Source organism: Mesoplodon mirus (assembly GCF_964341445.2).
Source record: "Mesoplodon mirus genome assembly, chromosome: 5".
NCBI lineage: Eukaryota > Metazoa > Chordata > Mammalia > Artiodactyla > Ziphiidae > Mesoplodon > Mesoplodon mirus.
The window spans coordinates 169,831,991-169,904,079 of record NC_138980.1 but is presented as its reverse complement, the minus strand read 5'-3'; the positions used below and the strand labels follow the sequence as shown (position 1 = coordinate 169,904,079).

Here is a 72,089-nt window from a genome sequence, read left to right as displayed (position 1 = left end):
GAAAACTTGGGCCGGATCTCACCTCTCCACAAAGTCTTTCCTTACAACCTCAAGGCTGCAGCAAGCACTCCTCTCTCTGACTCTGGAAATAACCTTTGGGTAATTAGTCAAACTGCCTGCTGAGTTATCTTCTATTATTGTCCTTAACTGTTATTGAGGACTTTTATTATTATTATTCTAGTTCTACATGCTTCTGTCTTATCTCCCCAATTGGATTGATAATTCCTTGATGATGAGCCTGTGTTTTATCTTTTTTTTTTAGTTAACTTAAAATAATCAAGGTAATATGTGCACATAATTTATGATGTCACAAGTAAGAAAAAGTTTATAATGAAAAACACCATTTTTCTACTCACTCATCTTTCTTTTCATGTTCCTTACAGGAATTCCCTTTCAAGTCTTATTCGGTTCTCCTGGCAAATTCCTTCCTGTATCATTGCCCTTTCTCTAGGTCTCGAATTGTCACTTATAGACTATCTATTGAATTTCTTCTAAGGAATATAAACATAGGGTATTCTTCTCCCCATCTTTTCCTCCCCCTTTTCAACCTTGCATTTTCCTAATAAATCACAATTTATTGTTAAATTATTAGTCAGTATTTACATAGTTATGACTATATAACGGAGTCAAGTAGAGTATATGAGCTCATTTCTTTTTCCAAATTTTGTTGTCTCTGAAACTGTCATTACATTTTATTTCCAAATGCTCTCATAGAACTAAAAAGTGTCTGTCAGTATTATTTTCCAAATTCTCAAATGCATCATATAATCTTTCGGTTCAGGTTTTGCTGGGAGAACTTCCTCCTCTAGATTTTAATTCAATTGATCCAATCTGGACAAGTTGTTGACTGAATTGGCGGCACTGTTGTTCTACTGGGACTTCCCTTTGATGCTCTCCTATGTTGAACATCCTCCTTTTTTTATTCCATGTCTCACTTCTCCTTGGTGTTGGTCCTAATTCTGATGGGGTCCTTAAAAGTCTGCAAATGTCTATTCCACTCTTACTTTTGGTGCATAGATTGGCTGGGTATAAAATCCTAGACTGAGAACAATTTTCCTTTAGAATTTAAAAACTTTTATCTCTCACTTCTGGTGTTTCCATTGTTATTCCTGATTCCATTTGTTTCTATCCTCTCTGAAAGGCTCCGGCATCTTCTCTTTATCATTGGGGAATTTCAAGATAGTCTGCTTTGTTGTGATATTTTCATACATTGTGCTTGGCACTCAGTGTGCCTTTTTTATTTGGAGACTTGTGATCCTCAGTTCTAGGGAAAATTTTTCTATAAACTCTTTGACAATTTCTTCCTTTCTGTTCTTTTTCTGGAATTTCAGAAATGTTGGACCTCTTGTTCCATACCTATCTTCCTTTTCTTTCCTAGTGTCTATTGCTTAATATTTTTGTTTTACTTTCTAGAATTTGCTCCATATTATATTTTAATCTTCTATTAAAATTTATATCTTGGCTATAATTTTTTTTTAATTCTCAGGAAATCTCTCTTGCTCTTTGATGCTTGTTTCATATCTTCCTGTTCTTATTTTATGAACAAACTCTGTTCTCTAATAGCTCTGATGGGGGAATTCCGTCCAGTGGTTAGGTCACTTTCACTGCGGGGCACCTGGGTTCAATCCCTGGTCTGGGAACAAAGATCCTGCAAGTCGTGCAGCATGGCCAAGAACAAACAAACAAACAAACAAAAACAGCTCTGATGGTATACACACACGCACGCACACACACACACACGCATGCACACACACGCACATGCACGCACACACACACGTGCGCTCACACACATACACACGCTCACACACATCTGTTTCCTGCATCATCTCTATTTCCCTCAAAGTCCTTCCTATCACTCTCCTCTAAGTCATGTTACAAATTTTCTTAAATACCTGGTAATCCTTGGTTGTCCTTTTGTAATTTAGACTAAGAGACTTGAAAGCAATTTACGGCTCTCTGTGTGGGCAGAGCTGTGGGCAAGTGGGCTTCACAATGGTGTCAAACTAAAATTTTGGCTAGAGGGCCAACTGGCCTTTTCATTAGGGAGCCATTTCTACAGAGAAGACTCCAATCTACTGAAGGGTATTTTATGGCTGCAGGAAAAGACAGGTAACACGTTTCTGGCATCAGGTTGTGGGAAATGGGCTGGGTACTCTACTATCATTGGGCCGACTCTCAGTTAATTCCCCCACTTTCAGGCCTGTTGCCTCATCCTCTTTCTGTGCTCATCAGTAACCACTAGGCTGGTGCTTCTTGGAGTCAGTTTCTCTAGAGCAAGTTTCCAGTCCAGGCTGGGGGCAGGGAGCTTGGAGGTGGTTGCCTCTGTTGAATGGTTGGGAGGGAAGCTGGGGCTGTATTTGTTCTACGCAGAGACTGTCAACCAACCCCCTGCACTTCCCGTCTGCCTTTGGGTATCTCCCACCTTGAAGTTGTGGCTCTTTGAAGGTTCTATAAGGTAAGCTGGCTTTCCAATACTTCCAGAAAAGAATTACAGTTTAAATCACTTTCTTTTTCATTAAAGGGACCAGCTGAAGAATTATTGTTATGAACTATGTGACGGGGTGGAATTGGTGATGCTTTATCTGGCTGAAAGAATCAGCAGGAACTGCAGGTCAGAATCTACATGACTCAGCAAGCTGGCTGTTAACTGGCATGCATTAAAAGCTGTATTGAGAACACTAAATTGTCACCAACTGGAAAGTAAATTTGTATTTCTTGGGACATTAGAATGTATTCTTGCAGAAACATCAAGGGGATGTAAAAATAATTTTAATTTGGCACCAAACAGACATGGCTTTGTTACTCTGCCCTAAGACCAGTAGGGGAGTATGTACTTCCCCTTCCTTGATGCTGGGAACCTAAGTGAAGAGCACAAAATTATTTAACGGAATGGAATTTTAACATCAGAGTATCTCAGGTGAAGTAATTTGGTTTCATCGAATGCACTTAACAGTCAAAGAAATGTGCACCTTCCAAATAACAGGCTGTAAAGGCAGAGTAGCTGCATCAAGGAAATGAACACTAGCTGTTCAAGAAATGACTCTTGAGTATGTGCATCCCATGGATGGCACTTAACCATACTTCCCATCGCTTTCCATGTAAAAGATGTCTTAGTCTTAGACTCTAAATCTCATTTTAAACCTCTCTATGATGCTAACACTTTCTAATTCAAATTAGATAAAGCCTAAGTATGTTTTTATCATGAATATGGTAAGTAAAGTGGATGAATGGAAATGACCAATGATACTAATAACTTAACATTTATTCATTGCTTAATATACACCACACTTGAGGCTAAGCATTTTATAGGTATTTGTTCACTTATTCTTACAACCACCATATAAGATATTGTATCAGTCAATTTAGATTAAGTTATGCTGCAGTAGAAAAGAGCCCTCAGATCTCAGAGGATTATAACAACACTCGATTATTTTTTATTCACATGACATGTCCATTGTGGGGCTGCATCACTAGGGATCCAGAGGTTAGAGCAGCATCTGGGTGGGTGTTGGTAGTCTCAGGTGATGAGAGAGGAGAGATGGTAAACCATGAGCTGGTTCTTAAAACTTCTATTCAGAAGCGATACATGTCACTTCTCCCCTCCATTCAATGGCCAAAGCGAGTCACGTGGTCACTCCTGACGTCTATGTGTCAGGGAGGTTTTATTCTATTTCATGGAGACAGATCTCAAATCACGTGGACATGCCTGCTATCAGTGGGTGGGGAAGTCCAATCCTCCATCAGGAAGAGCAGCGCATATTTTGAGGAATACACCCTACCATAGACAAAACAAAACCAGCAAAACAAAAACACAATATCGAGGGCTTAATAATGCAGAAATGTTAGAATCAAACCCTGTATGCTACTTTTTTAAAAAAGAAAGAATTAAGTTTCCCCTGTATGTTATTATTCTAGGAGGTAGTTGGGAAAGAAAAAGAAAATATTAAGATATTATCTATGAGGAATAACACCAAGAGAGTTCTTTACAAAAGGGCCAATCTAATGTTATTTCTACAGATTAAATTCAGATTCTAAAATCTCGATTTCAGACAGCTTAGGTGGTCTCAAACAGGATCCTGTTTCACTCTGGAGATTCTGTAATGTTTTACATTCATCATGTGACTCTGAAACTTGCCAAATTTGAGAAATAGCTGAGGCAGTTAAGTGTTATTGTTTTAAAGGGAAATAATTTTATTTTATTTATTTATTTTTGTTTTAAAGGGAAATGATTTTAAAAGGAAATAATTTCACATCATCAGAAGCATATCTTAAACTCTTGGGTACCTAGCCAATCTTTCCATTTTATTTCCTTTCTCATGGTTACATAAAGTCTTATCTGTCAAGTGAGTGCTTTTCAAGACAAATAAGTTCATACACATCCCAATACTAGAAATTTTTTTCTAGTTTATTTGAATGTTCATTAAAAAGTCGCCATTTCTCTGGGTTTAGCATTTATCACACCATAGCAATTAGCTAACCCGGTGACGGTGTTTTCTTGGTACGAGCCTGCCACCTTGTGGTCATTTGGAAAACCAGAGTTGGCAAAACAAGCGCTCTGCAGTACTTTTCCTTCAATAAGTATTTTTTAACTTCCTAATGTGTACCAAGTGATGTCCTAGATATTCAGCTTATGACAGTGAACGAAATGGACAAGAATCTCCACCCTCCTGGAGCTTATGTTTTGAAGCACAAAGACTTGCGTATATATGTTAAAATTTGGAAATGTGACCCCCTTTCATAACCTGATATCCTACCGGCATGTGTGCCCATCTTCTCTACGATTCTTCCTGCTGTATGTGAGCAAAATATCCCTGTTGCTGTAAAGGTCAGCTCATCCCTTGTTTATTCTCTGGATCCAAATACTTCTTGCCCTCCCAAGGACCCAAGGACTTTACATCTGTAATCAGCCCCTTGTTCTCCTACTTTCTCAGATTTCCTCCTTCTTCTACATTTCCTTCAACATACACATGCCCCAAAAACTGCCATTAAAAAAAAACTTTCCCAAACTGCAAATTCTCTCTAGCTAATGCTGCATTTCTCTGCTTCCTATCACAATAAAACTTCTCAAAATTTTGTTTTTATCTCTTGTGCCCACAAGAACCTCACCCGCCCTGTTTATTGCTGAATTCTCAGCACTCTGGCAGAGTTCCTGGCATTTAGTAGTTGCTTGATAAGTGTTTAGTTTGCATATGAATTCATATTTCAAGAATGGCGACTCCCACCCGACCCTCGTCTCTGGGTAATCTGGTATATGGAAAATAGAAGTAGAAAAGGCATTAAATTGATGAGGGTCATGCTTAGCACTTGGGAAGAGGCTTTAACCTTATGGCTTCCCAATTTGTAAAATGAGGGACTGGAATACATTGCAGATGACAATTACATATCAGCCTTGGGTAAGATCTAATTGGCAGTGGCATCTTGGGTATAGTATTACAATGAATTTTTTGGCCAGGGAAAGAATGCTGTGATTGACTGATATTGATTGATTAGCGATGCCCACCTGGACGTGGAAGGCGGTGTTGGCTGTGCATCCCTGGGTCATATGGTTTCCTTCAGCTCTAAAGGAAACCATGTGATTTTAAAAGACAGATTATCAAAACGTTGTTTTAACTGCATTTTGGATCTGAACTAGACTTAAACCTTTGAGCAGTTCTCAACTTTTAATGATAGGGTAATAATTCAATTCAGACGCAAAATGATAAACTACAATTTCCAGGAATAAATCTAAGATGAATGGAAAGGGATCTGCATCTATTTATTTAACCAGTGTTCATCTGATATCCTATATCTCAAAAGAAAAGCATTATATTGTATATTAAAAATGTTCCTTTCAGAAAAATGTCCTGCACTGTCTGGTATTTATTATGCCTATTATTTTATTTCCCTAGAGGTGTTATCTTTTCTTCTATTTGGCTGGCTTCATTTGCTTTCTTTTCTTCCATTTTGCTTCTTTACAAGGAGATAATTCCAGACTAGACTGACAAATATTTCAAGCTATATTTCAATTATGGGAGCAATAAATGTGAAATTAATAAGATTAAGATAAAATGAACCCTAGAAGGGAGTATAGCCCCCTTTTAATGAAAATCAGGATTAAATGCCAATTTTCATCACTTTATAGGTCACTCAGGCAGTCATAAATGTTTTGAGTGGATGAAAAAAAACACCTGAATGGACATGGAGACTTAAAAGAATGTATAGAGTTTATCTCAGTGAAAAGAAAATACAGTGACTGGTGATTTTAGCAAGAGGAAATTACTAATGATCTAGAGCAGGGGTGGGCAAACTGCAGCCCTTGTGTCAAAGCTGAGCTGCCAATGTTTTTTTTTTTTTTTTCCAATAAATGGCTTACACGTCTTTTAAAAAAAAATAAATTTATTTATTTAATGTTTGGCTGCACTGGGACTTCGTTGCTGTGCGCGGGCTTTCTTTAGTTGCAGCGAGCGGGGGCTACTCTTCGTTGCGGTGTGTGGGCTTCTCATTGCGGTGGCTTCTCTTGTTGCAGAGCACGGGCTCTAGGCGTGCAGGCTCAGTAGTTGTGGCTCGTGGGCTCTAGAGTGCAGGCTCAGTAGTTGTAGTGCAGGGGCTTAGTTGCTCCGTGGCATGTGGGGTCTTCCTGGCCCAGGGCTCGAACCCGTGTCCCCTGCATTGTCAATGTGTTTTGTAAATAAAGTTTTATTGGGACACAGCCATGTCCATTTGTCTTTAGGGTCTATGTGGCTGCTTTGCTGTGAAATGGCAGAGTCCCAGTGGCAGACAGAAATCTCATGGCTTGCAAAACCTAAAGTATTTACTACCTGGCCCTTTCTAGATGATAAGCTTCTCTATTAGATTGTGTATTTTTGAAGGCAGGGATTCTAGGTTTAACTTCAGTTTGTAATTCCTCTTTAAAAAAGTATCCACCCCTTTGAGATGATCAGTTAATACCAACTTTAAGAAACAGAGTATAAAATATAAATTTATGCAGTGGGTGGTATTTTGTATCAGTAATTACACGTGTCCTTTAGGCCAACTCTGTTTCTTTCAGCCATCAGAGAAAGGCTTGTGCCCTCTGCTTCTCTGCCCTCAGCTGGGGTCTGTAGCAAGCCCCACCCGGAGGGGCGTTCTGCACAGCAGGACATCAGGGCCATCACCCTCCAGCCTGGATCTGCTCCCCACATTCCCCAGGAGCCACTTATGGCATCTTTGAGGCCATCCAGCTGGTTGGCAGGAAACAGCTGCCCTCAAAAGTCTTCCCGGCCCAGGCCGCCTCTTCTATCCTCAGGCTTTCAGCCTCTGGAGCAATTTGCAGGCCCTTGAGCAGATTTTAAGCAGCTGGCAACAAGATGTGGGGTGTCCATTGCCAGACCCCCACGGCACCCCTTCCGGCAGACATCGGGGAACCCTCTACCTGTGCCAAGATACAAGCTAGGGGCTTAAGCTGAAAAGAAGAAAAAGAAAACCTTAAAATACAGATATTTTCTTATTATTTTTCTGCCAAAACAATACTTGAGAAGTCAATTTTTTGCGCTGCAGTGTTTGCTTAAACTTCACATGAAAATATCTAGTAAGCATTTAGTAAGAAGAAGCTAAGGGAGAGGGGTGAAGAGTTTCCTGTTGGCCACCCCTAAGTCCCTGGGGTGTCTGGAGTCCCAGGTTGAAAACTTCTGCCTGAGCCTCAAGGAGAGAGGTGGCATCAGAGCCTGGGGGTGAGGGTGGACGCGTATCTTGAGTAGAACTTGCTCCCACAATGGATGTTCTGCCCAGTCCAAGGAGAGGCTCCCCGCTTCCTTCCTGTACCCTCCATCCACATGGAGAATCCGTCTATGTGCTCCAACACAGAGTTGCTGGTCTGGACCACATGATTTTTACTCTTTTCATAAAAATGCTTTAGCAGAATTATACTGAGATAGTTTCTGCGGTTTGCAGGTGGATATAATAAATGGCCTTAAGAGAAAATTGCCGTATCTCCAGTAAAAGTCATTATTGAAAAGTTGTCCTTTGTGAAATTCAGCATCTTTTACAGAAGGGGATATAGTGATACATTCTTCTCAAAGTTGATGGCTAGGAAGAGTTGTCCCTTCTGACACACTTGAAGTGTTTTCCCTTTTTAGAAAAATGTATAGCCTATAACATTTTGATTGTTTTCTCTTGGTTGCCAGGAAGCTTAGAGCTAAATTCTCTATGGAAACATAGCGACATACTTCAGGTTTTCCGTTATAGCTATTTGAGCTCTCCCATCCTCCCTGATTCAGTACTTAACTCTTGTTATTTTATCCCTTCCTTAATGGTCCTGTTGGTGGTGCTGCAAAATTAGCTTCTTTAGGACACGTTTTGTGAGTGTGTTTTATGAATTGGCTAAGGGCTTTAAATCCATTTTCTTATATGATTTTCAGAACAACCCAATGAAGTTGGTAATTTTCCCATTTTTCAGATGAAAAGACTAAGGCGAAAAGACAGGAAGAATTGTGTTCAAACTCATAAAACTAGAAAGTGAAGGCAAAGTTAGGATTTGACACCATTATCATCTAAAAGCCAAGCTTGTCAACCACTGAGATGGACAATCTCCCCTAGTCATACTCCAGTGGATTTCAACAGATGTCAAAGAGAATGGCTGTATAAAAATGGAATCAATTTTCCCATTGAACAATGATTAAAAGGATGAACAGTTAGAAGACTTTTATCCATAGAATTGATAGTAACATTTTCATAGGAGACTGTTACAGCAAACGAAATGCAAGCAGCGAATCAACATTGGAAAAACAGAGTCTAATCTTGTCAGTAATTAAATATGGATATGTGCAACTTAAAACCATTTGGCACCTATGAAAAGTTGTAAAAAGTTTTGGCATTGAATCTCTGGGGAGACGGGTTCTCTTAGATTCTCTTGGTTGCACCAAATTTGTTTAATCTTATTGGAGGGCAAAGGTCAGAAAAATCAGCATGGCATTGACTTATGGGTTCCATTTCCAGAAGCTAAAACTGAGGAAATATTTTAAAAGATGAGGACTATGTGTTCAAAGCTGTCACCGCAGCATTATTAGGAGTAAAAAAAAAAGAAAGGAGATAATTGATCTTCAATAGAAGATAAAATGCTTAAGTGATTTTTGATTCAGCAACAATGCTGTGTACTAGAAGTTCACTGATATACTGGGGAAAACATGAAAAGCAATGCTACATAGAAAACAGAACTTTGTGTTGATTATCAGTCCATCAATGCAAAAATTAAGTCAATACAAGGATGGAGTAGCAGGGGCTGACTGTAGACTAAAACCTTCTCATTCCTGCAATCTCCTGAAAAGCTGGGGATGGGAGGCAGTCTTCTGCATTAGAAGTGCACTGGATTAGGGTACCCCAGAGACCCAGGCCCACAGCCAAAAGGGGAGTGCCAGGGCTGCGGCCACATTCTTCATCCAAACTGAGCCACTCATTCAGAGGTGAAGAAGCAGAGAGATGCAAGAAGCAGAAGTACGGTGTTAAAAGACAGAGTGTCAGGAAAGCTGAGGAGAAGGCAGTTTCCAAGTAGTGATTTCTCAGCCTAGGTCTCCTGAGCAGCGTACAAAATTATATATTCTGATTCCCAAAGTAACGAGCATCCATTGCAGAAACATTCATTCAACACAGAACACAGTACTAGAAAGCTGAGCAACCCTCCGTCCCACCTCTGAAATGACACCAATTCCCAGAGACAGCTACGATTAACAGTTTGGGCTAAAATCCTGCAGATGCTTCCCATGTATTGATATTTATTTATAGCCTAATATAGGGATAATAATACTCTCTATATTGGGCAGCAACTTCCTTTAGGCACCTAAGAAGTTGTTTTTGACATCTTTCCTTGTGTTTGATTTTGATCAGATGAATATTTTAATTACTACAATGAGATTGCTTTTCTTTTTTGTCCCATGTCCTCCAGAAACGCGGATGCTTTAAGACGGGAACCATGATTTTCTTGTTGTGTCCAACACCCTGGCCCCGCACTCATTTTCACAGATGGCTTTTGGGTGCCCTTAAAACTCCTGACACAATAACTGTTTTCGTGGTTGGTTGGGTTGTTTTTGGGTATCCTCAACTATTTATGCCAGCTCTTTCCTTACTACATTTTAAGTCTGGCTCTCTCATTTCTCACTATTTCACTTTTTTTTTTTGTTTGTTTGGGGAGAAATCATTCTGACATTGAGTTGAACTTAACTCAGTAGGAGATTCCTGGGCTTGAGAAGCCAGAGGGTTAGGGCATCTGTTCAAGACTCTTAGGGAGTCTATCCAAAGAGCAGAGTTAGGGAGATGTTGGAATTTGACAATATTTGCACTTGAGAAGTAGGTAAAGCAGCATCGCTTTACTAATTTACAGCAAAAAGGGCATCCTCTGCATTTCTGTTTGGCAACGTGCTTTTGCAATTACCAATTGATTTTGGGCACCATTTCTTGCATTGGAGTTAAAGTAAAAATATTTTCATTACCAGTAGGGGCTGATCTGAGTGAGAAGCAGGTGGTAACAAGAAATGGGGCTAGACTTAAGGTTCACACTATTTAACATTGGAAACTCTGCAGTCTCATTTACTCAAAAAGGAAGCCATGTGAAAAAGTGTTCTACAACATTCTATATGCCATTGGAAAGTCACTTGTTACTTGAAGGGTTTAACTGGTGATTATGGGGGAAGGGAAGCCAAAGAATTAAGGACCATTCTCCCAAGATGAAGGTCTCCCTGTTCTAATCCCCTGCCCTGTGTCTGTAGAAACAGGTAAGTACTGACTGAACAAAAGCCCTCCCTGGTTAGCGAGGCAAACACCCTTTGATCACTGGTTTTATGTATTTTCCTTATTATGTATTTATGTATGTATGTATTATTTATTTATACTGATGTATAGTTGATATACAATACTGTGGTAGTTTCAAGTATACAGCACAGTGATTCAGTCACATACACACACACATGCACACACATATGTATATATACATATATATATATATATTCTTTTTCAGAGTCTTTTCCCTTATAGTTTATGACAAAATATTGAGTATAGTTCCCTGTGCACTACAGTAGGTCCTTGTTGTTTATCTGTTTTATATACAGTAGTGTGTATCTGTTAATCCCAACCTCCTAATTTATCCCTTCCCCCTTTTCCCCTTTGGTAACCATAAGTTTGTTTTCTATGTCTAGTTGTATGTATTTCCTTAATAGAAAATGCTGGTGAGGAGAAAAAGTGCTTTGGGATTGAAAGGATAGATGGGGAAATTCTGGTCTATGAAAGGGAGGAGTTGGGAATGAGAACTATTCAGGTGGAGGATAAGATTATTTTTTATCCACCTTTTATCTTGGGCAAAAATGTTCCCAGTGTGGTACCAAGGCCAGGTTGCTCCTTGCATTTCAAGTCCAGTGCTTCGTGGTAAGCACACGTTGGCTCAGGTTTCCAACTAGACTCTTACAGGACATAAAGGGGAGTGTGAAATAGGGGACTGGGTAAGCTGTTTTCTTCCAGTTAGCGTGTAGTAACAGAGTGGAATTCATAATCCCGGATGGTAACCTTTGTCGTTGCTCTGGAAGCTACCGCCTAGATATGTGTTCTAGCCAAAGAAGGTGGCAAGGAAGGGCTTGGGGCACAATGCAGCCCCTGCTAAAAGGAAAATCTGTTACATCTTTGCATCTCCAGACCTGCTGCCTGCTACTGATACCCTGAAACCACAGCAAGAGGCGGTTCCCCAGGCAGCATGTGCTCTTCAGAAAAAGCAAGTTTTAAACCAAGGTTTCTCAACTCATCATTATGGACATTTTGTGATGGATAATTGCCTGTTATGGGGCTGCTCTGTGTGCATTGTAGGATGTTTAGCAGCAACACTGATCTTTATCCATTAGATGCCAGTAGCATGTCTCCCCTTACAGTCTTTTCCCCCAAAGCCTGGAGATATTGTCACATGTCCTCTGGGACGCAGAAGAGCCCCTGCTTGAGAACCACTGATGGAAACAAAGTCCTTTCACTTGGCTATGGGAAGGGTGAGGTTGTAACACCAGGGGGAGGGTAGAAAAGGAGAAAAATGAGGTAAATACACAGAATTAAATATTTTCTTTTGATTAAAAATTATTAACATATTTAAGAAAGAAAACCTATCTGCTTTCATACGTAATATTGGCTGTCTGGCCTTTAGCTTGCAATTTGCAGAAGAGATCTTGTGAACAAATGATAGCAGTTAGTCCTTCACCCAATACTTAGCTGTCGAGCTGAATTGATCAAATTCTCTACATGGGTCTCTGCGGGTCTGCGTTACTGCAGTGGCCTTGAACAGGAGCTAGTCAAAAAGATGTCGAGCAAAGGTGGCTAGGGCAATACTGTCAACATGCCTTTGCTTCATCCATGTTGGTCTACATGTTTTATTTGGGATCTTAATTATCTTTGTACTGTTTAGGAGGAAAGGATGGGGAACTGGGAAGATGCTTAGCCTTGGTGGGTGATATGAGAGGTACCGAGAGCAGAGATGTGGGTGAGGTTTGGAGGTGAGATGAGGTCTATATAATAATCTATTATATATGTCTCAACTGACAATAGATACAATTTGAAAAGCTGAACACATATTGAGGTTTTTGTAAACCTACTAATTTAGGTGGCAATGAGTTCATTACATTGCAAGCAATTCTACAGCAAATCATTTAGCAAAAATCAGTAGTCACTGAATCATTTATCTTTTTGGTTAATATTTCCATAATGCAGCTTATGCCTCACTGAAGCAAAATATGTAGGCAATTGAAAATGACAGTGGAATTCATTTTACAACCCAGGACGTCTAGCTTTATTTATTAAAAAATTATTCATTCCTTTAGGAGAATAAAGCAGTCTTTATTTTCAGGAGTATAATGTTGAAAAGTAATTAAATTTGTTATAAATTGCACCTTTAACATCTACTCCCAAGTTCATTCGTCTATAATCTAAACAGCTAATGACATCCACGATAGTTAATGTTAAAAATTTTCTCAACTCCAGAGCTTTAAATGCTTATTCATTAATTTCCTAAGTGTGTTTTTTAAAAAAAAACTTTCAAGAAAATGTACCTTAAAAATGTAAGACGTTAGATGAACAACTACAAAGGGGACTAAAAACTTAATCAAATTGGATTTTATGTAGTAATATATTGGGATATAACATTTTGGGTACCATTTGATGTATGTCTATAAATTCTGGAAAAGCTTCCATTCTTAAGGTTAATAGCACTATCAGCCAGCTACATTATTTTATTAAAGAAGAATTCCTTTAAAAATCTTTTAAGTAAACAAATAAATCTGATGGAAGACAAAATTGAGGAGACCTGCAGTCTCACTGGTGTAAGCTTTTGCCTCCTGTTTCTATGATAACCTATGATCTATATTCTAATCACACCTTTAAAAGGCTTGGTTTCTCCATCATGAAAATTTAGCCAGTAGCACCAAAGACATTAAATTTTATGTCTCTTTTTGAAAAACTGAAAAAAAAGAGAAGATAGAAAGAAGATAACGTCCAGAGGCTTATCATGCAAACACAATAGGAACATATATTTACTAATTTTGAGATGAGTTTACATGCCTGGAAGATCACAGGGATAAAAACTGAATGCTAAACGGAATAACTACACAGATACACTAACAAGTACACTCAGTACAGGTTTTGAGCATAAAATTGTAAGTGCTCATTTAATTTAATAGGGTAAAAACTTAGAGACTTGCTCACGACAGTTAAAAAAAAATTATAGCCCAGTAGTTTTCAACCTGGAGTGATTTTTACCTCCCAGGGGACACTTGACAATGCCTGGAGACATTTTTGTCGTCACAGCTGCTGTTGGTGGTGATATGTGTGTGTGTTACTGGTAACTAGTGGATGGCTAGAGGCCAACAGTGATGCTGAACAGCCTACAGTACACTGGACAGGTTCATCCCCATCCCCATTGGAAAATTATCTGCCCAAACCAGGAGGTTGAGAAACCCTACATCTAGCTTCATAGATAATGTGCTGGAAAGAGGGACGTATATTTAACATATTAAATTATTGAACATTTACGTTCAAATAAATGCAATGCTTTGGAGGAAACCCTAGCTGTAATTTGCTTCCCTGTTTTTGTACCATATTTACTTCTTTGTTATTTCATTTAAATGGCAAACAGAAAAAAGAAAAAATGAAAAAGACAGCAAAATTCCCCTGCCACTTTGGCTTTCAGGTGTGAACATCCAGCTTGCATGTCTTTGTCTAATTTGGTGTGGCCTGGATAAACTGTAGATAACTGCACAGTCGGGGAGCCTTGTTCCACTGCAAAACTTCTAGCCTAGTATGGGGTTCACACTGCCACCCCGCCGAATTTAAATATAGTAATCAGATTCTGGTAAGTTTTCTCCCTGTTCATCGGAAATGGACTTACCCCAGTTGAAAGCGGATGCACTTGCCTTTGGCGTCTGCCTCCCTAAATACGGTTACATTTTGTCGCCCCGATTTTGGAAAATATTTCTATCCTGGAATCCAGGCCCAGGTCAAGAGGGCAGAACCATCCTGGAGGGGAAACAGCAGCTCAATTCTTTTTTCTTTTCTTTGCTGCGACGTAGGCGAGCATGAAAGCAATTCAGACACAGCCAGAGGGCGCCCAAATGCCGCAAATGAAAGTTCCAACGTTCAGATGGGTTTTGCAGGAAGGAAAAATTGGCTTTTGTCTAGTGAAAGAGCTACCGTGCTAAACGATGTCGTATTTGCTTCTTGCCAACAGATAAGCAAGGTGAGCATATCTTCCCACCCTGGTGGTTACTCTGTATTCCTGTGTTAAACCAAGTGGCAGCCCCCCGGGCCATGCCGACACACGGCAGTTGGCTACGGTTTTGACCTGTGCGTTTCTGAGCGGCACTGTGCAGGTTGCCTCGGCTAACTCAGTCTTCCTGAGAACCGGTGCCTCCATTAAAGCACAGGCATCAAAAAAACCCGACGGCTCCTTGCCTAGGGCTCTTGTCTTCCCTCCTTCCTCTCCCAAGTCCTGAGAGCATCCTCGCAGGGGCTACGCCGCGCGCCCGGCCAGCTGAGCCTTAGCGCCGCGCTTGCCCAAAGCTGCATCCTTCCCAGCTCAGCCCCAGCGTGCGCGCCAGCCGCCCGCCTAGAGCACTCGGTCCGCCGGGGCGCCGCCCAGACGCGCCTGCAGTTGGAGGTCACTGTCAACCGCGCGGGCATCTGTCCTGATGGGCTGAGGGCAGCCACCAGGTCACCCCCGACCTCACTGCCTGCCCGGGGATCAGAATCTCAGCCGGACGTCGCGAGCGGCCGGGTTGGGATGCTGAGAAGGGTAGCAGGTGGCAGGGGGCGTCATTCACCACCTCGAGGCAGCCCCTGGAGCCTGAGCGAGAGCCCGAGCACTTCTTATCCAACCGTTCCAAACAGAGAGAGAGAAAGAAAGTGAGAGAGAGAGAGACTGAGAAAAAGAGAGAGTAGTGCCCACGGACATCTCCGGCGCCGCGGGGAAGGGGAGGCGACAGAGGTGGGGGGCTTGGGACGGGAGAGGAGGGGAGGGATGTGGGGAGGAGTGGGAAACCGGCGTTCAGATATGATGTAGAGAGGCAGGAGGGGCACAGGGATGGAGGGCAGGGGAGGGGGAAAGGAGGGGACCAGCCGTTTAGAGGAGAAGGGAGGTGGGGGTAACCGGGATGGAGGGGATTTGAAGGGAGACGGGCGGGGCCCCGGCGTGGCGGGGAGCTCAGGGGAGGCGGGAGGGGCACCGGGATGGAGGCGAAGGGAGGGGAGCGAGGTGGGCGGGGTGAGCGGGAGGAGGGAGGCTGGGCGGGCGGACGCGCCGGGGGAGGGCGCTGGGCAGGAAGGGGAGGGGGAGCGCGAGCGCGAGAAATGCAGAGGCTGCAGCGGCGGCGGCGGCAGCAGTAGCGGCAGCGGCGACGGCGGCGGCGGCAGCGCTCCAACTCGCTCCTCGCTCCGGGCTCCGCCGTCGAGCCGGGGAGAGAGCCACCGCCAGCGGCCAGGCACCCGGCCGGACGACGCCAGCGACCCGGGCCCCTCCGCGGCACCGCGCTCACCCAGGGGCGGCACAGGCACCCAGATCCGGTAAGGAGGCGCGCCCCGGTGGCCCAGCTGCCGCCGCGGACCCGGGGTGCCGGCCACCCGGGGGCCTCCGTTCCCCCCTCTGCCCCCGCCCCACCCCCGAGGCCCTTTGTTCTCTCTCGGCGCCGCAGCCCGGGGCGGGGAGGGAGTGGTGCGGGCCCCACTAGACGGCGCGGGTCGCGCGGTCCCCCTCCGTGAGGCCTCTGTCGCGCTTCGGGCATCTGGGGTGATGGGGGGCCCCGAGGTGGGTGGTTTCGACCGCTCGCAGGGCGGGGAGGATGGGGGGGGTTGGTGAGCCTGATAGACGGAGTTGGAGGTGGGCGGTGGGAGGGAGGCTGCTAGTTAAGGAGGAAATTGCCGAATGTGAAACCCTTTAAATGAATTGCGTCCCGAAGAGACGGTTTTGTGAGGCCGAGGGGAGAGTATCTGCCACCGGCCCCGTCCAGAGCCGGGAAGAAAGCGCTTGGTGCGAGGGGCGCAGCAGCAGAAGATGGAGGGTGGGGTGCGGTGGGGCGGGGGGGAGGGAGGGGAGAAGGAATACGGGGAATCTGGTGTGATCCGAAGGGAGGAGGGGGCTTTTTGGTTCAGCAGATGGGTTTCCTTGACCCGTGGGAGTCCTGAATCTTGGTTTCGGGTGGCCAAGAAAATGCGAGGTTCACACGACAACGTGCCTCCAGAAGCACAGCTGAGCAGATCAGAGACCCGGCCTCGGTCGTGGCTGAACTGCCTTCCCATGAACCCGTGGGCTACATCTGAGCATTTTATGTTTTCGAGTATTCGGTTCGGAGAATGCGCTGAGCGCCTCCTGTCGCGGGCCCGGCCGGGAGGGTGTGAGCTTGAACCTGACAGCGCGCGGCCCCTGACCGCCCAGCGCGGCTGTGAGCGAAGGTTTGGGGTTTAGCAGGTTTTGCTTAAAGCGCTAACACTGAAAGCCGACTCCCGGCCCTTGTTCGCCCTCCTCGCCCAATCGCCCTCGCCTACCCCCCCACCCCCACCCCAAGAATAAAAATTGCAGAATCCCTGGGTCCGCGCGCACACACACAAAGCGTGGCTACAAACCGCATTCTTTCATGAATATTCATCGAATGCTTGGCTGGCCTCCTGATCTGCTTCCTCGGAGACATGTCCGCCTTGAAACGGACTCCGTGAACAGTCTTTGCCTGTGTAATTTTCACTCTGCTTAAATTAGCACAGCGCACACGGGTGCATTTTTTGTACCTTGACCAGGATTGACACCACACCTCGGTCTGCCGCGAGGCCACTAGCACATCTGTGGCGGGTTAAAAATCAAACACTAGTCTAGAGGTGGTCTTCTTGCTATAGGGGTGTGGATCAACCTCCCAGGGATTACAGCCGGGGCCAGCAGATCCTCAGTACTGCGGGCAAAATGAATGAATCGGGACTGTAATTACCTATTCCTTTGTCTTGGCCTGGCGCATGCGCCGGAGAACAGGGAGTGGAGGGCCCAGGCAGCCCTATCTGATCTTTTCATCACCCACCCCCCCACTCCCTTCCCAAGCCCAGGAACAAAGGCGTTTGCCCTAAATGTTGCGTGAAACCGCTGGATACAGATGACAGGTTTTTTTCCCCCTTGTATGCGTATTTCTTCTTTTCCAGGCTATCTCATCTCTTGCTTTCTTAGCGATTTCAATTGATGAAAAATAAGATTAGCCTTGACGATGAGGGCAAACTGGGGATTAAATATTTTTGTAAACGAACACTGCTGTTTTCCTTTCTCGTGCTGTGCATTGTTCTCTTTCCTGTAACGTATTGCGCTGCAGTGATGGTGGCTGTCTTAATGTGCATCAATTAACCGTTTGTCTGACAGATTTTTGCTGCTGGCCATTTGATTAAGGGACCTTGGTCTCAGAAATGACAGTGGGTATTGCCCCTAGTGTCACTCCTTGGGAAAACTTAAGACATTTTGGCGTTTAGACGAACAAGATGGCCTACAAAACCCAGAGCTGAGAAAAAGGGTTACCTTGTCAGGATCCTAACGCTGTCTGTTTTCTCTTGATTCCTAGTACCTCATTGTTTCATTAGGAATCCCAAAGACGAACCCCATGGAGTTGGAAATCCACTGATAGGAGAGGAAGAAGGCAGCTGGGGCTGCTGGGGTGAAGATGGTTGATTAAGTTCTTTTTTTTTTCCGGTGTCTAACAGAAGCCATGAGCCATCCTCCCTCTCTCTCTCTCTCTCTCTCTCTCTCTCACACACACACACACACACACACACACATTTGATGGTTGATGACTGATTTTTTTTCCAGTGATGCAGTAACCAGATTATGGCCTCTTTTGGGGCTAGTTTGTTCTACCAACTAAAAGACTTTACTGTGTGTATAAAAAGGAGCTAAATATTAATAATATTTTCGCAATGGTACGTTATGCTTGAGAGAATTTTATGCTTAAGTATTCTCGGTACACCCTGGTAAGACAACACGTGGCAGGAAAATGGAAATCATCCCTTTTGTTCCTTTTAATGAAACTTGATATTGATCAAGTTTACTGTATCAGGACCTTTATTTGGTAGGGTGGCTGCCTGCTACCCTCTCTACTCCGTAGTATTGAGTGGTTTGTTTTTGTTTTTTTTTTTTTATGGTTTAGAGGGCTAGATGTAGGGTTTTTTTGTTTGTTGTTTTTGTTTTTCTTTTCCTTTAGGTTATGTTTTTGAGATGAGTCAATATAGCCCACATGCAATGGCAAATATATACCAATATATCCCCAATTGAATGAATCTTAGGTTTTTGAGAAAGAGAATTCTTAGATTGAATTATAAATGATCCGTTACCTTTTTCTTTTATCCAGCTAGTTTTCTGGCAAGCTTTAACAGGTAGAGAAAGGGAGTTGGGCCTTTTGACAAAATGCGCCAACAATGACTACACAGTATTATCAGTGGTGCCAGTGGCGCATCTCTCCTTAACTGGTGCTCACGCTCTGATTATGTGGGCACAGGAGGATCTTTTCTCCCCACAGACCACCCTAATTTGAATATCTAATTTGAACACCCTCATTTGAATGGAAGAGCCCTATGGGCTTTGGTTCCCTCTCTTTGGAGGCATCTTTAAATCTTCCTGGATTTACTAGACCAAACCATATTATAATCTAAGATGTGACATAGTCTGTCTCTTTAATTTTTGTCTTTTAAAAAAAATTTCACATTAACAACAATTTTAAACCATTTTCCCTCCGTGGTCAAGATGAGTGGAGTATGAAAAACTTAGGTTTGGAGGAGATTCAGTCACTGTACAATGGATGTCTGTAATAGTCACTGTAGTTTTGTAAAAAATGGCAAAATCCAAAACCATTTTTAAAGCAAGGAAGGTGCCGTGTATATACACATACACAATTTATACATATATACTCATGTTACGAAATAAAATTTTATAAATGATATGAAACTAAACTAGTTGGTGTAGAATATCATTTTACAGTGCTTCATAATGGTCTTCGGAAAGTAATCAATTTTCTTTTTTTCTCAGTATGTATATAGATGGGAGAACCTAACTAGTCTACTGAGATGCTCATTTCCACTTTTTACCCATGTACTCCTGAAACAAATGGGTTGCATTGAGCATCTGAAATTAATATGTTCATTTACGGGCTTAAATATTCACATAAAGCCCTTTAAAAGCTGTAATAAACAATGCTTACTAAATAAAAGATTTATAATAAAGTTGCTCTGCCTTATTTTTGTTATCGTTTGTAAAATTTTGTTTTGAAAAATATTCAGAAAAGGCGTGCTAACTATTGTTTGTCAAAAGCAATTGCCTTTGGTGTCTGCTTCTGTTGAGAGCAATGCTCTGATTTGCTTAGGTCTTTATCTTTCTAATAGGTAGTTTTTACCTACTCATTTTACACCCTGTTTATCAAAAGATTAACATCTTAATGATTGTTTTAGCTGGTAAACTGGAAACCAGGTAACTGCTGAGGGAAAACCGAGCATGTATGTGGGTTGAAGTTCTGCGGGTGGGGGGAATGGGTGCGGAATCTGTCATTTTATCCAGTTTTCTCAACTCACTGAATCCTTTGCATTTATTCTGCCTCTTAAGACTTTGGATAATACAATGCAGTGTGAACTTTACAGCTGAATTCTGGTGGATTAGTATCAGGAAATAACTGAGGTTGTGAATAGCCAGAATGTTTTTTTAAAGAGCAAATACCCTTGATGGGGAGGTTTCCTAGGATGTAGTTAGTGGAAAAGAGAGTCAGTTTGAAAAATCTCTAGGCACTGGCTCGGCCACTTTGGCCAAATTACTTCAAACCTCTTTGCATTTCACTTTATTCAATTGTATAATTGGAGTAATAATTCCTAATTTTAGGCTATAATAAGGACCACACATATGTCTGAAACGTGCATAAGTACAGTGGCTAGCTCTTAGGGGCCGGCCTAACCTCTCAGTCTGCATTTTCAGCACAGTCATCAGTGTGATTGACATCGGTAACTAATTTCTGTATATTGAGCTGTATTTTTGTTCCACGCTGATTAAGACCTGAGGGTTTTGGTGTATTCAGTCAGAAATAGGATATTTCAAACCTCATGTAGGTATTTGAAATTCTGTGATATGCTGTGTGGGAATTTGCCCCAAAGTGGATTGAATGAAGCTAGGATGGCCACCCTCACTGAATTTCCCATGGGTGCTTATGTAACTCAGGAGATGGTGTTTAAGTTCTTTTGAGAAAATACAGGGGTAGTCTTAAAGCCACAGAAGTTCCCAGCCTGCCAAAGGAAGATTTTTGTTAAGTGCCATTTCCTCCGCTGCTATTAAGACAGACATCTAAGTAAGTGTCATGTGAGAAAAAATGTCCAGTAAACCTATCAAAAGTAAAAGATAATCGTTTAGGGAATCAAATTCTTACCAGGATACAGTGAAATTGTAATTTTGAAAAGACACAAGCCTAAGAAGCAATGAGGTTAAACCACAGCCTTTTCTTCCCTCTGGAACTCAGAAGTGGGATGAGATGGATGCAGAGAGTCTCAGAGTGTGTTTTCCCTCTTCAGCACCCTGAGGGTTTAAGTAACTTTAAAAATCAGGCTTTCCAAAGGCAGTAGAAGTTCTGAACAAAAACAGGGAAAGCAGAGATTTTTTTTGACTAGCGAAGGCAGTCAGTGAGGGGAGGTTATGATTGAGCATGCTTCGAAGTCTAGGAATAAATTCCTGAAAGCTTTCGAGACTTAGAAATGGAAGTCATCTGCAAGCACAACAGGGAGCCAGGTCATAAGCAAATGTTTCAAGATAATATAAGAAAATGGTGTTCGGTGAGGAAGGCAAAGTATTTACACAACATTTCCTTCTTATCTCTTAAACACTTTCTGAACCTGTTTTTGACTTGATTTTTTATTTTCTTGTTCATTTTGGATGAGGGAGGAAGGACTGGACTTCATGGGTTTGTTCCTTGAACTTCTGTTTGAAATATAGGGCTCAGCCACTGTACATTGTGTAGGAAATATGATATTTAGAAAGCGTGACTTGGAGGGCTGGGTGTGGAGCCAGATTCACTGGGTTAAGAATTTTGTCTCAACCATTTACTAGCTGTGTGACCTTTGGCAAATTGCTTAGCTTCTCTGTGCTTCAATTCTCATCTATAAAATGGGGGTTATAATACAGAGTTATTGTAAGGATTAAGTAAAATAGTCAAAGACCTAGGACAATGCCTCACACACATTCTGTGCGTCTTTATAATGCACATACACTGTAAAGTTGTGAGAGGACCAGCTTTCTTTACTTCATCCTCTACATTTATAGCTGTTTATATGCTTATTTCAAAGATTATTATTGCAAGACCAGCTGGTGGTGGTACCCTGGACAGTTGGTAGAACATAGAAGTCTGTAGTTTAGAAAAACCCTCCAGGTATAGCTATGATACCTTGAATATGTTGCCAGGGCACTTGTACTAGCTTTGAAAGTCCAAAGTGGGTAGATTCATAGAACCCCAGCCTCCATATTGATTGGTATTACAGTATAAAACAATAATGTGAAAGTCCTTGGAAACTGAGAGACCTTCAGAGAAAGGCTCACTGATTTGTTATGTTGAGATCTGGACTCCACTGGATAACCTTGGGTGTAGACATAATTCATTCATATTCCTGAAGAGACTTGGCTTTGTTGTGTCCTGAGTCAAGGTGCATTCATCAGCATATGAAAGGAGTGTTTTAGTCATTAGTGCAAAGATTGATATAAACCAATTTAGATATTTAAAATCCTGAGAACACACCAGGAATAAGCTTTCACTTTTCCACATCCCTACCACCCACACCAGGAGTAAAAACTAAAGCTTGTCTTACTCAGGAATGTTGAAGGTGTTGTCACCTGTTGACAAAATCTTTAGAAATAATTATCTCTCTGGCAACCTTAGTCACTGTGGCGTCTTTGAAAAGAAAAAAAAAAAAAAGGGAAATTCTTTGGAATTTCAGATATTTGAGATGGTTCATCCTGGAATCAGTTTGACCTTTCAGGCATTTAATTCAGGGATCTGCCTAAGTGATTTGTTTTTGGCCTTCTACACACCGGGCTTTGCTGCTGAGTCAAGGTAAAATCATTCTCATTTTGGCTAATTTTTTTTTTAATAGTTTCTTTAAACAGGATTTTGAATCTTAAGGAATCAGGAAGGAAATTATATTGTCTTACTTTATCTGTCAGGTATTCAGTATAGGAAAGACGTTTTGGATATAGTGATTGTATCATTTAAGAAATTTCCTCCATCAAAGGTTTTTTTTTTTCTTTTAAATCTGGAGAAGTTAATGGACGAAATTGGACACTTGTTGACTATTTATTGTATGTCATATGCTCTAATTGAAATGTATGCCCTCAGACAAATTGTAAGATGCATTTTACCTGTGAATAAAGGAAAAAATAGAGGGTTAAATAATATACATAAGATCCTAGAGCTAATAGAAATTGGTAGAATTTGAATCCATGTCTGGTAGCCCTATTCCGCTGGCCAATGCTGCTGTCTTTCCCATCAGCCATGGCCATTTTATTTCACGTAATTACGGACACTTGAAGATAAAATGGATAACATATTGTAACACATTAACTTCTTCAATATTCATTTAGAGAGAGTTGTCCTAAGTTCTTCAATGAAAAATTATTTGTCTTAGAAGAGATACAGTGTCTAATAAATATTTAATCTGTAAATACATTAAGTGATCTCTAGATTAGAAATGCTTCCTGTCACGGTGAACATGGGCTGATATCCTTAAATTATTTCTGGGATGATGATGGTGAGGATGAGGGCTGCTTTTCAGGACTGTAGAGAAACGTGGGTTTGGTTGCCGCCTTCACTTTCCTCATTACACTTCCCAAGTGGAAGGAATCATTCAAATGCCTTACCTGTGATTCTACCTTTGAAATACTAATCAGAGATACTAGTCAGCCCTCTTCCAGCTATGCAGTTAGGGTTGCCTGATTAGAAATAAACCAAGTCCTAAATTTGTGACCCCATTTTCCTTCTGGCCCCACACAGGATTCATTTACAGAAGGTTGGTGGCTGCTTGTAAATACTATGCTAACTCAACCACAGTCCTTTGTAAGTACTTGCCTCATTGTAACAGAAGGTTTGAAAGCTCATGACTAAAACACTTCTTTTGGAACTGAAAAGGACCTTAGAAAAGTTAGTGGCTTATTCAAGGTCCCCTGAGGTGGTTAGTGGCTGAGTGGAAACCCAGGTTATTTCTCAATAAAGCCTCACTCCTATGGGCACCCCCTTCTGTCTGATTGAGTCAAGCTCTTACTGTCTATAACTTTAAAACAAAAAAAAATTCTTACCATTCTTTGACTCTGATACCAGTTTTTGAAAAACCCAGTCCTGATCCTGTTTCTCTGCCTGATGCCCTGTCTCCCCTCTCCAGCAAGAGAAGCCATTCTGCCTTTGGTAACACCACTTATGCTTAACTGCCCGCTACTGCTTTATCTACGCGCCATCTTTCCCCCTCAACTTCTCTCTTTTTTTTCTTACATTATAGGCGTGTGGTTTCCTTTAGATGCCAAAGAATTTATGGCATGCATTAAAGCAACTTCGCCCAGAAAACTCAATTTTCGTGTCATATCTTTGTTTTCCTCCTAGAATAAACAGCGTCGCAGGGTTTGGAGCCTGCACATGGAGGGCAGGAGTTTGAAAAGAAAGCCAGTTGGCTTTAGACTAATTTGGGGGCTGTAGAGTGAGTGGAGCAGTCAAGCATGGTACTCTCCAAATGCTCCGGAATCTCCTGGAAAAGCCAGCGTGCACAGTGCTGTGGAGAGGTGATGGACACGAGCTTTTACGCTGATTACTAGTGTTATCTGGCTTATTGGTTTGAGAGCTGTGTGAAACATGAGGTTTAATCTTTTTTCTTTAAAATTGTCATTTATAGTATTGGGGCCGATTTAGAGGATTTAAAAGGGCTGTATGTTTCTGAAGTAGTCATTAAGATATGGAACTTAAGTACTTAAGGTGTTAAAACACTTCATAAAGCTTCATATTCAGATGTTTGAAACGGATTTTAGCAATGTAAACTGTTTATGTGCATCTGTATTTGGAGAAGCTGTGATAAGTTTAGTTTTGGATAAGAGAGTTCTAATTTCATATTTAAAATAATCTCTTTAGACATTTCAATAAGTGGAGAATAAGTTTTGGATAAATTTATATTGTTTCCCAGGGAAACCTGCAATAAGCAAGTGGCGTCACAGTTTTTGTAATGCTCTTAATTATTATAGTTTTGCAGGTTCAGAAATAGATATATTCCTAAAACAAACCCAACTTAAGACTTTTTGTAAGTTTATGAAGAAAAAGATGTCGGAGAACAGCTTTTCCTGGTTGAGCTTTCTAAATTATGAGTTTCCTGAATTGCTTGGCCAAGTGATTTTGAAAAGACCCACATCATTTACCCACTGACAGGCATTCAAAACACAATTGCCACATAGACTAATACAATAGCCAAGTTAAATAGTAACAAGATCTAATTGGGAAAATAGTATATCAAAAGAGAAAACAATAGGAACCATCTAATAACTGAGGACATCCCAGTTTCTTAAGGTTATAGAGAAGAGCGTCTCCTTGGAATTGTTGGGTAGTCACAGAGTACTGTTTTAAGCTTCTCTGAGCTTGTCTTGGAAACTGTAGGAGCTGTAGGAATATTTGCCGGCTCTGACCTTTACAAATGTCCTCAGCTGTTTCAATACAAGATAACATCATCTGTATTTGCTTTCGGCATATTTAAGACTATTGGGTAAAAGGAAAATTGAGAGAAATCAGTGACTTACAGGTGGAGAGATTTTGAGATGACTTTCTCTCCTCCTTTATCCTGCATTCCATCAAGAAGGTAGGGTGAGGTTATATGACCACTTGGGTATTCACTAAAGACTTAAATGATTAAATGAGGGGTTCTGGAATCTTTTCTGAATGACTCATTTTCCTAAGGAAGAAAGGAAGAGTCTCAGTTAACAGTTGGTGGTGACAATAGCTCTTGGTGGGTCTCGTGATCACCCAGCCTCAGGGAATACTACCCTTATTGACCAGAGGTTATTGTGGCACTAGGGTTTCCTCAGTAGCCCTGGTGATCTTTTGTTGAGACCTCAAGCTTTGAATTCCTAGGCCTCACCCAACTGGACTTTTCCAGCACTTTCAGTGTGTGGTTTTCAGACAAATGGTAACAAGTGTTTGTAGCAATGTTCTCTAGAAGGTTGTTAATACAAGATTGACGGTTTCCCAGGTATGTGTTTCTTCATGTGACTCACGTGATTATCAGTCTTCTTCCTCACCTAATCTGGTGGTTGACTAAGGAAAAGTCTCACTGAAAGTTTCATTGGTGTAAGAGACATAACTAGTCACTCACTCCATTTACCTCCACCTTTTCTATTCTTACTGGTTTTGTTTCCAGTATCCAGAGAGCTTAGCTTTGATTTCATCTATAATAAAGTCTCCTGGGTGGGTGGGTGGGTAGATGGGTATGAGGGTCATCCTAGGAGAACTCAACTGGCTACAATGCAGAGAGAAGCAACCCCATGATGGGATTATAACACGTGATTTCACTAAGGTAAGAGTTGTAGTTTTAAATGGGAAAGGAGTTCCATTAATATGTCTAAGCTATGATGTTTGATTTACTACTAACTCTTGAGTGCTGAGAATGTAACCAAAAAATGAACTCCTGAAAAACTGAATTTGCATGTCAACAGGCTTCACATCCCTCTGCCTCGTTAGCCACGTTAATTAGTCCTTCCTGCTTAAAAAAAATATCACATTGTTGCAATTTAAACTTTAATGTTGTCAATAGTAACACATCCTTTGACTGTATCCTTATTTCCCGTAACAAATATTACCATGTTAAATGGAGAAGTGGTGGTTAAAGGAAGCAGTTAGCAAATTAGGATTTGTCCCCAGTTAAATTAGGATTTGTACCCATGCTACTCCCTTTAACTTGCCTTCTTTAAGACCAAGAGCTACTGCTCGCATATCTCTTTCCTGTTATTGATCCGCTTTGCTAGGCATACTACCTAAGGAGTATCTTTTGTCATACCTGTAGTGAGATAGCCAAGAATCCCAGATAAAGGGTAAAGAAGTCCAGAATGATGTAATACTGCAAAAACTGTTACTGCTGTTTCTAAGGTGAGTGAAAAAAAAAACTCAAGCCAGTTTTGGGTTGAGCATGATTTCTGTTGGAAGAGGGTGTGACCTGAGGGAGATATATCTAAAAATCAACCCCCAAACCTCCCAAACCCTTAGGGTATTTAGACAGCATAATATAATACAATTAATGTTAGCACACAGCATGGCAACCCAGCAGGCCCTGACATGCTAGCAATTGTTTGCATAGTTTACCTAGTAGAGAAAATATCTTAACTACTAGAATAAATGTTTTAGATCACTAACATGCACCATGGTTAGTGTGAGATGTGAGTTGGCTGGGGATGAATTTCCATTGAAATCTGATTCTGATAACACATTTAACTACCACCCTAGCTAATTAAACCATCTCATCTTGAGAGAGGGAGAGGCGTTTGGATACAATAACATTTCTTGTGAAATACTGAGCTTTGTAAAACCCTTCTGAAAGGGAGCAAATGGCTACACTTGAGGGAAGTTTCAACGAGGTACTTTTGCAGCCATATTTCTGGATGGAGAGAGGGGAATGCCATTCCTTTCTGTTCTTAAAAGTGTCTGGATTCCCCTTGCGTGGGCAGGATTTCTGGTAAGTACGCTACAGGAAGCAAAACTACATCATTCTAGATCAGCAGTCAATGACCTCGTTTCCAAGCCCCACACCGCCCCCTCCTTCTAGAGTTTTCTGGGGGAGAAAAGGAGACTAGAACATGCGAGGAGGAAGGCGAGGAACAGGAGGGGAGAGGTGGAGATGCTCACGCAGTGATAGGAATGGCAGAGGCAGGGATGCTTTGTTCCTGTATTCATCTGCTAGGGCCGCCATAACACAATACCCCAGACTAGAGGCTAGAATTTCAAAGTCAAGATGTTGACAGTCTGAGGTGTTCGGTTTCCTCTGAGGTCTCCCTCCCTGGCTTACAGATGGCCTCCTTGCTGTGTCCTTACGGGATCTTGCATCTGCATGTGTGCACCCCTGGTGTCTCTTTCTGTGTGTCCCAATCTCTTTTTATAAGGACACCTCAGTCCTATTTGGACTTAAAGGCCCTCTCTCCAAATACAGTCACATTTTGAGGCACTGGAAGTTAGAGCTTCAACATACGAATCTGTGGGAGGAGGGGACACAGCTCATAACAATTCATGTTTCATATTAGGAAAGGTGGTTTACAGTGAGGAACATTCGAAGCCCCTGTGCAAAATGCCATTTTCCCTGCCCTCAAGATGAAGGGGGTGGGGAGAATGAGCTACCCTGGAGCCTGTGGTTTAATCCTCACAAATCCATGTGAGGCAAGCCTAAGTAGTGTTCTCTTTGGACAACATGAGATGCAGAGAAGTTAATTTCCCTGAGATTCACGTTGCTGGAAAAGGTAGAGCCTGTGTGGAATTCAAAGCCTGTTTCTGTGGCTCCCTTGGACTGGGGTTGGCAAAGTGTGTATGCAGGTACCGTTCCCTCTGTTGTACTCAGGATGGACTTGGGTCTATGGATGAGGCCTCAGAATCCTTCTCAACACAGTGCTCTAGGCAGTCGCCACCAATCAATAGGCATTAATACGTGGTGAAGCCTATTTTTCATTCTAGCACTGTATGATCATGTTTTTCCTCTGCTCGAAGCATTTCCCATTGGTTATCCATATGCCTAAAAATGACAAGAGTGAATAAAGGAAGAGAGAAGGATTTACTGAGTCCATGTCGTGTAAAGAACTAGCCAGTCTTGGGTAAATTAAAATAGAGGTATTCTGGGGGAAAAACCAGCAACAAAAAACAAACAAACAAACAAAAATCTCTTACCAATAGTGGCATTGGTAAAGAGCCCTTCCTACTCTAGATGGAAGAGTTGACCAGATGCGTAAGCCAGTTTAAAATCCTATTCTAGCATCTATGCTTGTCGATAGGGATTCACCATACAGAGTATTACTACAGGGCAAGTTTTATTGCATGGAGACTTGAAGACATTAGAAGATACGAGCTTTAACAGAAAGCAGATGTGGGAAGAATGGTTGGAGTTTTGATAGGTTTCTGCACAGTGGGACAGTAAAGAGTGGGAAGTTAGTGTCAGGAGTCGTGTGAAGTCTTTGATGACAACAGAAATCCAGGCTCATGAATGTTGGGGCCTTTCCAAGTAATAAAACAAGTAGTGATACTGAAGGGATTTTTTTTTTTTTTTTTTGTGGTACGTGAGCCTCTCACTGTTGTGGCTTCTCCCGTTGAGGAGCACAGGCTCCGGATGTGCAGGCCCAGCGGCCATGGCTCACGGGCCCAGACGTTCTGCGGCATGTGGGATCTTCCCGGACCGGGGCACGAACCCGTGTCCCCTGCATCGGCAGGCGGACTCTCAACCACTGCGCCACCAGGGAGGCCCCTGAAGGGATTTTTTGAGGGGCATTCCCAACAAATGTGGATGTGGGTATGTCTTCACTTAACACGTTGGAGATGCTCTTTTTCAAAAAGCAATTTACAGCTTTTGAAAGTGCCCTCTCAAGTGATTCAGCCGTTGCCTTTCTGTTTCAAGCTGCAGGTCACGTCATGTTGTGTTAACTGCGGCAGTAAAAATATTACCTCACTAAGCCACAGTCTAATGGAATACAGTAATTCACTGTGATGATTCTAGATGAACCAGCAGCCCTAAACTAATTGAAATTTGGTACTGTTTAATATCTTTTATAAAAATTTTCACTGGTAAATTATTTTCTGCATAAAACCTACAATGTGAGTTACTGTTGAATTTTTTATTTTAACTAGTTTATGCCACATATATTTTCGAGCCAATGTCTGCAGTCTTCTTTCAGTGCTCGACATCTGGTTACTAGCACCTTCTTCCATTCATTCCAGAAAACTGGGCTCTTCCTGCTAACAAAACTCTATGGCATCTACCTTATAATTAGCCCTCACATCCATCCATTCCCCTCTACACTAAGCTAGGGGCCTAGTCGAAGTTTGATCCCTCTCCTCGATTACTGCTATCTTCTTCTGCTAAGTCTAAGCATGGCATTCCTGTGCTGAAGACTTTTCTATCATGACTTTCTGTGACACTTAGAATAAAATGTAAAAATCCTTTGCTGATCTGTCAGTTCCCACGTGTTCACCTTCTGTTTTCCTCTTCCTCCTTCTCTCGACCTCGCCATCTCACCCTCTGTTTGCAGCCTGCCTCTCAGGTCTCCCAATGCTCCAAGCTCTTTCCCACTGTTCTTCTGCCGGGAGTGTTCTTTTTTCCCACTGTCCGAGTACTCCTGGGCTTAAAGATGCCACTTTCTCAGAGACGCCTTTCCTGATTATCCCCACACCTCTCAGAACACTTGGCAGTTTTATCCCCACATTCATCAGAACTGATGTGATTATTTAATGTCTCCATTCCTCTAGCTGGAAAGACCTGGGAGGCAGGGGTGTGTCAGTTTGGTTGATCCGTAACTGTGCTGTGCAACAGTTCTGGGACTTTGCAAGCACTCTGTATTTGTTCAGTGTCAAAGGTTGCCTACAGGACATTATATTCATGGAGCGCACCCGCCCTCTGAAAGGCTGAGGTCCTTTGGCAGCTGAGGTAACTTCCATTTATGGACGGGAAGTTTCAGCTCATCAGTTGTGCTTACTATGAAGATGAATATCTGGTGAACTCCAATTAGTGTAAGTATTCTGTTTCCAAGCGGTAACCTTAGGGGTCATTGTACTAAAGCCCTGGGACATTATGGCGTGATTAGTACTAATGGCTCCTGCACCCCCAGCTTCCTCCTAAGGTAGGGTGTCAAAGGAGGAATGAAATCGTATTGTTATTTGGGAAACAAATAGTATTACACTGTGAGGTCTTCTCAGGCGTAAACCGCAGTGAGTGAAAGCTGGGGCTGGCTGTGGTTATGTTTCTCATCCATACTTGCAAGTTACTGAATGCCATGGATCAATAGTATTGAGCACCTTAACCCATGAGTGTTTGTAACAGTCTTTGTGGGGTCAGGAGTATTAGGCCTCCAGATGAGCATATGATTTTACATCTTAACACATTAGTGGATTATAAAGCTAATGAAGTAGATACGAATTTAGCCCTGGTTCTGTGCTGTGACCACTTACTCTAAATGGTGAGTTCATCCATGCCAGGACTTTGCTTCCTTCATCTTTGGATGTCAGTTTCTAGCACAAAACCTATGGTCCAGTAAGGGCTGAAGGCACAGAAGGGTGTCTTTTGTGGCCATGTGACATCCTGCTATACAGATAAGGCATATTTCAGAGTGTTGGCCTTTGCTGTACTTTCACATCCGAGACCCGGCTTGTAATGAATCTTTAGCAGATATCACAGTATTTTCTTTGGGGGTAGGGGGTTGAATACAGTTAAGACAACATTTGTGATTTAATCCTCACCCCCTCATTTACATGTCGTCCTTGGCGGTCAGTATTCAACTTTTATTGTCTCATTCCTGAGTGTCTGTGGCCTTAGTGGGAACTAAGATTCTTAGAGATAAGCGTTTTCATGTCAACCCTGGGGTCTCTCACAGGACAGTGCCTAGTGCTCTAAAGCTGATTCTTAATGATCGAATTCTTATTAAATAAAATATGTTTGTAGGTTTTTACAGTGTTAGGGAATTGATTTCTGAAATAACCTGTAGTTAAGAAATAATAATGCAGGGTTCCAGTAGGCAAGTCTAATCTGGCAATACAACTTACTCATTCTAAAACATTTCTAGATATTGATACTTTATTTGCAAAATTTTTATTTTAATAAGCTTCCTTTTTACATATTCAAAGTGTAGTTATGGTTGAGGTGATGGCCAGGTATTTATTGTCTATATCTGTGAGCTGCTTTGGGCTCTAGGACATTCTCATACCCTCTCCAAGATTTATACTATAAACATGTGCTACTTTTACTATTAAATCAATACTTTGTCTTAAAATGGTCTCATTTTAGACTAGATGGGACACATTCCGGTTGTATGTGGCTGATTACTCAGATGGTCTCATTTTATATGAATTCAGTTTATGAATTAGCCAATGGCATTCTCTGCAGCTGTGGCTCCTTTATCTCCCCCGCCTTCCCCTGGCGCCCTTCCCCACTAACATATTAGGATGGCACTTCCATATGGATCTAAAGGAGCAGGCCCTCAGAAGGGAGAGCATAACTAGGCATCATCTACTCTGTAGGGTCAAGTCAGTTGGATTTAAATTGGGTAGTAGAAGAAAAAGGTTTTTTTTTTAACATCTTTATTGGAGTATAATTGCTTTACAATGGTGTGTTAGTTTCTGCTGTATAACAAAGTGAATCAGCTATATGTATACATATATCCCCATATCTCCTCCTTCTTGCGTCTCCCTCCCTTTCTCCCTATCCCACCCCTCTAGTTAGACACAAAGCACTGAGCTGATCTCCCTGTGCTATGCAGCTGCTTCCCACTAGCTATCTATTTTACATTTGGTAGTGTATATATGTCCATGCCACTCTCTCACTTCATCGTAGCTTACCCTTCCCCCTCCCCATGTCCTCAAGTCCATTCTCTACGTCTGCGTCTTTATTCCTGTCCTGCCCCTAGGTTCTTCAGAACCATTTTTTCTTAGATTCCATGTATATGTGTTAGCATACGGAATTCGTTTTTCTCTTTCTGACTTCACTCTCTATGACAGTCTCTACGTCCATCCACCTCACTACAAATAACTCAGTTTCGTTTCTTTTTATGGCTGAGTGATAGTCTATTGTACATATGTGCCACATCTTCTTTATCCATTCGTGATAGCTCTTTGCAGCTAACTTTTTATCTTATGCACCGTTGAGTATCCCTAACTCACCATATGGCTGGCTGATTACCAAACTTCATGCTTTGTTTTGAAGCCCTGAGGTTGTAGATTATGTACTTGGAATATGTAATCAGCTGGCATGACATGGTATTGATGGTTGACCAGCAATTTATGACAAATGAGTAACTGGACGACTGGTATACCTTTGGATGTGTATTTCCAAGCAGTTTACTAGATGATATTTTCCTTACTTAATTTTTTAAAAAAGTCCTCTCATGTGACTTGCTAGGGTAAAGGTGTCGTTTTGGTTTTGCGATTGAGGAATATAAACAGGAAAGTTGCTGTGGCTGCAGTAAGGAAGCCCAGGGCATGATTGGCTTAGATGTCTAAATTCCACCATCCTCCAACTCCAGGAAACATTCTCTGTGGGCCTCCATCTTCTGCTATTGTGGGTACCTACATAACTCCCCTTCAGTTGTGTGAAGACAATTCTATTTCTGCTCTATAAATGCCTTATTGGGTTGGATACACAAGATGTAAGTTTAAAAATGTATTTTGTATAGTTAAAAGGTGCAAGTATTGCTTTGGTGATGAATTCATTCTTTATTTAGAGATCAGTGGTTTTCAAAAAAAATTAAAAAAAAAGATCGGTTGTTTTGGTAAGCATATTTTTAAGACTAAGCTTTTTAAAAGCAGTTCAAATGAGCAATGGATGTAGGAGTTTTCTACTCTGCTAAATGCAATGTAGGAAAACACAAACCACATTAAAAACTTGTAGAATTAATGTTTGTTTACTGAATGAGCTGAGAGGTGCAAAGACCTGTTACCTTGCTTTTAAGAAGCTCACAGTTGGTGAAGACAAACAAGTACACCAGTAATTACAGTGAGACAAGCGTTGGTCTGTATAAACAGGATAGAGATATTAGCCGATAATCATTGAATTAATAGCATGGATCAATGATTACCTCTGTCCTTTCTCTATTCTGCTGTCAGTAGATCCATCTCTTCCACTTGACTAAGCCATGTGGGATATTCCAAGTTCAATTGGCTATTATTTAAAAAGAGTTTTATGTAACGATCTCTTTTGAGAATATGGAATTCAGGATTGATTTCACTTAATTCAAAGGTTGTAAGCACTCGGTAGAAGAGTCGTTTACATATCCTACATTTTCATCAAAAACAAAGTACTTTAGGATTATAAATTGAAGGAGAAGCCTTCAAGAATAGTTAGTTCTTAAAACACGGTAAGGATATGCTTTAGATCTCGAGTGAACAGCATCCTTACAGCACCTGAGGACCTTTTGGGGAAATGTCCCCAGCTGGTGCTCCCTCCTGCTGGCCTGACTGCCTTAAGACAGACTACTCAGCTTGAGAAACAGTGAAGAATTTCTGTTGTTCTTTTTTCAAGAGTCTCAGAAAAGCACACAATGGTTTGCAGGATCCTTCAAGTCTTTAATCTCTGGAAGTTGCCCCCTGAATCCAGGAATGAATGGTGCTGGTCCTTTGTTCCAGAGAGAGATGGAATCTCTAGGGACACAATGGGAGGTGCGTGGAAATGACTGACATGCAACTAAGGAGTGTCTCTATACAAAGAAAACATTTTATTTTGATAAACTGTGCTTTGAAAACTGTAAATTCGAGTTTCTTCTTGGATTGGGTAAGTTTGCAGTGCTAAGGTTGATAGCAGATCATTTTTCCATTAATGTTTTGTCACAGGAATTATATTTCCTTATGTGTCTAGTCCTTTTTGCTCTAAAGTGCTGGTTTCTCTTGACTTCTGAAATTTGCAATTCAGGAGCTTACAGAGACTCTTGAACATGACTTAAAAAAAAACTCTCAATGATATGGCAAGGTTGGTAACCAATTTCTTATTGTTCCTCTAGCCTTCACCTTCTAGTCTGATTTGTACTACCTGCCATCTATATCAGCTGACTGACAAACGATTATTTCTCAACCTCATGGGGAAACTCCTTGGACATAGGAGCCCTGTCTACTTGACTGTTGTTCTCCTAGAATTAAAGGCAATAGTTGGCCCAGAATAACTGCTCAACATAAATCAATGTTCTCCTAGAATTAAAGGCAATAGTTGGCCCAGAATAATTGCTCAACATAAATCAATGTATTAATTTTGGAGATTATTCTACCTTGAGGGAGAAAAGCAAAAATGATTACTTTTTACATTTTAAAAATTTATTACTACATGAGTTTAAACCATTTGTGGGTCTCTTGGGCAGATCACTCAGAGAGCTAGTTTCCTGGCTGATAAATGGGAATTAAAGTATTCATACTCTGTTGATGTTCTTTCCTAAATAGTTAAATGGCTACTGAATATATCCTGAGACCATATCCTAAGAGTTTAGTTTTCATGTCATTGTTTAAAAAAAATCAAATATTTTAATAATACAAATTAAAGATTTATATCATCTTTGTAGCTCCGAATATCAAAAAGTTGAGTAGGTCAAATGTGGCAAGTAATGCACACTTCTAATTAGATCCATCTTAAGAAAAAATTCTTAAGAGGCAGTCTTGGTTTAAATAAATCATGTCTTCATATCGAACAAGCTACTGTGTAATTCCTCTGAAATTTTCAAGAGCTGGAATTTTTGTGTATACCTTTGAAAGCTTGTTAATGGAATGTTCCAGCCCACCCTGCAGTAAACAAGCAAGAATTCTTCCTGGAGGTGTTGTAAGGAAGACCGATAAGGCTCTCTGGTAGGGAAGCAAAGAACCCTCCTTGAGCTCATCTGGAATTCTCTTCTGAATTAAAACACAGACTATAGGTCTGTTTTTAATGTTAGTGACTTGGATAATTTTCATTTTGAAGAAAGAAAACTGCCTAAACCTGGGGTTGGACTTGCAGGCATTACAGTGTAGACCTTGGATAATGATGTGTATAAATGAGGCTTCTGTAACCTGGCCTTTCCTGGGTGTTCCCTGATGTGACTTTCTAAAGTCAGAGTACTTGTGGTGTCACCAAGCCAGTACAAAATGGAACGTGTGTGAAGAGGCCATTTAATTATATAAATGCTTGTTTGGGGGAGTCTTGTCTTTTCCAGCTCTCAGTCATATTCTCTTGGATGGATCTGAGCAGTTTGACACTTCGACTAACACTTGATTTGGTTTGCCACTTGGAATATGTTTGTGAATTGTACCTCTTCTATTGTCTAGATGCCTGTCTGTTTTTTTCTCTATGTCAAGCGCTTTCTCTTTTCAGAAAGGCATTGCACTTCTCCTTAAACTCAGTCCAGATTCCTTTGGTTCTCCTCAACATCTTACTCTTAATATAGGAAAAGCGGTCACCATTTTCCACCAACTCAGTTTAGGTAGCTGGCTATCTGAGGTTTTTTTTTTTTTTTGCGGTATGTGGGCCTCTCACTGTTGTGGCCTCTCCCATTGCGCAGCACAGGCTCCGGACACGCAGGCTCAGCGGCCATGGCTCACAGGCCCAGCTGCTCCACGGCATGTGGGATCTTCCCGGACCGGGGCACAAACCCGTGTCCCCTGCATCGGCAGGCAGACTCTCAACCACTGCGCCACCAGGGAAGCCCTATCTGAATTTTTATTGAAAGCAAAATAAAACTTCAAAGAAACTGAAGAAGCTTGAGCATCCCCTCTCTCTCTTCCAACTAACACCTACCGAGGTTTATCTTTGGAGTAATTTGATGTTTATTTGATGAAACATGTAGTTAAGTGTTAAAGGAGACTAATGTCAAGCTTCAGAACGGTGTGCAGAAACCTTGGATATTTTCTGTTGAGCATTGGCTATCCTTTGGCCATGGGTTTCTATGGAATCCCTGAAAGCTAGTAGATGCTTGCCTGACTCCCCAGTAACCTCAACCAAATGTGCTGAAGTGTAGCCACAGCCATTTCACATCTGAACTTGACCCACCTTTTGTTCATCTCCTGCTGTCTCTCCTTGCTGCCTTGGGCCAGCTCCAGTTTGCCATCCCACTATCCAGCACCACGAGCTGCTCCTAATTTCTGATAAATATCTGAAGGGAGGCATAAAGGATATGACTCTTTAAATGTAACTCATTATGAATTGTATTTAAATATTGCTATGGTGACCATTTTCCAAAGAATAAGTGGAGACTTCTTTTTGAGTGTGAACTATTAATCACCTACTTTCCTGTTGAACTTTGGTTATCTTTGGTAAATTTTAAGGACCTTTCCACTCAGATGAAGACTGCCCAGCTCTCTGATAAATGCCTGGAAAAGGAGGATTGGTTTAGTGCTTCCTCATTTCAGTCGGGTAAGAAGCCAGTTTAGCTGGCTTGAGCTGAAGGAATGTGTAAAGAAGTGGGGGCAATAAAGCCACACAACTCCTTATTCTTACCTGAATAGTCAGTCAGCACTTGGCTGAGTATGACACACTACTCTAGCTCCTTCTGAAGAAGGTCTGGATGGCATCGATGAAAAGTCCCCTCACTCTGTTTTTTCTTGGTAAATCATTTTCTTTCTTTCTTCCTCCCTCCCTCCCTCCCTCTCTTCCTTCCTTTCTTTCCGTCTTTCTCTCTTTTCCATCCCTCCTCCTCCTTCCCTTCCTCCCTCCTTCCCTACATTCCTTCCTTCCTTCCTTCCTTCCTTCCTCCCTTCCTTCCTTCCTTCCTTCCTATTGAAGTATAGTTGATTTACAGGTAAACCATTTTTGAAGTTGCCAAACCCAAAGTCCAAGTAAGAAGGTCAATGTTGGTCCATATACAGAGGGCCGTATATTTGGCGATAACTGCTGGTCCCGTACTCACCCTGGGACCTAGGCCTCAGAGTCCTGAAAGATGTGTTTAGACAGCCTAGACCATCACCTTAATTACAGCTTTGGTTACCTTCCTTCCAGGACCTTGCAATGTAAGGCTGATCCTAGTCTGAACTCAGTTAGGGATTTAGATGTGTGTGGCATATTTGCATCTGCTAATGTCCTCTAAGGGTTGAAAACAGAAGCTTCACTTAGTGAAGCAAAACCTCCCCAGTTTAGATTTACCCTCCTCCACCACCCCCAATCTGTGAATCTGTACAGTACTTATTCAAAGTCCTCTCTACTGGTAACCACCATGGTGGTGGTGGAGTATTTGGAGAAGTAGTATGGTGGTATTTGCGTTTTCTTTTTCAACCTGTAGTCCTGTATTTGGCACTGTTCATAGAGATGCAGTTTCAAAGATTCTACTAAATAAAAGGCCCGGATTGTTATGATTTTGATTCTAAGTTGATAACATGAAACCATCATTACAGGGAAGGCAAAGCTATACAAATATCTAGTTTTTAAATGGCATTTCACAGCATTTTGTAATCATTTAAAGTTATATTATTATAAGATAAAACCTTTTAGTCTACTGAATACAAGATTATCGTGGGCCAGGCAGGCAGTGCACCAAGCTTTACAGAGACTGACAAGATACAGCAACCTGATGGTACTGTTGTCATTCCCCTGTACAAATGAGGAGACTGAGACACAGAGAAATGAGTAACAGGTCACACAGCCAGTGTGACCAGCCGTTCTTGGGCCGCATTCCATGCTCTTAACTTGCCAAAAGCATTGTGGTCAATAGAAAAACTTAATTTGTTGCTTCCAATTTGGGTCACTTCTCTTTGACCTCTTTAAATAAGTGCCACGCATTAGCTGTATTTGTTGGAAATGAACAAGATTCTGAAGCTTTCCTGTGTCTGTTCTGGGACTGGCGCAGAGCCGCTGTGCCTGCCTGTGAATCCCTGAGGGCCACCAGTGTCACAGACACCCCTCCTCCAGTCCCTTTGGCTGCAATGGGTGGGATTTGGTCCTGTGGGTCAATTTACCAAAACAAAACAGAGGTTTCAAACCCCCCTGACTGAACAGAAGCTGGGGATTTGGGGACCAGGCTGCAAAACTAGTACATGGAGTCAGGATGCAAACTTGGGATTTTTGAGACTCAAACTTAAGCTTAAAAAAATTAAATCAGAGGACGCTTAACTGAAATATTGAACCGTACTGTGGTCTCCCCACAAAATATGAGATGTGCTGAGTTTTAAGCGTAAGTGGTTCTCTCAGAGAAGACACCTCATTCCCTCATATTCTGTGTGCTTTCTTGAGTGGCAGAGAAAGGAAGACAATTACAGTAAGGCACTATCTTCTCATGCTGCTCTGTAGAGTGGAAGGCATTCTTGATGCACCCTTCATACTTTTGGCAATTACTATCAACTACACTGAATCACTGAATTTCTAGTTCCTTTTTTTTTAAATTTTATCGATGGCTCAGTTAATAAAAAAGCAAGGAGAGGGAGAAGTTTAGGATACATCCATATCAGCAGTGAATGGGGTTAAGAATGATCCTGTGGCTTTGTCTTTCTCTATCTCTCTTTTAATACTTTTTAGAACAGTTTTAGGTGTACAGCAAAATGCAGCAGAAGGCACAGAGATTTCCCCTGTGCCCCCTGTCCCCAGACATGCATAGTCTCCCTCATTATCAACACCTCGCCACGAGAGTGGCATGTTTGTTACAATCCATGAACCTACATTGACCCATCATAATCACACAAAGTCCATAGTTTGGTGTCATACATTCTGTGGGTTTGGACTAATTTATGACATGTATCCACCACTACTGTGTCATAACTTTGTCTCTTAATAAATGTTCAAGTCAGGCCTCATTTAATTTAAGGGGGATTAGTGATTGTCAGTGCATTTATTATGTCATTATGACTATTAATATGTTTTCAAATCTTTAAACAACAAAAAAAATTAATGCTATTTATAAAATTACATATTTGCTCAACTTATTAATATTCCAATGGAGTGGAAGTTTAGGGAAGAAAATCAACTTGGTTTAAAAAAAAATGGTAAACATCTTTTCCCTCCTAAAAGGAATTTTTTTTGGGGGAAGGGGGCATATCTTTAAGTGAACATGTGCTAGTAAAATTACTTTTTTAAAAAAAAATAAATTTATTTTATTTAATTTATTTTTCGCTGCGTTGGGTCTTCGTTGCTGTGCGTGGGCTTTCTCTAGTTGCGGTGAGCAGGGGCTACTCTTCGTTGCGATGTGCGGGTTTCTCATTGCGGTGGCTTCTTGTTGCAGAGCACGGGCTCTAGGCATGCAGGCTTCAGTAGTTGTGGCACTCAGGCTCAGTAGTTGTGGCTCGTGGGCTCTAGAGCGCAGGCTCAGTAGTTGTGGTGCACGGGCTTAGTCGCTCCGTGGCATGTGGGATCTTCCCAGACCAGGGCTTGAACCCGTGTCCCCTGCATTGGCAGGCGGATTCTTAACCACTGTGCCACCAAGGAAGCCCTAAAATGACATTTTTATAAGCCCTTCCATCCCCCGAAGTTTGCACTTTTCCTTAAAATCTGAGTGTAAGAGTGGATCATGTGTGTAAAGGGGAAAGGAACATTCTGGAACACGTGTACCCTACTGTCTCCACCAGGCTCATGCGATAGATGGTGAAAGGGAATCATGATAGACCCATCCGGACTTAAAATCTTTGTTCTATGCCTTCTTTATATCCAAGTCCTCCATCCTTCTTAGCTTCAGATCCTTTGTGTCTCATTTGACATGAATGGTATCTACCTCATGTTCTTATAAGGATTTGCCAGGCACTGGAGTAATCCCTCCAGAAGGAGTGGTATTACTGTTATTCACCTCCCTGCTCTAATCCAGATCTTTGTTTCCTTATAGCACTTAGGACACATAGTACTTATCTTGTTTGGGAATTTGTCTTGTTTGTGGACTGTGTCTGATCATACGGTCTTCTGGTTGGTGGTCTTGTCTTGTCTGTGCCTGCTGCTATCTCCCTGCTAGCTGGTCATGTCAGCTCTCTGCTATCAGCCCAGGTCTCTCTCCAGTGCTCCGCACCGTGCATGTCCTCAATGCATAGGTATTCACTGCCAGCAGAAAACAAAGCACTGGAGCTCTTGCCAAAGTGTTGATCAGGCACAGTTTCTCCAGTGCAATACATGCTGGGTACTACGTGAAATCAGGTAAAGTTAATTCCTTGCAAATATATCCTTACACTGAACTGTAACACAGACTTGAAGAGTTCTATTTTGATATTTTAGATTCTCAAATATTGGTAGATAACTTTCTATTTGGTGAGAGTCTCTATATTAAATATTTCCAATATATGCCCTCTTGATAAGAATATATACATTATACATTTGCAAGATTAGGTGAAAGATTGGTCCAACATCATGCTTTTTTTCCAAACACGTAATTTAACTCATGCCAGTATAATTGGATTTATGTTTATACGTGATCTGCTTTAACTTCAGACTGAGTAGTGTCAGTTTTTGTTTGATTTGCTCTGTGTGTACAGGTAAAAATTATGTTGAATCACAAACGTGAATAAAACATGTGTTGCCCGTTATCAGGAAAATACATAATGGCTTAGAAATTTGTTATCCGTGGATATCTGGGGACCTACATTCTAGCCAGTAACTCCTGCTGAGTTGGGGTCTGACATTGAATCCTAAGAGCTATCTCTTCCAACTCTCCCTTTTAGGGGTGAGGGAACTGATGACGAAAGGGTCTATGAGTTACCCACAAGCACGCTGCTATTGTATACACTGTCAGATCCTAAAGTTATGTTTTAACGTAAAGGGGGCTTGATAGGTGTATAGGCATTGAATATATATTTACGTTTATGTGCAAAATACTCTAATTACAGTTTCTAAAAAGGTAGTTAAGACATTTTTTTCTACTAGTGGATGTCAAATAAACTATATAAAAATTATCTTACATTTTAATATTTTAATATTAAATTATTTAGAATTTAAATTTAATTTTTAAAAATTATTTTTTACTCTCATTTTGAAGATGGAGTTTATTTTATCATTGTTAATACTATTTTGCCTCAGGTATTTGATTAACACTGTTTTGTTTCAGTATTTCAGTTGTTAACTAGACATTTATAAACACTAAATCTAAATGCCAGATATATTTGTATATAAATCATATAAATCTATAAATACCACTTTGCCTCCTTTATTAATTTCATTTCTTTTATAAACATTCTCACCGCAGCAATTTAATATATGAGATTCTGAGATTAAGGATAAATAAATTTATAATTTTATAGGCCTTTAAAATTTACTAGGTTCCTCATAGAAAGTTACATAATTTTTTTTTCCCTCTAATCAGAGAATCTCTTCAGTCTTTACTGTTTGTCTCACTTAAAAAAATACAGAGAAAGCTCGCTGGGTGGGAAAAGGTGAAAATAGAAAAAGGGAAAAGGGAGGGAAGACAAGAAAAGGAGAGATTGAGATCAGAGTGAATAAATACATTGCTTAGGATAACTCAGGTGTTCAGTGGAGGCACCAGGATTCAGAAGTGTGTGTGTGTGTGTGTGTGTGTGTGTGTGTGTGTGTGTGTGTGTGTGGTGCTTAAGCTTGTGTGTTTGCTTTTATGGAGTCTAAACAAAACTGGGGGGCAGTAGTGAGTAACTGATAACGTTGAATAATATCAATGGACTGTATGGATAGAGAAAAAAATGTGAAGAGGACGCTAGAAAAGGAAAGGAAATAGATGTTTTTCTAGAGTTTTTCTGGAATTTTCTAGAATTATTGGAGAAGATTTCATGGTAGAGCCACATCACATTCCAAGGTATTTGAAGAAGGTTTTTCAGCAAGACGTCTCAGCTTTGAGGATGGGCTTAGCCTCTTCAGAGGACAGTCTCAACTGTATTGACAAGAACAAAAGACTCCCTGTAAAAGACCTATGGAGGGGAGAGATTCTAGATCAGAGGGACCAGAAGACAACCCTGAAAACTAGGTTGAAACTTGGGCTCACAAGATGGCAGTGGGGAGTTAGACTGGTCGCTAATGGAGCAGCACCAAGGTTCCAAATCCACAGCTCTCCAGTGCACAGCATTGTTACATGGGAGGGTGAGAAAGAAACTCGTGTGCCAGGGGCTAACCTACCGGCAAACTAGTAAACTTGAGAGAGGATTTTTAGGTTTAGAATTGAACCCTGGTTATTATTTCAATTATTGCTATTTAGTTCAAACTTTGTTAAATAAAACTCATTATGAGAGAAACGGTGCTGTGCTTTGGGTCAACTCACATCTCTGTGTCTAGGTATAAGCTTGTACAGATATTTGTAACTTGGCAAAATCTAAAGGAGGGGTCTTTTTCAAAATTGCATATTTCTACCTCTGAGCCTCTGGGGATTTGAACTCTGGCTGTCACAATAGAGGTGAATTGCCCTGCCTTCTATCCGTCATTTTATATCACCTTGTAAAAGTCATCTGGATTTCTGAATGTTGGGTTCTTACTTGGATTAAAGTTCTGAGCATAGAAAGTACCGGTCACTGGATCTGAGAGGCCCTTGAGGGCACCACAGGCTCTAAAGGATGTGGATCCTGACTTCATACCTACAACTATGTTATTGCAATGTTTCCATGTGGTTCAGAGGATGGGAAAACATAAATGTTACCATGTCTTCATTCAACTATGGAAGACATCATTTGAATACCAGAATGCCCAGTGGGTGTGTGTTCCCATTTATTGTCTGGCTTTTGAGACTGATCCAAAGCTATAACTGTATCATGGATGCTGCTTCTTCAAAAGGTACCCATGGTTGGGAATCAGCTTTGATGTGGCTCATAAAGTTCATGGACCAGCACTTAAGCCTGCCTTTGATGGAATCACGCCTCAGTCACATTTACGCAATGTGACTGAAATTGTATCTCTTTCCGCATATAAGACAGTGGCAGGAATGAAGTCCACCAGTGTGTCTGAATAAATCTGGCCCTTCACATGTCCCAGATTTAGCTGAAAAGAATCAGTAGAGTTTGTGTTATGAGAATCAGGGGATAAATGTATTGCAGAGGATTTGGAAAATAGTTCGCATTTTTGTGGTCTCCTCAGCAGTGCCCCACTGTTTCCTGGAAAAGCAGCATTAGTGATCAGAGAAATTGTGAATTTCTTTGCATCTGGGCCACCACGAAGCTGTCTTAGGCATAGGCTGGCCAATAGCCCCACAGTCATGAGGTTTTCTCTGTCTTGTTCTCAGTTGCTTATGATTATTTCAGTTCAAACATTTAAATATTCCAGATCTGGGATAGTGAACAGATGGTTTCATCCTGGTCAGTATTCTAGTAAATACATTTTAGACCATTGCCTATCAGAAATTCTCACTTCAGCTATAAATGCAACAGTTTCTCTGGTACACACTTAAATGTAGCCACTGTTTATAAACGATTGCAATGAAAGGACCACGTTCACATCCAGCATCTATTACCTGGAGAAAGTGACCCAACAAGTGTGCATTTCAGAGCAGCCTCTGTTGTGACCTTAATCTATTGATTTGGTGTGAAAATAGTTACATCATACTTTAAAATAAGAGGTGTTTTCATCATATGCTGTTGCTGTGTGTGCCGGATAAAGATTTTGTAACTAAAATTTCCTTCTGAACGGCAGTGCATATTGATGCTGTAGTTGACTATGGGAATTTAAATGGGAAGTCACTTCAGCAGACTGTTGAAAAGATCTGCCTCAGCTTCAGTTGGACATTACTCTGTCCAGTGTCTATTCTATGATGGAACATTCTGATTGCATAAACTAGAGGATTAATAAAACCAAATTCAGTCACAGAAGTGTTCTTTTGAACTCAGAAGAAGGGAGTGATGTATTGCCCTATAGGATGTGAGTAGCTTGCAGACTGTGGTAGAGCATGATGTCCTAAAACAAGCATGTCTGGGGGCCCCTATCCAACAGGAGGGCACTGGATGACTCTGACACCATAATATCTTGATATAAATACACTTCAAACATTACAATTGTGCTTTTTCGTAGCTTTTAAGCACTTTTACCTATGGTTGCACTTTTTTTAGGCTCCTTGATTGCCTTTTTCTATTCGCATACCATCATTCCACAAGTTCTAGCATCTCTTAATTATGGAAGGCTTACTCCACATCATATTAAACATGAGAACACTCTCATCCCAAATTAAACATAATTTGCATAACTATAAATCTCTCTGTGTTGAGTTGTAGGAGCTCACTGGCATAAGTGTTACTGTAGATGCATTTGTCTGAGTCTATTTGGGCTGCTCGAACAAATAATGTACAATGGCTTAAACAATAAATGTTAATTTCACTTAGCTTTGGAGGCTGGGAAGTCCAGGATCAAGACCCCAGCAGATGCAGTGTCTGGAAGGGGCAAGGAACTCTCTGGGACCTATTTTATAACAGCACTAATGCCATTCACAGGGCTTTGCCTACATGACTTCGCACCCCGAAAAGACCCGACCTCCAGACACCATCATATCGGGGATTAGGTTTCAACATGTGGATTTTGGTGGGAGGGGGGAGGAGACAAACATTCAGTCTATAGCAACACTTAAACACTTGTTAGTGAAAATCTGGAGGTCTTCTTTTTGCACTTTGGAGGCACTATTTTATTTCTTCGAGATCCCAAACTTTTAGACTTTCCAGAGCCCTTGTGAGCTCAGCCAGCCTTGCCCTGCACCTGTAGGGCCTCATGCACGAACCATTCCTGCTGCTGGCCTGCACTGCTTCACCTCTTGATGGGGGGGGTCTGACCTGTATGGGGTCCAGTTTTTGCCAGTGTCCCTGAAGCCTTTTGTTTCTCACCCTGAAGAAAATTTGGTCATAGGTGAGAAGCCGTCTGCGCCTCTCTTATGCAGGCCTGTAGCAACAAGTCAAAGCTGTCATCCTGAGTTGCAGCGTTCAGACCCTTCTTTATGGTAGCTCCCTCCTGAGCTGAGGGGCTGGCAAAAGTCTAAATGGATGTGATTAACTGATGCAAAATTTGCAAAGCCAAATTCAGTGACTAGTTCCATGATACCCTCTTGGTCCCATTCAATCAATGCCAAGGCAGTTTCCTGTCATATATTTTTTTAAACCCTACTTAAAACCACTTGCTAAACATAGCCTCTTTACCTTTTTAAAACTTCAATTTAGATCCTATCCTGTTTTCTATAAATCACTTTTTTCATACTAACATGTCTTTATCTTTCCTTGCTTTGCTCCTTCCTACTTAATTTTTTCAACCCACAACTTTTTTTCTTGACCATTCTTAAGCCTTCTCATGCGAGTGTGTTTTTAGGACTCCTTTTTCCTTTGACTTATTGCTAAGACTCACTCTTGCTCGTGCTGTTTGGTCCATCTTTACTAAAGTTACCCCTTCTGTTTCAATTTGATATATGGTCTGCTTGACTATAAAAAGTCACTTTGTTCTTTATAGAATCTTTGCACTTTACAGAAAGTGTGTTCTTTGATTAGCTTGTCTATTCTTTTGTGAAATTAGCTGCACTGACAAAGTAAGTATGAAAAATCAACCTAATTTTCTGTTACTGTTTTATTTCTTTACAGCATCAGTAATATTTTCTGTGGCAAACTCATTGAGTAGACTTGGTATTTTCAGGTGATACCTTACTCTGAACACTGACTATTTAGAAATGTATGTATGCATTATTTGAGAGATGGTCATGAGGAGGAGGGAGTCATCTGAATGATTTATTGCCAAATGTGTTGAAATACTTTAAGCTGAACTTTTGGTACTTGAGGAGTGATTTTGAGAAAACTACTCTCTGTTAGGATTAGATTTTGCTGCATAGACAGAACAGAAAATCCAAAATTATAATGGCTTGAGTGAAAGAGAAATAGAATTCTCTCTTACGTAAAATTCCAGAGATGGGCCCCAGGGCTGATGTGGCAGTTCAGCAGTGCCATCAAGATACCAGGCTGTCTTTCTGTCTTCATGGTTCAGAATGGCTGCTGGAGCTCCAAGCTATCTTTTTCAGAAGTACGTACAACACTTTAGATCATATTTTGTTTTCCAGTGCTTAGCTGTGGAATGATGGACTGTTTTAAGCAATTGGATACAAAAGTGCTGGTCATGGTGGTTCAAGTTGGTCCACAAGGACCCCTGTATTTCTGCCCAGGCAGTGGGATGGATGGTGGTTGTAGTTTCTTGGATGGGTTCACAGGAAAAGGAGTAGGTTCAGGAAGGTGGGGAAGGTAGCAATGAGCTCACTTGGGGAGATGTTGAGTTTGAAATACCCAAGGGACATCCATGTTGGGTCAGTGGTATAGACTGTGTGTGAGTCTGAAGCTCAGGAAATAACAGTCAGTGAGCTGTAGACACTTGGCAGAGGGAGCCTTAGCATCCCAGAAGGCTCTTGAAAGTGTGCAAGTGGTTGGATCTCCCAGGAAAAGCAAGACAGCTGAATTGATGAGGATCAAGCGCGATTCCCCCATGGACCTCTGAAGGAAGTTACGGACAGGAGTTCGGGTGGAGGCTTGAAGATGAGAAAGACAGGTCCAGGGAGAATGAAAGGAGAGCAACAGCTGTGCTTCCTTCAGCTTCACTTTCACCATTGTTTGATATTATGGAAGCATCACAAAGCTGAGCATTTTCACTTCAGAGAAGGCCAGGTGTGATAGAATCCGGAGTGTGTCACAAGACCACACCCTCTGCTCAAGTGGAGCGGAGCATTGAAGTCTTTGTTGTCTGATTTGTTATAAATCCAATCTCGTGTAAAGGTATTATCCCCATTTTATGCTTTTGAAAAAATAGGCTTACAGAGGATAGGAAACTCACTCTATGCCATGCCGCAGGAAGGAACGGAACCCTAGCTTGGAAACTAAGCAAGCGTTTTGGTTCTCGTCTAGATTTTGTACTGGGGCACCATGCCTCCGGAGAGGTTCCGTGGCTTGTCCAGTTTTTGACCTGGAAGTGCTGTGTTGATACCAAACCTAAGTCTCCCTGGTCTCAGGCAGTCAGAATACAGAGAGTAAGTGATAAGAGGTTAAAAAAAACAAAAACCACTATCTTGTTTCCCAATCTTAAAACATTCCCATGTGACATTCTTCTTTACTGATAATATTGTTGCAAACCTAAAAGAGCCTGATTAATCTTTGCAGCATCTTTTAGGCTTGAATCACACTTTCATCTGATAGTAGGAACTGAGTCACTGGTGAAGGATGTTCATCCAAGACTAGACAGGGGTCAGCAAACTTTTTCTTAAAGGACCAGATAGTAAATATTTGAGGCTTTGCCAGCCCCACAATTTCTATCGCAATTACTCAACTCTGCTTTTTCGGCATGAAAGCAGCTGCAATATGTAAATGAATGGGCACGGCTGTGTTCAAATTAAGCTTTATTTTCGAAAACGAGCAGGTGGCCCAGTTTACTGACCCCTGCCCTAGAAGAAAACTAAGTTGTAGAATTTCCACGTTTCATCCTGCCAGTAAAGTCATCCGACAAAATTGTGAAAAAAATTTTCATTTCCAAAACTCAAAATATTTGGCTAATTTTGTTTTTAAAAATTAACTTGGGGCTTCCCTGGTGGCGCAGTGGTTGAGAATCTGCCTGCCAGTGCAGGGGACACGGGTTCGTGCCCCAGTCTGGGAAGATCCCACATGTCGCGGAGCAAGTGGGCCCATGAGCCACAACTACTGAGCCTGCGCGTCTGGAGCCTGTGCTCTGCAACAAGAGAGGCTGCGATAGTGAGAGGCCCGCGCACCGCGATGAAGAGTAGCCCCCACTTGCCACAACTAGAGAAAGCCCTCGCACAGAAACAAAGACCCAACACAGCCAAAAATAAAATATACATAAACTTTTAAAAAGTAACAATGGAAATTAAAAAAAAATTAACTTATCTCCGTAATGATCTTTTATAAGTGTAAGGACAGTTCTGGGAGAGCAGCTGCAAAGTATGAAACTGGATTTCCTTATTTTGTTCCCTCTTTTGTTTTCTCCTGGGTAGTCTTGATGGAATTCTGAGTTGTCAAGGTGCCTCCACATCTCTCAAAGTAATCCATATCTTTCAAGTCAACCCCTAAATCGTGGAGATCCTTGATTACCAAGCTGAGACGTTGAGCTGCTTTGATCATCATCCATGTGTGTGTGGACCCCAGCATCTGTAGATTCGCAGACTGGAATCTGTGAATGTGAGAAAGTTCCTATACGTGCATTATTAGCAAAGTTTCATGTGTTTTACTCACCAATGATAAGACCACTAGCACATTCTGGGGGCTTTCTAGAATATTTCTATGTCCTCCAACATCAGTTACTTTATGTCCTGTTTTTTATTTGTATTATGCAGATGTACATAGCTATCTTAGAAAAGCATTCTAAGTGGAATTTGCATGTTGATAGTTTTCTGATAGGTTCAAATTGCAAAGCTGCGTTTGTTTTGTAGTTGAACGTTTTGGAAACATGAAGTGGATGGAATTTTTAAGGGAAATAATTTCTTTTCGCATGAAAGAACAAACTAGGAGGACTTTAACATCTTGGATGCAAATAAGGGCTGATTATGACAAATGAGCATAATTATTTTGTAAAAGAATCATAAGCAGATTCTTGATTCTCTTTGCACTTCTCATTTATTTGTAATTGAAAAGGCAATTTTTTGCTAAAATAATTGTCATTCATCCTTTCTGTTCATTTCAAAGTGCGCTTCCCGTCCCAGGCAAGGCCGGCAGCATGCATTGTAGTAGTAATACAGGATGCACCTTTGGTGAATGTCCCCTCTCACTGCTGCTGAGTTCTGCTTCTGTGTTTGGCCTTTGCCTCTCTTTGTGACTTACAGGAAATAAAATATTTCTCCTCCTCGTGCAGAAGGTCTTTGAAATTCGAGTGCCTGGGGGAACTGAGACATTGTGACTGTGTTTGGGGAATCCCATGAGTCTGTTATAATCACTGTGACAGTCAAGTTTCACTAATTCCAAGTAAAAAGAGACCTAAGAGGATGGTTTGGATTTTAGTGTAGTCTGCTTTCAAAGCTGCGTTATAAGCAGAATAAATCTGTGTGAATAAGTAAAGTGAGGTAGGTTGATAGAAATGTTTAATTTGCAATGGATCTTCTGTACTTAATGAAGAATTCAATAAATTTTGAATAACTATATTCATTTCTCAGATAAGCATTCAGTAAGAATCGCAAAGCCCATGTTTGAGTCATCACAAAGTGTGAATCGTGATTTAGAGCAAGGAATTTTTACTGTACAGCATGCTTGGTAATGATCCCTAAGATATTTCAGGCTTAAATTAGTAAGAGGTCCAATACTAAAATGGAGGAAATAAATCTTAAAGCATTGTCTATGTTGAATGTCCTTAGTTCAGTAGATAGCACCTTGGACGACCTATTTCAGTTGACACCAAAAGAAATAACAATGTTCTGACACTGATCTTTACCTTATTAGATGCTCCCTCTTTTATGGGTGGTCTTAGGTAATTTTAATTCACCTTCTGCTTCTTTTTAGCCTTCCAACTGACTAAAGGTATAGCTTTGATTTTTCTTCATGTTACATGATAATTTATTCTAACCAGCAATGTTTATTTATGTACTTATTTGCACCCATTTTTGCAAACAAGTAAACAGTTTGGGACATGCAAATTTTTCTATATTGGTATTTATTGTAATAGTATTTTACACACATGACATTTTAGAGATGAAATAGCTTAAGCCCTTTATTTTATAGGAAAACCTTGTAGGCCCAGAAATGGCGGGGACGGGTGGACAGTCTCAAGAGCTAGAGGATGCCGTTCTAACAAAGATTTTCCTTCCCTTTGGTTCAAGTTAATCTATTTTGGTTCTCCTGGTAATAATGTAGTAGAATAATTTACTCACTTAATACTATAATAGGTTCACTAGGATTTTCCCATTAAAAGACTCATGAGTCATAGCCTAGTGTTACCTTCCAAGCTTTGATTCTGTACTCTCTATACACCCGAAGAGTTGTATGGCATCTGTGGTACATGTGCCAGTCTAAAGCTGGTGTGTGTTTTGAAATCTCTTGCCCCACACTGATGCCTAGCGTCAACCAGGAAATGCTGTAATTTGTTACCCACTACCCTGAAGGTATTACAGGGTAGGAAGTTGTGGGAGTGCAAGGTTGGTGGTGGGAATGAGTACTAGAACCCTCGGGGTCTTTACTGAGGCTTAGTTTTTCCTGCCTGTATAAGTCAGATTAACTTTGTCACGTTAAATACATCTTCTCTATCACCTCCACCTTCTGTTTTCAATGGACACTGTGTTTGCTTTTGACTTTTTTATTAAGACAGTACACCCCTCATCAAATGTATCTGTCACAACTCCAGGATTGCTTAAGACTCACGCTGTCACTGGCACATTCCATTTAGCAACGTCCTCAGATCAGAGTACATTTACAGACAGTGAACTGCAGACACTCACACACAGGAGACATGGGTTGAGTGCACAGGTAGGACCCTTGGTCTACTGGTCAGAAGAAATTTATCACCAACTGAGTCACTCTGGAGGTGTTCCTTGCCTCTCGTTTGTCTGGTATCAGCATGCCTTTCCACCCCTTTCAGCACTCCTCTTTCAGGAACTCCCACATGGGTCCGCATCTTGGTGCAGAACAAAATTTGAAGGACGTCCCAAAGAAAGCCTAATGAGATTTGGGCCCCTGCCTATGTATTTTCTGCTCTAACTTTTGCAAAATAAATTGACTTTTCTGTTGTAGTGTACTTGTTAAAATAGTTTAAGCCATACCATCAGAAGCCAGTCCACGAGCTAGAGCTAGCATTTGCTGTTACCTTAGATCTTTTTAAGAGGCATAATTTTCCTGTGACCTAGACTTGAAAGATCTATGGGCTGTCTGAGTTGACCTTGTTTCCCCTTGGGCGTCCAGCACAGAGCTTGGACGATAGTGGCATTTCTGAAATAAATGCATTAGTGGATTTGGGTGCTCAGCATAATCTAATTAAATATGGGCATTATTACAGCACATTTGTGTAAAGATAAAAAATTATAGACTTAAGGTATAATAGTTCTAGTCATTTATATGACAACTGAAATAACCAAGCCCTGGGGAATTAAAAGTGGCTTGTTTAACATAAGCAGCCAGTAGTGGCTATGGTGAGACTCAAGCTCAAGTTTAACAGATACTTGTAAAGATTCAGGTTCACAAAACGTGTACAAGGAATGGCGTTAGCTCCTTTTCAAAGGAGAGTGCCTTAGATGAGTTACTGTGTGGCTTGAACAGCTCAAGAGGGACTCCACTGAGGCATGAAATGGGTGCCCTGTTTTAAGTTCCACATGTTGGGATGGTATTTAGCACTTAGTCAGCAGGCTGAGTACCAGCATGATGTTGGTGTGGCTCAGAATGCAATGCCACATTCCCTAGTGCCCCCTGAATTCCAAGAAAAATGCTCGTGGATTCGGGCAATTGGCTTTTCTTAACTTGCTTTTCTAAGCCTATAGGAAAAAATAGAGAAGTGGCTGGCTTCTTGCCTGAATTTTTTTTTTTGCTAAAATTGAGGAAGGATATCTGGTCATTGTTTTCTTACTTTAAAGTGTTTAAATGTATTATTTTATAGCTGTAGATGAAGAATAAAATATTCCTAGGGAGAAGGTTTATTGATTTTTCCATCTTAAAACTATTATGAACTCCAAACAGGTGAAACTGGTAAAAAAGAATATTGAGCATGGCTCTGCACCACAGCCTCTCAATCAAAAGCAAACAGGATGGAAATAGAGTTGGAAAAAAACCCTCCCTTTCAGAAGGTTGCTTTAAAGCAGATTTTAAGGCCCATTGTCCCTTTTTGATTTTCCCTGGGGCATTTTCTTGTGTCTGCTGGGCTCACTCAGTCCTTTGTTCCTGGTTGGCATTCATCTTTTCCCAGTGTTACCAAACTTAGGTTTGGCTGCCCACTGCTTGAAAGCCAACAGTGGAGAGTGTTGGTTTGAAAGGAAAGGTTGCTTTATTTAGGAGGCTGGCAACCTGGGGAGAAGGTGGACTCGTGTCCCAAACCAACATCTGTTCTCATCATTGTAAGATTTTGCCCCTTAGGTAACACTTGCTTTTAAAATCTACAGATTATATAATGCATATTGCAGACTTCAATCTAGAATTTAAATGTTAATGAAAGTGATTATTATTTTGATTATAATTGTATCAATTTCCATTTGTTTGCCTGTTTTGAATACAGTAATTTGTTCCACCTCTGTTTTACTTAATCTTGAAATTCAAGATTACTCCCTATTACATATGAACAGAACTGAGAAATGGTTTTAGGTAAAGGAGTAAACAAAAATTTACTGAATACCTACTGTGTGTCTTTAGCTGAACTATGTTCTTTCCTGCAAATACTCCATTTAAATGCTATTGATCACCTCCTCTCCCTCTTTTTTCTTTTTTTTTTTAAGGGTGAGGTTGAGTGTGCTGAGGTTAACGTTCCTGCCTAAGTTCACATAGCTGAGCTTGGCCTGCTGACCCCATTGCCCATAGGCTTTCTCCTATACTGGATCAGGGCTCAAAACTCATGGCAAGCCATCAAAGTTCCATTTGAAATGAAAAGAGGAAAACCTGTTTTCTGAAACGTGAACTCTAATTACATAAAATGGATGCTTCTGAAAACAGTGTTGTCTCAACAGGGGGACTGTAAACGTTGAACAACAATTGAAGCCTCACATTATGTAAGAAGGGAGTTTACAGAGCTGAATACCCACCGTGCTGTGATTCTCCCACGAGTGACAGAAGTTGCTGGGGTAACAAAGGACTGCACAGAGCCTGGTGTAGGCACAGGGGCTTCTCTGCAGCTGATAAAACTGCTCTTCAGTCAGGAACCTTGCTCTTCTAGGTGGGCTGCTTGTGCGGTGCCCCTTCTGCGGCTGAACAATGGCATTGAGGAGGGGCTCAGGTGGGAGAGTGATGGAGAGGAGGGTAGGTGGGTGGTGGGGCAGTTGGATGCTGGGGAGCTTGGGGGAAGGAGAATAAGCCCTGGTCATTCTAACTTATTTGTGATTCTGGTAGCAAAGGGCACTCAGAGACAAAATGGCTCAGTAGTTGATAAGATTTCATTGGGGCTGACACCACCCCCATCTGCAGGTTAGACCAAGCTAGGTGTTCTGCCATGCTTGTTTTTAGCTTTGTGACCACCAGTAATGACACTGGTTTTGGGGATTTTCATGTTTCAGTTTTTACAGATGATGAAAAATCATTACCTGTCTCAGTGTCACTTCAAACTCCATGTATCTGTATTTCTCAAACAGTGGCTCTGAGCCACCAACTCTGGCTACACCTGGTCAACTTGCTGAAAAATAGATTCTTAGGATGCACTCTGGACCCACTAATTAACCTCCGTAACGAGACCCCAGATCTAGATTTTTAACAGGCTCCTCGGGTGATTCCTATATACACACATCTCACTACTTCTATCTGACACATTACATTGAAATATCAACAAAAGAGAAAATTTGAGTGACTTTGCTCCAAATGACATCATGAATAAGGAACAAATTGGTATTGAATTCCAGTTGCTTCAGTTAGAATTCATTCCCATTCAGTCATTACTTGAAAAGCTATGTATTGTGTTTTTGCCACATGCCAGGTCTGGGGATGAAAGGCAGTCTTTTTTTTTTTCAGGAGTTCCATGGTTGGGAAGAAGTACCCCTCAGTTATGTTTTTAAATCCCACAGCTCTCTGGGACTCAAACCTTCAATGTCTCTTCATTGCTCAGTGCTTCATTAAGTAGCTAAGGTGCTCAAATTTGAAGAACGCAAAAGTGTGGCAGGGAGTGTGAACATGGACAGCTTGGGACAGAGTGTTTGGTTGAGACGTTTTGAGAGATAAACTTGATTTGTAAGGAGAGGCTGGATGACAAAGGACATTAAATGTTACACTGTGTTGCTTAAACTCAACATTGTAGGAGCCTCTTGAAGATAGACATAGCACATACTTTCTGCCTGTGGATTCAATGCATTGTTTCTTAATTCGACACACATTTACTGAATCCTTATTTGTGCTAGGCACACCACCAAGAGAAAAAGCAAATTCTTTGTTTAAAAATCAGGGACACGTATGAAGAATTTTGGAAAGGTTTTCATCAAAAATGATTAAAATCTGCAATAGTTTTAGGACTGGAAATGCTGCATTTGCTGTTGGTGCCGGGGAGGGGTGGGGGGAGGAAAGACACATTAAAATGTCAATATATCACGATTTTAGACAATCATAGCAAGTGTGAACCTCCCTTGATGATTGGATATAGAAATCACTAGAAGTAAAATTGCAGCTTCTCTTGGTGTAGGTAGGCCGCCTCCCCGTCTCCTTGGTCACCAGCCTGTCGTTGTCGGGTGAGCTACACCGAGCAAGCCTGTTATGGCTCCAGAGCCCATGATGGTCTGTCTAGTCCATTAATAAGCAGCAAAAATATCTCAGCTGCTGTAAGTTTTTTCCCCTGTGGTTTATTTTAACTCTGTTTTGAGAATTCAAAATTAGTTGTGGTGATAAGACATGATAGTTTCCTGACTCTGTGGAAGAGAGAAAAGGTTCAGAAGTGATCTCAGGGGCTTGAATTTCCTGGGCTGGTTGTGGTTCACTTAGTAGCTTTATTGAATAAAAGACCAGGTGATTCATATAAAGTCATATGTTAGGATGCTGTACCCAGGGCTTTGGAAAGGGCCACCTTACCCATTAAGTGCAAATAAATAACGATGTGAATGTACAGCAGACTCTAAAAGCATATTAGACTATTGATGAGAATGAATAATACATGTTTTCTGATAGTGTTTCCGGCATGTGGCAGGATATTTTAAAAGTGGGGAAAAAAAACCCTCTGTGTGAGGTCTGCATTTAGTTAACCTTTATATTCCAAGACAAGCTTAACTGTCATCTGTCATATTTATAACAGCAACGTCAATTCAGAGTTTTATGCTCAAAACTTGTAGACTCAATTAGGAGATACACTTTGAAAAATTGGTCCCTATGATATGCACACAGTAACCTAAAAGAAAAATGTCTTGTCAATATTATTGTAGTGATTTCTGTGTATTCTTGTTTTAATTATGTGATGGGTTCTAGTGCTTTAGAGTTTGCCATCATGGATGATCCCTGGAACTTGGTCATGTCTCATTGAATGGAATGGACATTTCAGTTCTAATTTAGCATACTTATTTCTACTGCTAAGTGAAAGCAGAGTTTACATAACTCAATTTATATGGTTGTATAGACTTTCATCTTCTGAGTTTTATAACTCTTTCAAGTTATAAAACTTGAAAATTGCATGTTTCAGTGGATAGTGAGTCCATAGTACTTACCAAGTACCCATTGTGCTTTACCAATCTTAAAAACAAAATCTTTGTTCTGAAGTCATTATATTTACGTTGAATAAATCTGAAGTTAGACTTCAGGTCGATGTTGAAGTGGGGCAGATCTATTTTACTGCTAAAACTTCCAGCACAATCACAGTATAAAACGGTTAAGCAATGATGATACAGGTAAATAACCAAAGATGGAGGCTTATCTAAAACCAAGACTAGATTGCATAATAAGGAAAGGATAAGGGTAGTAATGAAGTTCTTAAGAATTAATGTCCCTTGTATACACTGTTATATTTAAAATAGATAACCAACAAGGTCTTACTGTATAGCACAGGGAACTCTGCTTAGTACTCTGTAATAACCTAAATGGGAAAAGAATTTGAAAAATTCATACATGAATACTGTATGAATACAGGTCTAGATATCAGCTATGCATTTCTTATCTAAGAAACTCTTAAACCCCTTCATAATGCACTAAGCCTATTTGCTCTACTTTGCACATTACATTCTTTCACAATAAGACCTCTCCTGGTTTAGTGGTCACTATGTTAATTCTTTAGCATTTTAAAGCATTTTGGTTGATGAAATGTCTGTCCTTTTCCTCCCAGTACTTGAGAAATCCTCACTGTTACATGAAAGAAAAGATAAAGTACCAAAAGGTAAATGACTGTTTCAAAGACACATGATCAAACATTTACTCTAGAGAGAACTTATTGAGTCTTTGGTCTGGAATCATTCAGATTTGACTGCGTGCACTTGAAAGACAGCCATGCCAGTGGCCAGGCTGGGAAAACCACTGGATTTGGAATTCATTTCACTCCTCTCTTGCCCTCTGTATAGTTAAGGGTCCCTCCTTACCAAGCTTAATCTTGACTGACCTTTCTGAGTCTTCTGGAACCTTGCCTTATCAATTATTTCTCCTTTGTCTTTCCACTTTCGTTTCTCTCTTTATTCTTTGTCGCATCCCATCTTCCTGTATATATTTTCAGTTCTTCCAACTGCTTATAAACAAATAGACAAAACTCAGTCTTGACAAAGTTGCAAATTCTTGCCTTGACATTGCTTTTACTTCACTCATGCTCTTCAGTGTGGGCCTTTGTGGCTATCTTTTCTGGCTCCTCGTGTGTTCTTTGAGCCTTTCCAGAGAGGCATGTGTCTTCACTCCTCAACCTGAGTCACTCCAGGGTCAGTAGTTAACAACACATCACAAGATCAAATTGCACAATTCCTGTTCTTTTTTCTTTTTTCATCTTTTTGTAGCAGAATATAACTCCTCCAAGCTGCTTCCTAAAATTCTCTGTTGATTTCTGAAACATATTTATTTTTTCCCCTTTCTGGAAAAAAGCTGGTTTTCTACTTTCTGCCACCTAAATTCAAACTTTCGATTAGGGAACCTTGATAGATTATATTCCATCATACCTCCCTCCAGGCAGATGAGTTCTTCCTCACTGAGCTCCTAAATATAAATAAGGTTTTCTCATACTCTTGACTGGATTCTTCCTGTTGGTTTGCTCTAACATAAATACTTCCTACTTCTCTATCTTGATCTAAAGGTAACTTAGTCATCTTTCAAGACAGTTTATCATGATGATTAAGAGACCTCACTCCAGAGCCAGAGTGCGTGGGTTCACACCACATCTCCAGACTACTACTATATGATCTTGGGTAAGTTATTTGGCTCCAACATGCCTTAGTTTCCTCATGGTAAAGTGGAAGTAGTAATAATTTCTTCCTTGTAGGATTGATGAGACAGTTAATGGGTTAATATATGTAAAGATTAAATAGTAAGACAGTTCTAGACAGAGTAAGTTCTATAAGTACTTTTGATATTTCTACTCTCTCAAACTCCACCTTGTCTATAAAACTTCTCATCTCCTGAGTCCAACTAAAAGTCATCTCTTCTGGGAAAACTGTTATTTTTTGCTCTCTTATGAGGCTTAACTTACTCTAATTTTAATTGTCTCAGTCTTAACCTAGGTTAGAGTAGGCTTTTTGCTCTCATGTGTTCTCATATCTTACTTAACTTCAAAAATATTTTCTTTTCCTACTAAAGATCAAGTCTATTTTTTCCTAAAATAATTTCTGAAGATTTGAAGGTCTTGAGACTATTCTGTGTTTTGAATTTTTGATGAGAGATCCCCAAAGATACTTTGAGGATGCTCTGTAGGGCTGGCCTGAACTTCATGAAGGAGAATAATGGAAGTGTCACTTGTGATTAATTTCCTTTTCTATAGGAGGGCTTTCTGACTGTGTAGCTCTAACTCATCCTAACCACCTCTTTGGGAAAATTGGGTTGTAGCAGTGTATGTATATCTGTGTGTTTTTCAAATATTTCTTGCACATTTTACAGTACATTTTTACAAAGTTGAACATATTTATTGTGACAAGGAAATAAATTATCTTGAAAATGTTTTCTTTAAAATTTTACTCTTGTATTTAATAGGTTGGCCTTAGAAATTTCGACATGGGTTGACAGCTCTTACTATAGTACCCTCTCCCCAGAGGACATTCCGATACCCTAAATGTTGGTGATGTTACAATTGCTTAATGGAAGCTTTCACTGAATCAGATACTGACAACAGTAATTCCAACAATAGAAATTATCACCAGGCATTGATAAAACCTGAGAGCAAATCATTATGACAAAGTGCATCCATGATGGGAATACCAAAAATACACATAGGCTACATTATCTTTATTTCATTTTCCTCTTTTAGAGTAAAAGTTTTGGTATTTGAAAGAAAAGGGACAGGTGTTTGTTGAAAATAGAAATTTTTGGACATAACCAACCATATGTTTTAGATTTTTTCCCCTGTATTCTTACTGAAAATGTATTTTGAATTTGTTGTGTTTCTCCATACTTTGTAAATTCTTTCCTTAAGGTAAAAAAAAATGTTTTTTCCTTTCTCTTTTCCCAACATTTGCTTCAGCTAGGTTTGACCAACAAGTTGGATTCTTTCAGCCTGAGTCATTGTAAAGCCAACATGTCTGGTGATGTTTGTAGGCAGATGCAATTTATGAGTCAGTTCTAACTTTGTATGTTACTTTAAAAAATCAGTAATGGATTATCTTGTATTTAAACCTGTTGAACCTTTGCAGCCTTGAATTTGCAGAGTGACACAGTTAATGTGCTATGGTCACATGTTTAACTTTGTCAGGAAACATTGATTCGTTTTCATATGTTATCAAGACAAGAAACAGTCTCTTTTTGATTCTGTATCCATCTTATTATAATCAGAAGGAAATATATCTGCCTCACAGATGGAAACAGAATCAAAAGGAGACTGTTTCTTGTCTTGATCACACCGTGAAGCAGCAATCAAACCAGAAATAACACTTCAGTCTCTGACACATACTGTTGCATATTCATGTTGGGTTTTGCTATAGACTTGGAGTCATCTTTTTCATTGTAATCTGTTTGATATCATCCCTAAGAACTTTAGTCTCCTGGTTCTAGATGACATGTTTAATTAATCCAAATTTGTATTTTCAAAATAGAAACTTGGCAATGGATGTGACCTTTGTATGATTCAAACTGTCCTATATAGAAAATGCCTAGATATTAGTGTAGAGAGAGAAGATATAAATAGGAATAGCATTGGAAGTCCATATGGAGAAATACTATTATCAGTCATTTTCTTGTTTTGTTTTTTACACCAGTTAACGTATGCCAATGATTTTCATTGTCACAGAATTGCATTATTGTTCATTGACAGAGTAGCACAAATGTAGAAGTATGCAAATGAGAAATGGAATTGGGAGATGTCATGGAATACGTACTAATTGTAGGAAGAATACAGTGCATGTAATCCCCGTGGTTTGGGGGTAGTTAATGCCTGGAAACTGTGTCATTATGCAAGGTTGCATTTTCTGAAGTGGGTCAGTGCTATAATTGGGGCTTGCATTTTTTTATCTGAAGATGTGGGAAGCTTTAACTAATGGATATAACCGACAAAGTGCTACCAAAATGAAAATTCAGCAGTCACAAATAGTGGTCATCTGCACATCAAAACATCTAAAATTCAGTACATGGGCTGAGATAAACACTAACATTTAATTACCAATAATTTTGCTTGCCAGCAGAATGCAGAATGGTTCTTGTAAGCTCTTTGGATAATGCAGCTCTCTAGAGGGACTCTTCTAGGATGCCTGATGGTGTGCTATTACTTAGACCTCCCTCAAAGGACTGAAATTTTAAAGTTGGTGATGACAGTTCTCTTGTTTCTCCTACTCAAAACTCCTTTTGATCCAGCACTTCCCCCTTCTCCCTCACTTGCACTCAACCAGACTACTTAGCAAGTATTTTATTTCAAAGACTAAAGAAAGGAAACAGTAAATGATAGCTCCCAGAAACCTCACATTTTATTGGAAAGCCATAAGAACAACTTCCAGAACGGCTAAAATTTTGATTAGAGTCTATCCTGGTAGGTAGGGTTGTGCCTATGTCTTAAAACACTGTCAGTTGTCTTACCCGAAACCAAAGGAATATATGGGGAGAGGGACTGAGCTGTGTGTTTTCACTTGGTAGCCAGAGAGCCTCAGTCACTGAAAGGGGCAGAACTGTCTTCTATAGAGACTACTGAGGACCAGGTCAGCTCCATGGGTCCACTCGCCACAGTCTGCTAATTGGCTCCTTTCTTAACATTGGGGAACAGGAAAACTGTTCCAATGGGCTTCTATTCCTCATACCATTGCTTTACCTTTAGTGCAGAATGGAGTCAATGTTTAAATCCTTTACTGCTGGATACTTTTGTCTTGCATCTGAAGGTGTCCTGCTAGAGAAGCTTATGGGATCGAATATTTGGCTTCAGTTTCTATAAGTTAAAATGCAGAAAAAGATTGGTTCCAGTGGAGGAGTAGATATTCAGAAGCAGAATAAGGAGGGTGAAGAGAGACTATTCAAGGGCTTCCCTGGTGGCACAGTGGTTGAGAGTCCGCCTTCCGATGCAGGGGACATGGGTTCGTGCCCCGGTCCGGGAGGATCCCACATGCCGCGGAGCGGCTGGGCCCCGTGAGCCATGACTGCTGAGCCTGCGCGTCCGGAGCCTGTGCTCCGCCACAGGAGAGGCCACAACAGTGAGAGGCCCGCGTACCGCAAAAGAAAAAAATAAAAAATAAAAGAGAGACTACTCAAAACGAGAAACTTTCTTTCTCCAGCCTCTCTCCCTCTCTCTTTTATGTGTGGGTAATGAATCTTTGTCCTTACTGTGTTAAAAGTCACCATGACCTCATGCTAATATTCCCAAAGCAAAGCTGTTGGTATTAAAAACCTATAGCTGGCCTGGAACCCTTTCCCAACGTATGATAAACTCCAAACAAAATCTTCTATGTTGCATTCTAACAGCTCTGTAAAAATGGTTCTATGTCCTAGTTTTGTTTGGTGTAGCTTTCCAATACAATCGATGTAGAAATGAATTACCCCTTGACTTTGGAAATAAGCAATTCATGAGCGATTTCTTAGATAAAACTATTTCATCAGGTTCTGAACATACAGGAGAATCCATGAAAAGATACAAGCCTTTATGAACAAGTGAAAATTTTTTCTTAGAAGAAATATTCCATTTTCTGGGCTCAATTCAAAACAAAACAAAACAAAAATGGTTCCTTCCAAAGTAAATGGTATAAATAATTGGTGATAATAGTGTTTGCTTATGTGTTCACCTCTTCAGACTTGTTGAAGGAAGGAAAAGGGAATGGCTCCACAGCTAAAACCTTCAACTTTGGCAAAATTGAGACCATTTTTGTGGTATCGGACAATCTTAACACTCATTCTTGCTCAGGAATTTAATCCACTTTCTTCGTAAAATGCAAGATACTTTATCATATTTTTTTCCATGAGGAGATTAACCTAGGTATAAATAAAATCACCCTTCATACTTTAAAGATCCGTTGCGAACTTTGGGGGACAAAGGAGTCTCTAGTTAGGAACTTGAGAATTTTAGCATTTATTGAGGAAGAAGTGAATCCAGCCTCTACTTAGATAATTTTTCTCACCGGTAGCAAGGGGGTGAAAGCTGGTTTCTGGCAGACAAAATACACCCTGTTGGGAGGCCACACATGACTAAGTGCTCAATGTTAGTGTCCTATGAAATGGCAAATCTTGCTTTAGAAAAAAGTCAAGCCTTGCATTTGCATTGAACGTGTGTTCCTGAAGGTTTTGCAAGCACTGTTCACAATATCAACTAAACTGGATGAGGTAGTGGAGATGGTGAGGGCAAGAAAATAATTTCTACATTGCACCAGTTTATGTTTCATAACTGGTTTTTATATATAGGAAACAAAATTTGGGCATAGAGCAAATCTTGCCAAGCAGAACCACCAGTGGTTGGTAGGTTACCCATCAAAAGGAAGTAAAGTGGAAACAACTGAGAATCTTCTGTAAACACAATGCTGTGAAGTAGTTCTGCATAAGCAAAGCTAATGAAACCGAATTTTTCTAGCACTGATATTTTCATCTAAGATGTCTTTAGTGTTCAGTTCCATTCCCATTCATTACTTACAGAACTGACACATTATCCTGAAAACATTTCCTAAACATAATTGAAAACATTAAAAAGTCTGGTATTTGAAAAACATTTGGATGTTGTTTTACAAATTTTTATTTCTGATTTTTAACAAGCTTCACACATGTTAAAATTATGTATAAAGAAATCCAATCATACCAATAAACCAACTGGTTGTCAATTTGATTTTCAGGGTGAAAGGTGGTGTATGTTTTTATGGTAATAATTAACAGGAGTATAGAACTTTATTGATTGTCTTCATCCATTTGGGCTGCTCTAACAAAGTATCATACCCTGGTGGCTTATAAACAATAGAAATTTATTTCTCATAATTCCAGAGGCTGTAGAATTTCAAGATCAGGGTGCCAGTATGGTTGGGTTCTGGTGAAGGCCCTTTTCTGTGTTGTAGACTGCCATCTTCTTGCTGTATCCTCATATACTGTAAGGGGCCAGAAAGCTCTATGGGGGTCCCTTTTATAAGGGCACTAATCCCATTCATGACGAGTCCGCCTCATGACCTAATCACCTTCCAAAGGTCCCAGTTCCTAATACCATAACCTTGGAGGTTAGGTTTCAGGATATGAATTCTGGGGAGACACAAACATTCAGACCATAGCATTGATCACAGCACATTTTCTCACACGTACCTTATTGTTTAGTGCTATAAGCATCCATAATATATATATAATTTTTTTTCAGAAAAAGAATAAGCTAAATATCTTCATTTTACTGAATGAGAAATTTGAGACCCAGAGCGGGAAGTGACTTGCTCAGAGTTTTATAGCAAATTATTGACAGCTGGGAGCAGCACTCAATGTGCATGCTATGTTTAGCAAACTTCATACTGAGTGAGTGCTAGGTGGCTTGTTTTTGACATGAGTCATAAAGAAAATATTTATAATTTAATTTTTTCTAAATGACATTTTGTCCTCTGCCTGTCTACCTTTATTTTCTCAAAATGAAAGACTAAGTTTTAATTCAGTAGGCTATGCTGATAGATTGGTTTATTTCAAGGTGAGAAAAACAATCAGGTGCATATTAGGAAAGTTCTGGCTGAGTTGATCACATTAGAATTTGCAAGAATGGTGGTTGTTTAGTGAAACCCCATGATAATTCAACTTCTACAGAGGTGATTTTGCCCAGTGTGTCCTGGAATTGTGTGTACAAAATAAACACAACTTAGCTGATTTGAATGGCTAAGGACCATCTTCCGTGTTCCCTGACAGGCTTCCTGGAGTGAAAGGAACAAAGAATTTGAAGAGCTTGGTAGAGGTGATTATCTTGTCTATTAGAGTATCTTTATTACAGCATAGCATTTCAAATTATTTCTTGCCCAGAACCCCCCAAAGAAATTTTTTTTTTAATTTTAGGTTTGCTAGGGTGGCAATATGTAGGATCATATATTTTTTTCTTATACATCTATATTTGTATTCAACTTGGTAGTTGAACATTAGCTTGTAAATAGGATTTCCTTTTACAAGAAAAGAAATACTTGTTAGCTCTAAGACTCAACAAAATCCTCCAAATATTTGCTTTGGAGAAAGAATTAAAATCTAATATTTAGGTCACTTCATTTACTTATTTCTGAGGACAACACATTCCTCACCTTACCTAGCCTGCCTAACGAGGCATTTATCACATGGATGCCAGCTCTTTCTGGGACCCTGATGGGAGGTGTAGACAAAGGAGAGCTGGGCTTGGGGGCTCCATAGCTGCCACTGCTTTTCTCTCTAACTGTCACAGCTTCTCTCCTGTTTCCCCACCTACCATCCCAGGTGGCTTTGATCACATAATAGTTCTAGAATGTCACTTTCTCTCTTCACCAAGAAGCAGAAGTTTAATTCTTCTGGACTATCTTGTTTATAGCCAAGTGGGATTAATTAACTAGATAGAGGTTCACTTTTATAAGATGGGGGGAATAAATCACAAGACAGCTGTGGGAGAGTTAGCACACTGTTTGTTAGTGCCTAAAAAATAGTAAATGATTTGGGACTTTATACAAGAAAAATGTCATCTGTGGAAAATTAAAAAAAAGAAAAAAGGTGGTGACAGTTGACTGTTACTTTCCCTCATAGACATTCTATGTTTAGCTTATTAGCCAAGATAAAGTGTAGATCAATTTTTTTTTTTTGTCTTTCACGTATGTATATAATATGAGTCAGTAAAGGAGTTTTCATTGAAGAATTTGGGCTCTCTTTTCATCCTGATGACTGAAAGGACTCTTTTTCTCGTTTCCTTGGACAAGGTAATGGAGAGATAGTGGGAAGCTGAAATGATATTTCTTCTATGACCACTCCAGTATCAGATCAAATTGGGAGGAGTTAGATTTGATGACTGATCTATAATTTTTACTTCTGTCTGGAAAATGATTTCTTGGTATAAGAGACTGTTTATATTTTTAAAAGACTTGTAACCTCGAGAATCTTAAGTACATAAAAGACTCAAATCAAAGAAGTAGACTGATTTTAATATTAGCAGTATGCTGGTAGTATGGTGACAACAGATAACTGTACAAACTTCTTTTCCACATATATACAGTCAGCAGGAGCATACTTGGAACACAATTACCAAAAATCTTCTTGATGCCATTTAAAAATATTTTTAAATGTTTTAATTACAGTGCTTCTAATTCCTGATTCTAGAACTTGTGTGTGTTTGTGCGTGTGGAACCTATGTTCTACTTTTCTCTTGGGGTTTAGAAGCACAGAATTATCTAAGAATTGCAAAACTCAATGATGGGGAAAGGAACTAACATTTATTGCAAGCCCATGAAATGTCAAACGTTGTACTGATGCCTCACATAAAATTTTCCTAAGATTGACCTTTCTTATTGTACAGGAAATGGAAGGACAATGAGGTTAAGTAACTTGCCCAAGGATTCAGGGCCAGTGTGCTGTGGAGATGGGATTCATAACAACATCTACCATAATGCAATGTGCAGAGTCTCCATGAAATAATTCCTGTCCAACATTTTCCAGATTAAACACAGTGAAGTTCCTCTCTCTTGCTGTTGGTTGTTAGTTGTTTTCTGTGCCAATTTGAAGTCATCAGTCTTCAAATAGCTTTGGCCCTTGTAAATTAGAATTCTTCTGTAATTTCAAAGGACAACTCCGGAGTTTGCTTTCCTTTGAGATGCTGTAACTGATAAATCAACTTTAGTGTTTGGTTATTGTATCAACATGGAGAGCTTAGTTCCAGTGCATCAGCTTGGGTGTGAGTTTTCTTGCTGTGTCACTCACTCTATGGCTAGTGAATGTCCCAAGTGTGGAGAAATGCAAAGGTAGTCCCAGCCCTTTCATTGTAGCTTAGATTTGGGTTTAAGTGCCTTCCAGCATGGATTACTAGTTGCCGTGTTGTTTGTGTTTTGTTTTGTTTGTTTGTTTAACTGCCCGTTTTTTTAAACTTAGAAGTTCCAGCTTATGAATTTCTATACCAACTGATTTCTTTCAAAATTAGAAGTAATAGAAATGAGAAATAATTAAAATATATGCCCACCACTCTCCTTATTTTTTAAGGATTTTATACAAATCTCCATTGGCAAATGGGGTGATAAAAAGTTTAGGGGCAAAGGGTACCTGAAATTCTGAATTTCATCCTTATCTTGTCAACATCTTGAGTTTTGAATCACCCTAGATCTGCACCAACCTTGTGACCCAAGGTGGGTACCATTCCCGAGACAAGAGCTCTGCCCGTTTGCCAACTTCTTGGTGGGGTTCCCTGTAACCTCCTAGACAGTGCCCTCCTGCCTTACCTAATTTTGTTGGCTTGGCCTTTTGCTTATGACACTGCTGCATGAACTCAGCTAGTTAGAATTTCCATATGGGTAAAAGGAGGACACTAATGGTATACTTACGACCTCATGGTCCTGTTGAGAAGATTAAATAAAATAGTTTAGTAATGTGTTTGGAATTAGGATTGTGCTGGACCCCTGGAAACAGTTAATAGATTTTAAGTTATAATTTTAATTTATCCCTGGCTGTTGGCAAGGTTTTCACCCACATTGTCTTGGGAAATAGCCAGACTGCCCTGCTTTTCCAGGGTTCTAGTGGATTCTGTAAGCCTCCCTCTGATACCTCACTATAACTAACATGAGAAAATTTGCAAAAGTAGGAGTGTTTATTAACGTTGAAAGACAAACAGGAATGGAGACACACTTTCTTACTTAGAATTTGATTATATACATTCATTTCCTACCCAGAAATAAAGAATAGAAAGTGGTCCTAACTGTGTTTCAGAACACCAATTTTAGTAAAGTAGATTTTAGGTTTGCAAACCAACATAACTTTAAGCCTCTGGGGATAGCTGTATAGAATTTCATGCCTTGTGGGTCAGAAAGGGGCACTTATGTGTTATGTTCATACACACACTGCATTTATCCTTTGTTTTCTATTCTATAATTTCTAAGTTGGTGTATGGGTTTCTATTATAGAATTGGGAGAAGATCCTAAAGGCAGGCCTGTCAGGTTTTCTCTTTCTTAGCTCTAAACTAATGTACCAAAATACCTTGAAATATCAGAGCTGACATTTTGACGTGCACCATTCATGCATACTGGGTAATTAAGAATTCAATGAAAGAGTTATAAACTATAATTTAAAATACTGCTTCAGTTTATTTCTTCAGATTTCCATCTATTGTTTTGTGATTGCTTACAGGATAAAGGTGCATTTAAAGTATTTTTACCATATATGTTTGCTCCCACTTCTGGGGGAGAAATAACCAAAAATTAAGTCAAATAGAGCCTGTCGGATGTCTGACGTAGGTTATGACCAAAAGTCACTCTCTTTTTAGAAAGAAATGTGTAAGAGAAATTATTACTTTGATAATGTAATAAAAGCCTTCCTTGAGAATTGGAGCAGTATTTTCATCATCCTTTGGTTTGTTCCTTTTTTTTTCTTCCCCAGTTTTGGACAGGAGATTCATGTATAGAGTGGTGAGACAAATTTTGACTGAAGAATAGCACTCTTCTACCTAACACCCGGCTTCTAAGTAAGATAAATGTAGGTTATCACTGTCCTGAGTCATGATTCCAAGGAATGGAATGTATAAGCAGCAAATTTTCTGTTCTAAATGGAAAATACTTTAAAAAAAAAAAAAAGATCGGTCAAAGAATACAGTATAATTCTGCCAGGAGAGAGCCCTGAACTAGAACAGAACCAGAGGTCTCACCTGTACACCGGTACATGGGGCACAGGGTAAGGCGTGTGTCCTCTCTCTTTTTCTCTCTCTTTCTCTCCTGGACTTATTTGTGTGGACTAAAGAGGATATTGCCATATGATTTCTGCCATGCTTCATCAAGGAAAGGCAACAGATTTTCCTCTAAAGAGCAACATTTCAGTGGATTCCCACTGATATATGATGCCATAAAAATACACTTGAACAAAAAGAAATGGAGTGCCAGTTTAGCTCCGACAACGGTTCTGGATTGAATTTATTATTTTTAAATTTATAATTGATTACTGATTTGGATTAATGCTTTAGTACCAGAGGCGAAAAATTCAGGATCCAAATATATTCATAGAATAAAAGTGTCAACCACCAGGAAGTTGGAGACTTAACTTTGAGTGAAATAGGCTGTTAATGACCATTGAAGTTGCGTATCTACTTTGACTTCTCATCAAGAAATTTATAATGAAGGGCACTTTTATATTACTATGGAACTATTTCTTTTAAGCCAAAATACCTTGAAAAGCAATGAATACAAGTATGACACAACTAACAAACTAAATGTAACTGGCAACACCAAGCTTTTCATTTTCTGAGTGATAGTTTTCCTTTAATGGGTCCTCCTTAATAATGAGATAGACTAAATCCTCCTTGCATTTGGTCTTTGAAGATGTGTGTGCATATATGTACATATGTATGAATAATGGAGTTTGAAAGGAGTTTGTAGTTTGAGATTATTTTCTTGAAATTTGTGATTTTCCATCTGTGCCATTTCCTTGCAAAGTGTTTTAAAGTTATGACACCTTTTACTAGCTTTACTATAGACCTAAAATGGCTGTCACTGCCATTTTGTTCAAGACTTGGTGTTTGAGCCGGACATGGGAAAGCAGATAAAACAAATACTGCACCACTTCTCTTTAGAATTGACAAGCTTAGTCTTTTAATCACCGATTCTTTGATCTCAGGTTGGTATGTCCTTGGCTTACTATGATTAGACACTTTACTTTCTTTTTATGACTCCTTTTTTTTTTTTTTTTTTTTTTTTTTTTTTTGCTGTACGCGGGCCTCTCACTGTTGTGGCCTCTCCCGTTGCGGAGCACAGGCTCCGGACGCACAGGCTCAGCGGCCATGGCTCACGGGCCCAGCCGCTCCGCGGCATATGGGATCCTCCCAGACCGGGGCACGAACCCGTATCCCCTGCATCGGCAGGCGGACTCTCAACCACTGCGCCACCAGGGAGGCCCTCCTTTTTTTTTAAATTGTGGCAAAATACATGTAGCATAAGATTTACCATGTTTTCCATTCTCAAGTGTACAGTTCAGTAGTGTTCTGAACTGTTTAGTTTGTAAACAGAGCAAGCATCTTCCTCCATTGAGGCTGCTATAACAAATTACCATAGACCGAGTGGCTTGTAAAGAACAGAAGTTTATTTCTCACACTTCTGCAGGCTGGGAAGTCCCAGACCAAGGTGCAGGCAGATTTGGTGTCTGGTAGGACCTGCTTTGTGATTGTAGATGGCTGGTTTCTGGCTGCGTGGGCACATGGGGAAAGGGGCCAGAGAGCTCTGTGGTGGGGTATCTTCTGTGAGGTCTTTGATCCCATCCATGAGGTCTCCACCCACAACTCCCAAAGGCCCCTCCTGCTAATACGGTCACACTGGGGGTTAGGATTTCAGCCTATGAATTTGGGAGGACACAGACATTTGGTCTAGAGCCACGAGTGACTCTTTCTTGTTTTGTGTTATGTTTCGTTGCAGAACTCCAAGATGGGAGGCAAGCTGAGCAAGAAGAAGAAGGGGTACAATGTGAATGATGAGAAGGCCAAGGACAAAGACAAGAAGGCAGAAGGAGCCGGGACAGAAGAGGAGGGAACCCCGAAGGAGAATGAGACCCAGGTGGCTGCGGAGACCCCGGAGGTGAAGGACGGCAAGGAGGAGAAGCCAGAGAAGGATGCCCAGGACGCTGCCAACAAGCCCGAAGACAAGGAAGGCGAGAAAGACACAGAGGCGGCCAAGGAAGACGCCCCGAAGGCAGAGCCCGAGCAGATGGAGGGAGCCGAGGGGAAGCCCGAGCCCCCGAAGGATGCCGTGCAGGAGCCGGTGGCCGCCGCGGGCCCCGCTGCGGGCGGCGACGCCCCCAGAGCTTCGGAGCCCGAGGCGGCGGAGCCCGCGGCCCCCAGCAAGGATGACAAGAGCAAGGAGGGAGGGGAACCCACAAAGACTGAGGCTTCCGCAGCTCCTGCCGCGCAGGAGACGAAAAGTGACGGGGCCCCAGCTTCAGACTCAAAACCCAGCAGCACTGAGGCTGCCCCATCCTCCAAGGAGACCCCGGCAGCCACGGAAGCACCCAGTTCCACGCCCAAGGCCCAGGCCCCCGCAGCCCCCGCAGACGAGGTCAAACCCGCCGAGACCCCGGCAGCTAATTCTGATCAAACCGTAGCAGTGAAAGAGTAACAAGGACAGCCTATGGAGAAAAAGAATACCGCTTAACGACGACCTGTCTCTCTGTCTCTCTCTGTCTCTCTCTCTCTATCTGTCTCTCTCTCTCCTATACTAACTTGTTTCAGATTGGAAGTAATGATACGTATTGCCCAAGAATAAGGATGTGTTCCCATCAAGGGAGGGGGGTGGGGAGAATCCAAATAGTATTTTTGTGGGGAAATATCTAATATACCTTCGGTCAACTCTACCAATCAGTCCTGGATTTGAAAGATCAATGTCTGAAAGTACAGTACATCTTTTGTACCTGAACTGCTGTTACATGCACTCCGCCACTAAGATCTGAGCATCTTGTCTTCTGCAAGGGGAGTTGGGAGTGATGCGTTTGATTCTGCCCGCAGGGCCTGTGCCGAGGCAATCAGATCTTTATGAAAGCAGTATTTTCTGTGTGTTCTTTTTCATTTACAGCCTTTCTTATTTTGATATTTTTTTAATGTTGTGGATGAATGCCAACTTTCAGACAGCCGACGTAGCCTGTCCACATGTATCTCGATGCCAATACTCCATTCTTCCTTCCCAGGTCTTTTTGGGAGTAACCAACATTCTCTCATCCTACTTAGCCTCCCTAGATTTCTCATGACGAGTTAATGCATGTCCGTGGTTGGGTGCACCTGTAGTTCTGTTTATTGGTCAGTGGAAATGAAAAAAAAAAAAAAAGTCTGCGTTCATTGCAGTTCCAGTTTTCTCTTCCATTCTGTGTCACAGACACCAACACACCACTCATTGGAAAATGGAAAAAAATAAAAAATAAAAAAAAACAAAAAAATGTACAATGGATGCATTGAAATTATATGTAATTGTATAAATGGTGCAACAGTAATAAAGTTAAACAATTAAACTGAAGTCACGAGGATTACTGGTTTCTTTTACCACCAGCACGCTGCCTCCTCCTCTGTAATCGCCTCCATAGAGGACAGAACAAGGTGTTGGGCATTTTCATGGGTCTATTTGGATAGAAGGATAAAGCAGGATCCTCAGGGTTATCTTTTTAAAAAATTAGCTGGATGGGCTTCCCTGGTGGCGCAGCGGTTGAGTCTGCCTGCCGATGCAAGGGACACGGGTTCGTGCCCCGATCCGGGAAGATCCCACATGCCGCGGAGCGACTGGACCCGTGAGCCATGGCCGCTGAGGCTGCGTGTCCGGAGCCTGTGCTCCGCAACGGGAGAGGCCAGAGCAGTGAGAGGCCCACGTACTGCAAACAAACAAACAAACAAACAAAAATTAGCTGGATCTGTGTCAGTAAATCTTGGAAGAGGGTAAACTGAAGACTTACTATGTCTATGGAGATACACCCTATTAAAAAATGTGGGTGTTTTAATTTAAAATTTACTTAAAAGTCACAAATATTTTGAATAAAATACATTATAAGACAATAAATGGATTTGAACTTGAAGGCTGAGTAGAAGAGAATTATAAGGTCTTATAGAAACATCACATGTATGTAAGTTGTGAAGCCACTGAAGATCGTTTTGTTTTATCTGTTAATGTACTGTAGTCATGATAAAGCCCAGAAAGGGGACCTGAGTGTTGTGAGCAGGCCATGAGATAGCAGTGGAGTGAAAGCAAGCATGGAACTGGCCTTTACAGTGACCGGATTCCTGTTCAGATTTTGCCTTGACTAATGACTAATGACTCATGGCTTTTAAGTCACATCCAACCTGCAGGCTTCTCTGCTCTACCTACAGGAGGGTTAAGGCAAAGCCCCTTTTACTTCTGAAATATTTAATAGTTTGTATATATGTCTGATGACGATTTTATAGGATGGACAGGTATATACCAACAGATGTGGTGTCACCTCTGTCCCTTGGTTTCTCCACCAGAGCTGGAATAGTGACCCTCAGTTTGCTCATACTTTCTGTAGATGGGGAAGGGGTTGGAGAACTGGCATCAGCAGTTGCATTTATGGAGCAGCCAGGCACACGTATAAATTCTATAATGTAAGAAAATAAGGAATTGTCTCTAATCTCTTGGTAGTGATTTTGGTCTTTCTGATTGGATATTAGAAACCAAATCTCAAATATAAAACACTTAAAAATGAATTTAATGCTAGCCACTACAAAGATTTCTCATGATTGAATTATTTAAATGGCAGGTTTTGGGGAGAGTGGGATTGGGTGGTAATCACCTAGAGTAATAAATACAGTTTCACCCTGTAACCTAGAAAATTTTCTTTAGAATTTGTGAAGGGCCAATATACTGGAATTAATTCTCAGATGGACACTAGTGATATAGTGGATGAGAATGAACCTTATTCGGTTCTTAATGGGTTACATTACACATGGTTAAATAAAAAAAGAGAAAAAAGGAGAAAAATAGGAAAAAAAAGTCCCCTTCAATTATCGTCTCAGTAGTCTAGTGTGTACCACACCTGAGATGTTGCCAGTGGGTAATACTGGAGAAGAAGAAATGGTGAAACTGGATACTAGGCCAATATACCTGTTGGGTTTAATTCATATCTATGGTCAACTTTTGGCACTTTTGGTTCTTGTTTCTATAGTGAAATAAATTTGAACTCTTAATGCTTGAAAGCACAACAAAAAAGAAATATGTAAACACATTAACCACGAAGCAACTGTTTTAGGTAAGAAAAATAGCAGAGGAATGTCCAAATTATTACTGGTGTGTCCTAGC

At 40.7% G+C, this 72,089-nt stretch overlaps 1 protein-coding gene across 2 annotated transcripts; it reads left to right on the top strand.

Moving 5' to 3' along the window:
* The first annotated feature begins 15,813 nt into the window (after nt 1–15,813).
* On the top strand, nt 15,814–70,301 carry BASP1 (brain abundant membrane attached signal protein 1). 2 transcript variants are annotated; one of them, XM_082620689.1, is made up of 3 exons: nt 15,814–16,026; nt 68,718–69,047; nt 69,117–70,301. In XM_082620689.1, the coding sequence occupies exons 2-3, from the start codon at nt 68,727–68,729 to the stop codon at nt 69,411–69,413; spliced, it is 618 nt and encodes a 205-aa protein (XP_082476815.1). In that variant the 5' UTR covers nt 15,814–16,026; nt 68,718–68,726; the 3' UTR covers nt 69,414–70,301. The 2 variants fall into 2 exon arrangements, with proteins under 2 accessions (XP_082476815.1, XP_082476814.1); XM_082620688.1 differs by having other exon boundaries at nt 15,815–16,026; nt 68,718–70,301.
* The last annotated feature ends 1,788 nt before the right edge of the window (nt 70,302–72,089 follow it).

Coding starts and splice junctions, on each gene's coding strand:
- BASP1 (XM_082620688.1), top strand. CDS start 68,727: ATGGGAGGCAAGCTGAGCAAGAAGAAGAAGGGGTACAATGTGAATGAT.